At 42.5% G+C, this 71,474-nt stretch overlaps 2 protein-coding genes across 6 annotated transcripts; one reads left to right on the top strand and one right to left on the bottom strand.

Moving 5' to 3' along the window:
* Positions 1-11,723: 11,723 nt before the first annotated feature.
* AP1S2 (adaptor related protein complex 1 subunit sigma 2) lies at positions 11,724-40,186 on the top strand. Of its 4 annotated transcripts, none has more exons than XM_058659235.1 (6): positions 11,724-12,019; positions 13,982-14,160; positions 21,658-21,766; positions 23,104-23,241; positions 30,193-30,292; positions 34,591-34,678. In XM_058659235.1, the coding sequence occupies exons 2-5, from the start codon at positions 13,982-13,984 to the stop codon at positions 30,262-30,264; spliced, it is 498 nt and encodes a 165-aa protein (XP_058515218.1). In that variant the 5' UTR covers positions 11,724-12,019; the 3' UTR covers positions 30,265-30,292; positions 34,591-34,678. The 4 variants fall into 4 exon arrangements, with proteins under 4 accessions (XP_058515218.1, XP_058515220.1, XP_058515221.1 ...); XM_058659237.1 differs by lacking the exons at positions 30,193-30,292; positions 34,591-34,678 and adding exons at positions 27,452-27,545; positions 38,929-40,186 and having other exon boundaries at positions 11,725-12,019; XM_058659238.1 differs by lacking the exon at positions 30,193-30,292 and having other exon boundaries at positions 11,726-12,019; positions 34,591-35,981.
* A 4,050-nt stretch (positions 40,187-44,236) lies between these two features.
* On the bottom strand, positions 44,237-71,271 carry ZRSR2 (zinc finger CCCH-type, RNA binding motif and serine/arginine rich 2). Of its 2 annotated transcripts, none has more exons than XM_012930437.2 (11): positions 71,175-71,271; positions 70,712-70,791; positions 68,438-68,513; positions 60,639-60,747; positions 60,353-60,439; positions 55,836-55,874; positions 55,117-55,235; positions 52,995-53,208; positions 49,556-49,611; positions 47,146-47,255; positions 44,237-44,796 (listed from the first exon to the last, which is right to left on the bottom strand). In XM_012930437.2, exons 1-11 carry the CDS (start codon positions 71,213-71,215, stop codon positions 44,252-44,254), a joined length of 1,476 nt encoding a protein of 491 aa, XP_012785891.2. In that variant the 5' UTR covers positions 71,216-71,271; the 3' UTR covers positions 44,237-44,251. The 2 variants fall into 2 exon arrangements, with proteins under 2 accessions (XP_012785891.2, XP_058515214.1); XM_058659231.1 differs by having other exon boundaries at positions 71,069-71,264.
* Positions 71,272-71,474: the final 203 nt, after the last annotated feature.

The raw sequence follows: 71,474 nt of genomic DNA, 5'->3' as shown, positions 1-71,474 counted from the left end.
CTTTAAAAAAATCATACTATCACTCTCCCTCTTTCTTTAGAGTGTTTGGAAACTAAATCCTGGTCACCTCTTCTATCAGGGTTGGCTAACCATCCCAAATGACTTTGAGGTTCATATGGATGACCCATCGTTCAGTGCCCCAATGAATGTCTTCCATAGGCTCCTGTTCTCAAGTGACCTTCACTTCCTTTCCATTCAGTCACAGATTTCATCCAATCTGACTCCTCCACCTACACTAGTTCTGAAACTGTGCATTCACCTGTCTCAGAAAACAACTTCCCAATTTTCCAGAGTTTGTACTTAGTTGCTCTAATTATAACCTGAGTTAGAAAGTACATGCACTTTGTTTCCTGGACCCCAACACTTTCTTTCTGTTCCATGAGCAAATGCAGCTGTCTGGCTTGAATCTCATCACTTCAATATCTCATCTTTCCATCTCAATTGTCAGGCAAATCTCAACCCCTCTCCTCCCCAATCAATACAAACAGTTGTATAGTCACCCAGTCATAGATATCATCACATCTGTACTCTTGGTGCCTTTAATTAGCCTTCCATACTGCTCCAGAAGTTTCTCTCTATTTCCAAGGTCTCTAGTAGAAACCTTCTCAATATTTCCCAGCCCATCTCCACCTCTATCTCTCTCTTCACTCTCAGCAAATAATCATTTTTTAAAATGGGAAATCATTTGAAAAGCAGAGACCGAGACAGAGAGATCCCCATTGGCTGGTTTACTCTACACGGATACAGATTAGCAGGAACGAAATAGAGTAGCCTGAACTTGAACCCAGGCACTCCAATATGAGAATATTGGCACCCCCAGTGGTGCCTTAGCTGCTATATCAAACACTCATCCTCCCAACAGATTATCTTATATGCTCCTCTATAGCAAATGGCAAGCAGCTCTTTTTCTACTAAAAATATATAATCACCTACATCTATTCTTTCCTTCCTACAATTTATTATCCCAAACAAAATAGAAGAGGCCTCCTACTCATATTAAACATATCTTTCCCTGTGTTCTAGCTTGCATCAATTCCTCACCATTCAGTGTTGTCAGAGTGTTGAATAATTATTTTTTTCCCCACATCATCATCATCTCCCAAGACCTAATTCCTTCCCATTACAATGTCTCTCCTTCCATAGGCAACAAGAGTATCTCTAACTTCATGCCATGTGTGCCATCCACCAGCCACCTTTTTTTAAAAGATTTATTTATTTATTATGCAAAGTCAGATATACAGAGAGGAGGGGAGGCATAGAGGAAGATCTTCCGTCCAATGATTCACTCTCCAAGTGACCGCAATGGCTGGAGCTGAGCCAATTCAAAGCCAGGACCCAGGAGCTTCTTCCAGGTCTCCTATGTGGGTGCAGGGTCCCAAAGCCTCCACTGCGTTCCCAGGCCACAAGCAGGGAGCTGGATGGGAAGCGGGGCTGCCGGGATTAGAACTGGTGCCCATATGGGATCCTGGGCGTCCAAGGCAAGGACTTTAGCTACTAGGCCACAGCACCAGGCCTCAGCCACCTTTTTTAAACCTCTTCAAATCTAAACATCCAAAAATAGCTGTTTCAGCTTCCCCTTCCTCTTTTTCCTCCACATGCCACAGTGGATATCCCTATACATCATTCAAATTAAAAGAAAAAAGGTGAGTCCCTTTTGCTCATACTTTAAGTTTCAACAATAATTGGTACATTTGCAGGGCTGGCATTGTGATGAAGCAGGCTCAGTGTCCTCTGGTAGTGCTGGCATCCCGTATCATAGGACTGATGTCAGTCCTATCCCATTCTACTCCCTATCCAACTTCCTACTAATATGCCAAGGAGGCAGCAGACACTGGCCCAAGTACTTGGGTCCCTGACACCCACTTAGCAAATCCACAGAGAGCTACTGCCTCCTGGATCTGGCCTGGCCAGGACCTGGCTGTGGCAGCCATTTGGGGAGTGAACCAGCAAGTGAAAATTTCTCTTTCTCATTTGTGTATCTGTCTCCTCTATCTCTCTGTGTTTGCCTCTTCCTCTTTCACTTTGACTTTCAAATAAAAGAACTTTTAAAAATAGTTGGCACATTGACAACTTTCTCCTTCTTATCAGGATCTCTTCCCTTCCTGACCAGGACTCAACACAGTCTTATTTTAAGGCTGTTTTGCTGCATGTCCTTGTAAGGCGGCATCCCTGAGTGGTGTCCTTGGTATGTGACCTATTAACATGGAACAAATTCACACAAATTTAGCAGTTTGTAACAAAATCCATGGATCATCTTTCAATTTCTGTGGGACAGAAGTCCCAAGCCCATGGTATCCGGGTCCTTTGTCAGGTTTCACAAAGCTGAAATCAAGGCATCAGCTGGGTCAAGGAGGGAGCTGCTCCTCCATGGAGTTCAGGATCCTTTCCTAGCCAATTTCAGATGTTTTTGCGGTTGTAGATCCCTGAGCCCCGTGGTTTCATCCTCACATCTAGGGTCTGCTGTACATCCGTCCATCTCAGCCATGAAGAAACTTCCTCTGGTTGAAGTCCTCTTATGCTTGAAATCTCTTTGATGTCTTCCACTAACTGGAGAAATTATTTTAAAGAGCTCAATATGACTATGCTGAGCCCATTGGGATAATCCATCTGAAAGTCAAGTGATGAGTAACCTTAATTATATCTGTAAATTTCTTGTAGTCAAGTAACATAACATTAATCATAGAATGACACATAGAATGACACGATGTCAGGAATGTCATGAAAATCATCTTAAAACTCTAGTTTTCATACTAAAATCAGAAAAATATTATTTAGACATTCCTAAAAGTGATCTCATCCCAACTCCGCTTCACTAACCAGTTTCATGCTGACAATTCACAAATCACTAGCTCCAGCTCTGACCTCAGCCCTGAGCTTTTAGATCTGAATCAACAGCTCCCTCTGGCAACTCGGAAACCCCACAGATACGTGATTTTGGAAGTTGAAAAACAACTTCATCAATTCACCATCAGTCTGTCTTCTCTAGATTGCTCTGTCGGGGAATCACCCCATTGTCATCCATGACTTTATGCTCGTTCACCCTGCCAACACATTAAATCTATCCAACCACCTAAAATCTCTCCAATTGACTCCTTCTCTTTATTTCCTGTGACTTCTTTAACAGCCTCACAGTTGCTCTCTTAGCCAGCAGTCTTGACTTCTGTGGTAGACATAATGGATCTACTTGCTCAGTATCAGTAACAACCTTCTCATCTCGCTTTTTGCAGATAACTAAAAATTATATTCCTTAGCTAGGCTTCTGGTTGTGATATTTATTCCACTAATCAGATGTACCCATGCAAGATCTGGAAGGTGGAAAGGATATGTCATTAATAAGGGGCCTTGCTCCTACTATTTCTACTCATAAGCAGGGTTATGGAGGTATTTGGGTTCAGAAGTTGTACAGGAGCCCAGCCTTCAGTCCCAAGTCACATAAATGAGAAGGAAAAAGACGCAAGGTATCCACTTTGCTGGCAGAAACTTTCTGGTTTCCAGATCACCACAGAGAAGGGATAATCCCGGAGCTAGTAGGCCTACAGAAACAGCCAAGACAGCAACACTCCAGCAATCCAGTGCTAGTCTGCAAGGTCTTCCTGGAAGCTCAGCCTAGGTTTTGTGCACCCAACAAGCTCAAACATTTGAATCAGTTAGAGGAATTTAAACTCCACCTAGAGTATAGCCTACAATTAACCACTTTCTTTCCAGAATGATCTTTCTGAAACAACAAAATTCAAATTCAGTAACAGCATTACCAAAACCTTTCAATGCCCCCTCTCCCACCAGTATCCGTATGTAAAGTCTAAGCTTTTAATTTTGTTCCAAAGTTCTTACATGATCTATTCCTCCCTTTGTCTGCAAACATCTTTACCCAGTTAACTTTCGGCCACAGCAACATTCTATTTGGGTTGCTAAGGCACTAAGATGGCCATGCACCCATTGCATTTGCTAGTTTAATTGTGCAGAAATCTCATGACTAGTTCCCATTTCTTGTTTGAGCTTGGCCTATAGAGTGTGTCCTCCAGGAAACTTCCTATGATCCCTACATCCCTCATCACCACCGAAACTCTAGGTCAGGTGCTCTCCTGTGAGCTCCCACAGCACCCTGCACCTTCCCAGCTGAAACCTTTACTCCACTGTATTGGGGCTGCCAATTCTACCTTTACCCCCCTTTAAGCCTTAGGAACCGGATAGACGTTTCATGTTCAAACTCCTATTTTATGCCACCAGTACTCATTGCCTTTTTAGACTTAGCTGTACAGATGGAATGAAATAAATGAAGAAGTTGAAGCTTAAAGTATAGTCTCTATTAGGTTGATGTTTTAGAAAAATATCATGTGTGGGTGGGGCCAGCATTTTTGCATAGTAGGTTAAGCCACTGCTTGCAATGCCAGCATCCCATAGGACCACCAATTTGAGACCAGGCTATTCCACTTCCCATCGATCTCCCTGTTAATGTGCGTGGGGAAGCAGTGGAACATGGCCCAAATGCTTAGGCCCCTGCACATGGGAGACCCGGATTAATACTCCTGGCTCTTAGATTCAGCCTGCCACAAACCTAGCCATTGCAGCCATTTGGAGAGTGAATTTATGGATGGAAGATCTCTCTCTCTCTCTCTCTCTCTCTCTCTCTCTCTCTCTCTGTAATTCTGCTTTTCAAATAAATAAAAATAAACCATTTTTAAAAGGAAAGAAAAACATCATGTGATCATGAGCAGATAGAACTGTAATGGGATCAAGTGGAGGCAAGCGGCTGAAACACAAAGTCCAATTTGTTAATGAGGATGGAAAGGAGAGGAATATTCCAGAAAATCTGATAGCATTCAAGAATAAAATAGTCCCATTAAATCTTATTTTGACATTTCCATTCAATTTAATTAACTTTTTTGAGTGTTTATTTTATGTAAAGCATTTTATTAGGTTATGAAATATAGAAATGGATATTTTCCCAGTGCTAAAAAATGCAAGGGTTTTGGTTAGGTAGTAGACACAAATATTAGTTTATCACAGAATCGGTAGAAAATGGAATTGAATGGTAAGTATATTTTGGTGCAAACATTTTGAAATCCATGCACACTTTCATGAATTTTTGAAAGCCATGTTAATACCAGGCAGCAAAGAAAGAGGAGGCAGAAATGAAGAGTGTATGTTTTGAGGATGAATGAGTAGTTTCTCAGTTGATTTCTGTTTGCTCTTTCCTTAAAGATGATGGACTAGCAGTGGGGTGGCAATGGACCGTATGCTGAGGTGGAAAGGACGCTGACTGGAGACAGAACACAGAGGACCTAGCCCTTCACCTGTCACTAACTGCTAGCATGGTCTTGAACCATTGCTTAACTTCTATAGTAATTTCTTCAGTTGTAAAATAAAGTTTCTGAGTAAAATGACCTTTACAATTATATTACCTTCTGTATTTGTTGTATTCAAAATGTCTGCAGTGTTTCTAAAGAAAAAATTCAAGTCACCTAACAAAAATGCCCATGTAATTTAAGAAACTGATGCCAAGTAGAAAGCATTTCTACACACGTGTCTTTTACTCTTTCAGTCTTACGGTGTATGTGTGTGCCCACACATGCACACCTGCTGTTGTAAATGCAAGGCTTTGTCTGAGAATTTTCAAGAGCAGCCTCCAATCAGTCCTTTTCTTTCTTTCTTTTTTTTTTTTTTTTCATCTTTGATAGATGAGTGGTTTTAAATTCTGGGCTCGGGCTATGTGACAACGGTCTTCAAATTTCAATGGAAAAGAGACATATGAAGCACACACAAAGCAGGATTAGAATAAAGAAAAAGAACGGTCCACTTGAAAATTCACCTGCTCTCCCCATCTCCATGGTTCTCTTTGTAACCAAGCACTCAACAGCTTATAAAATGGAGCTGTATGCTAGGAGCTGTAACATATAAAACCTAAAAAATTAGTGCCTTAATACAACGTTATTCCTCATTCAAAGGACAGTGGGTGAGGAGTGATGATGGTTGTGGTGCTGTTGTGTGTGAGTTCTATCCTCACGCAGGAACCTGAGTTGCTACACTGTTCCCCACAAAACAGGACTTCTCAGGATACCTGCGTGTGAATATTCAGATCGCAAACCTAGGGTCTGGCAAGGGTGAGGGAGAAGGGGCCTTCCTGTAAGATTTTACCGCTCGTGCCTGATATCACTCCTGCCCACGCTTCACTGGCATAATCCCACTTGCACGGATTCTGAAAAATGGGGTCTAGCTGTGTGCCAAGGAAGACAAAGAGCAGATGTTGATTAATGCAAGGTAGTCCTCATCTCTTACTCAGGAATATTGATTCTGTCTAGCAGTTCCCTGTCAACTTCTTCCCTTCTATGGGAATATTCTGGAACCACTAACCTAGCAATTTAGAGCTGAGTTAGATTACTGCTGAAGCATTTCACTTGAAGGACCAGGTCAAACCATTATTTGCAGCCACTGCCTAAAACACAGAGAATCTATCTCATACAGGGCTGTGAAGCTGTGAATTAAAAGTGTTGTAGAAAATTCACAAAAGGAAAATAATTGCTAAGAGCCCTTGGGAAGCTATGAGGGCAAACAGTTTTGAAAGATGTCAGTCACCAAAAATCTAAAGAAGCTTATCTGGGGGTTTGCTGAGGGCAAATGTACCCACTGATCTGATTAGTGCGCGCTCCTTGGACCATGTAAGCTTCACTCGCAAAAGACTTGGAATCCAGGCCCAGGAGAAATTATTTTTTTTTTTTTTTAAGATTTTATTATTATTGGAAAGCCGGATACACAGAGAGGAGGAGAGACAGACAGGAAGATCCTCCATCCGATGTTTCACTCCCCAAGTGAGCCGCAACGGGCCGGTACTCGCCGATCCGATGCCGGGAACCAGGAACCTCTTCCAGGTCTCCCATGTGGGTGCAGGGTCCCAAAGCTTCGGGCCGTCCTCGACTGCTTTCCCAGGCCACAAGCAGGGAGCTGGATGGGAAGCGGAGCCGCCGGGATTAGAACCGGCGCCCATATGGGATCCCGGGGCTTTCAAGGCGAGGACTTTAGCCGCTAGGCCACGCCGCCGGGCCCCCAGGAGAAATTATTTAAGAGGTTTGGGACGGAGGCAACCTTATTCATCTTTTTACTCTCATTATCTTCCAGAGTGAGTGCCCAGCACAGACAAGATATATGATAAACATTTATGATAAATGAATCGTGGAATGAAACAGTTATCTTCTGGATTTGGGTCCTTAAGCAGTTTGCATTAATATTTTGAGTTCCCTTAAAAATAGCATTTGGATAGTTTATTTTAGCAATTATTCATAAATACTCACTGCTTTATGTATGCCCTGCCTTTTCAGCAACTAAGGAATTTTTTTCCGGCCAAGTATTAAGAACAATGTCTGCCACTAGTGAGAGACAGAGACGGAGAGATGGAGAAGCTAGAGAATCAACTTATATGTAGTTAGTGCTTGTTTTACTTCTTGAAATGTCTATAAAAGATCTGCTGCTATGTGTTACCCTTTTCAGTGTCAAACCCAGGGTTTTCCACCTTGACACCACTGGCATTTGCTGCTGGCCAGTTGTTGGCTAAGGGAGCTGCCATGCACGCCGCAAGCAGCAGTGCAGCAGCCCCAGCCTCCGCCACCTGACGCCCGCAGCATCACCTTCTCCCTACTGGGACTGTCACAGTGTCTCTTGGAGAGCAAATGACCCAGGCTGGGCGTCACTTTCCAACCTAATATTAATAGAAAAACATATTTCCCTGCATTTTATTCAAAGCTATGAAGACAGGCTTAAGGAAAAACGTATGTTCCACATTTCTCTTAGCTTATTGTTGAGGAGTTTGGCAGACAGCTTTATCTATTTTGAAATTATCTGGTTAAAAGATCATTATTTTAGGTTAATTTTCTCCTTGAACAACTTTAACTTCGGGGATGCAAATTCATGAACTCAACATCTTTTGTAGACATATTGTGATTGTCTACACCAATTCTGCTGAATTCCATTATTGGGCATCAGTCCATCATAGCTAGCAAGTAACTGAATAGTTTTTTTTTTATCTATTTCATTATTGTATTTTAAAATATTATACAAGTAAAATATAAATAAAAATAGTAGCCTTTTCATTACATCTCCCCACAAGATTCAGTCCCTGGAAAGAAACTGGTGATTCCAATTGCTTCTGGAATTGACTATTTGGTATCTAATGGGTTTGCCAATGGTCCCAAATACAAAGGACCTCTTTCCTTGGCGTGGCCCCAAGTAATCAGCCTCAAGCCAGAGCTGCTCAGAGGACAGCACAGGACAGTGGGAAGGCCTAGTTCCCTAAAGAAACGCCACCTAAACAAGCAGTTTGCTAGGGGTAGGGGCGTGTCCAGGATATAGAAAATGAGCAATTGGGGAACCCTTCCTGCTTGCAAAACGTTTTTCTGCTTCCTATGTTGACAAGTCTAAATTAGCCCAATTTCTCGGGTTTAACCCATTTTTTCTTTTTTTTTTTAAGATTTTATTTGTTTTTATTGGAAAGTCAGATATTCAGAGAGGACGAGAGACAGAAAGAAAGATCTTCCGTCCGATGATTCACTCCCCAAGTGAGCACAATGGCCGGTGCTATGCCAGTCCGAAGCTGGGAACCAGGACCCTCGTCCGGGTCTCCCACACGGGTGCAGGGTCCCAAGGCTTTGGGCCGTCCTCGACTGCTTTCCCAGGCCACAAGCAGGGAGCTGGATGGGAAGTGGAGCAGCCAGGATTAGAACCAGCGCCCATATGGGATCCAGGGCGTTCAAGGCGAGGACTTTAGCTGCTAAGCCATGACGCCGGGCCCATAACCCATTTTTTCTTTGTGGTCATCCCGTCCCCTCTGAGAATGTTGTAGGATGAAGTTTCCTAAACGTCCTCTAACAAAGCAGCTTCTGCTCCTCCCTGACTCTGCGGGCGTCCCAGTGCCCATTTACCTAAACCCGCAAGCTTCCTTAAGCCAATGATTCCAGCTTTTGATTCTTTTAGATGCTATCTAAGTTCCCCCTGTTAGACAAATGCAAGGATTAACATTGGTCTGCTTCCCCTTCACTTTTGCTTCTCCTTACTCTTTTAATCACATTTTTTCTAAATGTTGAGTTGACAGTGTATCCTGACATCTTTAGTGACATCCCCATAACAACGTCTCCTCCTTACTGTCCTTGTGGGCACGTTTTAAACTTTACTTTCTCCCCTTTTTCATTGAATGTTGATTTGAGAGAGAGAATAACATGTGGCCATCATACCTTCAGCAGGAAACGAAGATGACTTTTAGCCACTTTGGAATGACTGTTAGAAGGTAGAAGGCCAATTTCACCTTCACCTCTGTGTTTAGCATAAATGACACTACCAGACTTTTTCAACATTTAAAAACAAGAATAAAATGTTATTTCTGATTTTTAACTAAAATCTGTATTATTTTTTTTTCTATCATAATTTTTGTATTATTTTTAGCATCAAGAAGTTAGGATCATCCAGAAAAGAACAACCAAGGAGTAGAAAAATACCCTATTGACATGACAGATGAAAAGATACTAGGTGAGAAAAACATGTCTATAATAAAGCCTATAATTTGGAAATTGCAGGAACCAAAGTCAAGCAGTTAATTACTAACAAAGATGGCAACCGTGTTTCCTTTGTCTTCCACAGCGAATACACAATTAGCACTTAATACTAAGACTGGGGAATAAACCATCTATAATCTACTGAAAAAGACCATCTGCTTCTGTAAATTTTGTTCTCATACACTTGCCAAAAGAAGAGACCGTATTAACAAAACAATGGGCCCTGCACTGTTAATTGCTAGGTTGTTTGCAGTTGTGCTGTTGCTATTAGAATTTAATAAGCCATTCCTTCTGCTAAATTAATAGGCAACCAAGATTATGTAATAGCTGCTTTCAGCTGCTAATTATTTTTTCCATAATTCCTTCTCCTCTCTGCCCCCACTTCCACTTTTTTTTTTAAACCAGGAACACGGAGAGGAAACTGCCAATATATCATCAGCAAGTCCTTGGCCCTCATTTTCAGAGCTATTTACACCAACATCAGTTGCACAAGCAGTGAGTTTAAACCTGGAGACCAGTAGCTCAGGAAGGTAGAGTATGCAGAGGCTTTATACAGAAAGAGAAAGGCAGCAATTGGCCTCAGGGCGCCACTTTTCATTGCGTGGGATTAGAGCTAGCTTTGAACTGGTCTAATAGCATCCGTTTCAAGCAGCAAGGGAGAAATGGGATATTAGCAAGCACAATGGGGCATGTTTGGGCAGAGAGCAGGAGAGATTTGGGGAGGGGCCTAAAGAACCATAGGAAGGCAGCTCTGTGCTTTCTGTCAAGCCCTGTTTTAATATGCCAGTGTCCATTCAGCATACGTAGCAACAGGAAATTTTCCAAGTGGCACAGTAATACTGAAATGGAAAGGTAGTATGCATTTTTAATTTTGCCAAACAAGGGCATTTTACAATGGCGCAAAATCTATTTTGCACTTTAGTTTTATGTTGATCTTAACTCACACCCCCATACAATCTACACGCGTGCGCTTACATACACACACACACTTACATAACATCATCTGCAATAAAGGGTTCCTTTAAATTGATTTGAATTCAGCATCCTGAAAGTTGAGCATTTCTTACTTTGGGTCATTTTAAAAGAAAAAAAAAAAAGGAAGGCAAGTACGTTCAGCAACCTGTGCAGAAAGGGCATGGCCGAACAGAAGCAATTTCCTAACTTGCTTTGTAGAAATCTAGCTGACTGGGGTAACGCAAAGCATTCCACAGGGAAACCCGTGGCTGTTCAAGCAAGGTCATGTACTCCCGTGGGGCTCCCCTTTCCTTATCCATAAAAGATGAGTCGGACTAGCTGATTCATTCATTGCATCACGCCAGCACAAAGCACGCACACTCGTTCCATGGCCGGCACTATGCTGAGCACCACATCTCGTTTCATTTCAGACTTTACAGTTGTGTTCTACACCAGCAGTGAACTAAACTGCAATGCAAAATGAACAAATTCAAGATGTGCTACACAGAGGCGAATGGACATGTGGGTGAAAGAAGGTATTCGTTCTTACAAGATTCTAGGGTGAGGCTTCAAAGATGTGACATTTGAGAGGAAGGGCATGTCAAGCAGAGCAAGTCGTAGGCAAGAGTAAAGCCAGGCGGCTGCCGGGCCGATCCCGCGGGAAGACAGCGGGATGTCCAAGGCGAGGTGCTGTCTCGGCTTTTCACCGAGGACGGGCAGCAAGTCATCCAGTCCGCAGCCCTGAGGGTGGCAAACGCGAGACCAGGGTGCGACGCTCGTGACAAAAGCGCCTTGGCCTAGGGCTGTCACAGTGCGACGGCAAGGAAGGGCGGTCTACCTGGCACACGGCCCTGCGGCCGCCCGCAAGGGCTCCAAAGAGCGGACTTGTTTCCCCCACAGTTGCAGCACTGCCTTTCTCCTCCCACCAGCATCACAGGCCGTCACACCTCCCCAGCCCATCCTCCTGGGGCACGCAGAGTCATGGGAGCCCGAAGTTGGCTCTTGGCGTTCCGGAACCGCTCTGCCCCACACCACGGGGTCGCCTAAGGTCGCCGCGGCATCACGTCCTCCGGTCCCTTCAAACCGCTGGGCTGGCAACCCGTTCGCGTCCCGCAGGCGCCTGCCTGAGTACGCAGGCGCGTTGGCTGCGGCCGAAGCCGCTTCCGGGTGCCGTGGCCCAACTTCCGCTTCACACCACTCCTCTCGTGCGCAAACGGCCAATCGCGTCGGAGGGAGCTCGCGGTTCCTGCGCGGCCTCCGGTTGCCGTTGCTGCCGCGGGGCCGTTTCCCGCGCGCCGCCAGCCCGCCTCTCCGGCAGCCGCAGCCCCGGCTCCTCCCTCGGCCGGCCCCCGGGGCGGAGTCTGCGGGCTCGCCCTCCCCTGGCCGCCTCAGCCGGCGAGCCGACAACCGGGTCCCCTCCCCGCAGCAACACGGCGTCTCCCGCTCGCCGCGAAGACAGGGGCTTCCCCGCCGCCGCCGCCGCCGCCGCCTCCGGCCGAGCCCCGCCGCGCCCGCGGCCCGCGGCCGCCGTAAGTCCCGAGGGCGAGCGGGCTCGCTGGGGATGCTGAGGGGGCGGGATGGCCGGTCGCCCCCCGCCGCCCCGCGCGCGCTCCCACGACCCCACCCGAGCCCGGCCGACCCGCCACCTGCGCGCCGCGTCCGGAACTCACTTCTTTCCACGCCGTCCCCTTCCCCGCCGCGGCGCGGCGCCTGGCAATGCGGGTCCAGTCCGGGGCTCCGCCGGGGCGCCGCGGCACCTGTGGTTCGGGAATCGTCTAAGTTTTGCGGGGCGTTTTAGGGAGGGGCCGGCGGTCGTGGCAGACGGCAGGCGAGAACTCTTGGCGCCCCCCTGCGCGGCGGCGGATGCCATTGTCTGCTCCGCGCCTTGGCTCCTAGCCTGTCACCTCGCTCGGGCTGGGTCAGTGATGGAGGGTAGCCCACAGACGGCGGTACTCAAGGAAAGCTGCCCCTGAACCGCCTCGGAGGCTGAAGCCATTGTTTTTTAACACCCGTTTCTCAAATTGTGGGACCCCGAGATTTGCCGCAAAAATCAAAGCGTTCGTGTTTACTAAGACACTTGTACCTTGCAACCGAATTTCGTCCCGTATTACTACATAATTTATTTAAAGAGAATGCATTGTGGTGTTCTTTTACAAAGTGGTAGGGCGGCCACAGGACCCTCCTACAGACAACCTTAAACCCATCCTCTCTTAAGCAAGCAAGCCCCCCCCCTTCTGGCCGCCACCAAGATCCAGGAAAGCAAGCCTCATTCTTTTCCAACTTCTGCTAACGGATTTGCTTTAAATGCCCGCTGGCAGCTTCACACCTGCTGCCCCTTGTGCGAATGCCGCCGGTTTTGCAACTCACAGAGAGGCAGTTGGATATCCCTGAATGATGTCTGTGGGTTTTGTGCCACTGAAGCATGTTAAAAAACAGTAATCAGCTGTAAGTTTAATAAAGTTGAAATTGTCGTGTCACAAATTCCCAGTTATCTTGTTGATGTCATCTTACACTACTAGGATGTCGTATCGCATGATTTCATATAGAAATTTCGGGTTCAGTCTATTCTATCTTGGTTGTGTAAATCCCCCCCCCTCGTGTTGGAGATGGTGCGGTGAACAGGAAGTCAGAGTGCAATCTTCCTTGCCATGGTTAAGAGAAAGCGCAAGACCTGGCTCAATCCTGCTTGCAGCCGAGCAGGCCACTTACAGTGAGCTTGGCTCAAAACAAATCCCAAATCAGGATAAACAAATTAACTTACGTCTAAAAGGCACTGGAATTCGGTGTCCATTCCATCAGCAAATGCAGTCTTACAATGTCCCTGAATGTATAAAGCTGCTGTTTTAATCCTTTAAAGCCTTGTTTTTCACAACATTACATCAGATCAGTTCCTAATTATGCCAGTATTTATGTTGGTGCTTTAAAATGAGATAAGAGATAATTAAGACTTTATATATTTTATTAAGAAAAACTTTTTTGTGGAATCCTCTTTTTTGGGCAAATATTTTAGCTTCCAGTTTTTTCACAGTATGCTAGCATAAATGGAAGACTGGGACAGCCTGGGGCTGCAAAATACTGAGCTCCTGTTCATTGCAAACATACCTAAACTAATTGATGTCTACAGTTCTCTTTGGATGCATCTAGGCTGTGTGTGATCTACGGACACAGGTAGCAACTAGTCTCCAAGTCACAAGGGGCAGCTTTTGCTTTAGAAATTTCACTGCCAATATTCCTGCTTTTCGTCTTTCCCCCAGTCCTTCCTCTCCAAACTTATGTGGACCACAGTGAGGTGGCACGGGAGCTCACGAAGAGATTTTTAAAGGAAAGAGACCTTTCTAAAGGAATTTCCCGCTGGTTTATCAAAATATTGATGGCTGCTGACCATCAGCTAGATTCCCGTTCCCTAAGTTTTTCTGAAAAAGCTAAAATATGAATCTTCCTGTGTTGACTGCAGGTACCTCGTGTAATTTTGACTTTGCTTGTTTTAACAGATGCAGTTTATGTTGCTTTTTAGTCGTCAGGGGAAGCTTCGACTGCAGAAATGGTATGTGCCACTGTCAGACAAAGAGAAGAAAAAGATCACAAGAGAACTTGTTCAGACTGTCTTAGCACGGAAACCGAAAATGTGCAGCTTTCTCGAGTGGCGAGATCTGAAGATTGTTTATAAAAGGTATAGCTCTCGTTTATCAGAAATAAGAAATAAGAGGATCAAATGTTAGGTCATTTATTATATGGAGATGGCAGATTTTTGATGATGACATTTAGAAACAATGGTTAATAAAGCATTTTTAAAATAACTGCTGTTTAGATTGATTGTCCAGGCTAACATGAAAGTGGGGAAATCCTGTTCAAACGAATTATGTGAAGAGGTAAATGATTGTTCATGATTTATCATCTTTTTTGGAGAAACTCAGTTCGCTTCATTGCAGGGGTGAATAGGGTCAGGATTGTAGCTATCTCTGACTTTAGAAAAGCGGGGCTATCTAACAGCTCACTAAGCCCTTTCCCTGAAAATCCATAGAGGAATAACTGATGTTTGACGTGGCTTTTGTCTGACTTTGAGAACCTTCCGAGCACCTCTTCAGTCATACAAACGTGTACAGACTTTGCAGAGAAGCCATCTGCTTGTTAGTAGCGGCTGTTCCAAGTGCACTTGTTGCTGTCGTGGTGATGTGAGTAGGTATGACAGATCGTTTTGCAAAGAGATTTTTTTAACTTGTGTGTTGCAGAATGACTCATAGATTGCCTTTTGTGTATCTTTATGAAACTCTTTGACACCTTAAAAGAAATGTCAAGGTTATTCAAAGCGGACTAAATGAAATATAACTTCTCTTTCTACCGAACATTCTTGAAGGAACACTTTTGTTTCCTCCCTATTTATGTACCCTTTCGAATAATTTACTGAATTAAAGGTAAGAGCATTTCTGCATATAAACAGTTCCCTTGTATTTGAGCGTGCAGATAGCTAACCGTTGGAGATGCAAAATGGCCAAGAAGGAGGTCTGCTGCTCTTCTCAGCTTTCCTGTATTGCACTCCAAAGGATGGGGTTGTTTGTTCAGGAGGTGTGGCCGCGCAGAGGCGGAGAAAAGGGAATTTTGGAGGCAGAAAGCATTTCTTAACTACTGGAGACTCCCCTTTTATTCTAGAAGGGATTTAGCCACCTCTGGGTGATTTTGTATCCAGGACCTTGTTTAGTACTTATTGGAAAGATCATGGAAACGTCATAGCATTTGAGAGCTGGAGGATGTCTTAGAATAATTCATCAAATGCTTTAAAAAAAAAAGTGCCAGTGCAGGTACTCAAGTGGCATCAGGAGTGAGAGTCCTTCTATGCTTTGAACAGGAGACAGTTTCTGAATTTGAAAACCATTTTTGTTGATGAACTCTCAGTTTTATGAACAATGAGAATTTGAGAGAAATGACTTGTCAAGATAATATGCTAATTAGAGGTGGACCACAACCCCAAGCTGAATTATCAAGCAGGGGTCAAAAAAGATTTGCTTTTTCTTAAAGCTAGAAATAGGATGGTTAATGGGGGCCAGGTGGGGTGAGACTGGCACCTGGGGGTCCAGTAGGAAATTACACATTCCAGAGGACCTGCACAGCGGACCCGAGAGCTGTTGGCCAGGTGCGTTTTGGAAGATGTGCTCACTCCGAGAAGCAGAGAGAGAAGGGAAGGGAAGAATGCGGTGATTTCCATATTCCTGGTTTGGCTAACAGGCTGATAGAAAATGCAAGCTTTGGGGAACACTGACTTTGGGGTGTCTATGTGGCTTTTGTTGAGAGTTACCCTGTTTTCTGCTGGGATTTGGTGGGCATGGAGAGCACCAGCATTCTACGAGAGCTTAAGGAGGGACCCCCACAGTGGAATGAGACCCAGAGAGCGTAAGTTCTAGTCAGTAAGGTCAGGGGAAGCAGAGACTTTCAAGGGTTAGCTCACTCAGTGTAAGCCAAGAAAGAACTCAGTAGGTTTTACAATGACTGTTTCATACCTTTGCCACATTTTCACTCGGATGATAAAACTCTGTGTAACCCATCACAAAGTGTGGAGTCAGAAATTTGAATAGTGTCTGTGCTGGGCAGAGACAGGGAGAAGGTTTGAAAAATAAAAAGGTTGGAGAAGTGTAAACTTATTTCTAGATAGGGAAAGGAGTCCCCCGTGTGGAGAAGGAAAGTACCAGCAAGTGATTCAGTCCTAAGAATGAGCTGTTCATGGGAAGGAAGGAGAGCACACACCGCCCAGCCTGGCCCGCATCATACGACTGTTTCCTGCCTCCCTCCTTCCCTCCCTCCCTGCCTTCCATCCCTGCCTTCCTCCCTCCCTCCCTCTCTCCCTCCCTCCCTTTCTTTCTCTCTTTTTTTTCTTCTCTTCTTTTTATTTGAAGGAGAAAAAGAGACCTTGTATCCACTGGTTCACCCAGCCAGAGCTGAACTGCTCCAAAGCCACGATTTTCCTGCGGGTCTCCCACGCGGGTGCAGGGTCCAGAGGCTTTGAGCTGTGCTCTAGTGCTTTCCCAGGCCACAAGCAGGGAGCTGGACAGGAAGTGGAACAGCTGGGACAAGAACTGGCACCCATATGGGATGCCAGCACTGCAGGCAGAAGCTTAGTCTACTATGCTGTGGTGCCTCCCCCTCCCCTCCCCCCACAGTTTCTTTTAAAATCTATAAAAGAGTAGCTTAATACATACATCAAAGTGCCTTCCAGTGAAGGTAGAATAAACATGTAACAGCTTTAGTGAAATACATTGATATACAAAGGTGGAATTTGTTTTGTTTTGTTTTTCTATACTTCTCGTCTTACACTGAAAATATTCATGTATTGTAGCATTTAAAGGCATTTTTTTTAACATTTTGTTTATTTAAATTACTTAAAAGACAAGGCAAGAGAGAGAGATCTCCTGTTTATTGGTTCATTACCCAAATGAACCACAACACAACAGCCAGGACTGGGCAGATCCGAGCCAGGAACCAGGAGCTTCAGCCGACTCTGCTCTGGGCTCTGCCCTGGGCTGGCGAGGCACAGCCACCTGACACCTCCCTTGCTGCCTCCAGGCTCTGCATTAGCAGACATATGGAAGCAGAGCTGGGGCCGGGACTGCAGCTGCACAGCTCCAGACTGCATCCCTACCTCTCAAGTAGTGGCTCCAGGGCAGCTCCCCGATTTTGGGGTTTTGTGATGATTTATTTTTCCTTGACTAGCTGGAGGAGAACTTTGAGGAGTGAGTGTTCGTGGTTAGCTCTTGAGAAATTCGGAGAGAGCACTTTGTTCACGTCAGCAAATGTTTTCGTCATCTCTTTCATCATCTTCATCCCGAGTATTCAGCACACAGATGCCCCCTCTTGGGGGGGAGAGGTGGGGACATGCCTGATACAGCTGGGAAGACTGATGCTCGGTTCCCTTGCGACATTAGCTAATGTTATGACTTTGAACAAGTTGCTTTCCCTTTGGTTCCTGCTGTCTGAAATAAGATGTGCTTGAAGATTGGTTCATGATAGAACCTTGTATGAGTTTTTGTTCCTATTTGGACTGTATCTTATGTAACAGACACTGGATTAAAGTCTTAAAATTAAAGCATGAATACATGTATTTGAACATTACTAGCTTAGGATTTGTCAAAGAGAACAGTTTAGCAACATTTACCCACCGTCATCTGATGTTCAGCTGACTGCAGAGAAGTCATGTGTTTGCAATATAAGAATAGACACTTTCAGCTTCTCTCTGCCTGCCAGTAATTAGAGTAAGGCTTAATCCACTGCACTAAAAATAACCAAACATACCTTCTTCTTACTAGTCTATTATTAATTTTATTTCAGTTTAGACTTACAAATATGTACTATAAGAACAAAATGAGCCCATTCTTCAATTTTTAAAAACCATTTAGTCTTAAAAATAGGGTGTATAACCCCAGGTTCTCTTGGTAACCTTTTTTAAAAAATTATTTATTTGTTTTTATTGCAAAGTCAGATATACAGAAAGGAGGAAAGACAGAGAGGAAGATCTTCCATCCGATCATTCACTCCCCAAGTGACCACAATGGCCAGTGCTGTGCCGATCAGGAGCCAGAAACTTCCTCCGGGTCTCCCACACGGGTGCAGGGTCCCAAAGCTTTGGGCCGTTCTTGACTGCTTTCCCAAGGCACAAGTAGGGAGCTGGATGGGAAGTGGAGCTGCCGGGATTAGAACTGGTGCCCATGTGGGATCCGGGCGCTTTCAAGGCAAGGACTTTAGCTGCTAGACCATGCCGCCGGGCCCCTCAAAACTCTTAAAATACTGCTTTCATCACAATTTAGTTTTTTAATACAGTTGCTGGCTATGGTTTTTAATTTAACATTTAGGCTGTGGAGCTAATTGCTATTGCTGGGCAAGTTACTCAAGCCTGGCTCTCCCATAAACGGAAAAAATGCTATTTGTCTGCTAGAGTTGTTTGGAGGAGTAAAATAAAAAAGCACGGAGAAGCCTTAGCTAATATTTAGCGTGTCACTTGGAGCGCTTCCTTCGTCATCAGGACAGCTCTCTGTTCACCTACAAGAAAATAGTCTAATCTGATACTCTTGCATTTTGAGCTAATGTTGCTCTTGCTACTTAGACACATGGTTCCTCATGGTTTTTAAATTAATGTTCCCAGGGCCGACACCATGGCATAGTACGCTAAGCCTCTTTCTACGGCACCAGCATACCAAATGGGCACTGGTTCGTGGCCCAGCTACTCCACTCAGATCCAACTCCCTGCTAATGACCTGAGAAAGTAATAGAGGATGATCCAAGCCTTGGGAGCCGGAACTCACATACGAGACTCGGAGGAAGCTTCTGGCTTCTGTTTCAGATCTGTCCAGCTCCAGCTATTGTGGCCATTTAGGCAATGAACCAGCAGATGGAAGATCTTTCTGTCTTTTCTTTCTGTAAATCTGCCATTTCACTAAAAACTGAAAAATGTAAAACTAATTAAAGTTTTCAAATGATTCGTACAAGTTAGAACCTTTGACTAATGTTTAAGTTTTATTTATTTGTTTGTTTGTTTTTCATTTTATTTGGAAGGAAAGAGACAGAGATTATCTATCCACTGGTCCACTCCCCTGATGCCTGTGATGGTTAAGACTGGGCTAGAGCAAGGCCAGGTCTTCATCCAGGTCCCCCACGTGGGTAGCAGGAACACAGGTATGCTGGCACCCAGGCTGCATCCGCCAGCAGCTGGGTCATTTGCAGAGTAGATAGGCACTCTCACGTTGGGTGACAATATAACTGCTATACTAAAAGCCTACCCTAAGTACTGTTTTGTTTTGTTTTAAGATTTATTTTTATGTGAAAGGCAGATTTACAGAGTGGGGAGACAAAGATTCCATCTGCTGGATACCGTGCAGATGAGCATAATGGCTGGAGCTGAGCTGAGCTGAGCTGAAGCCAAGAGCCTGGAGCCAAGAGCTTCTTCCTAGTCTCTTACATGGGTGCAGGGGCCCAAGGACTTGAGCCAACTTTTGCTGCTTTCTTGGGCCATAAGTAGATCAGAGTTGGAGTGTCTTGAGACAGACTGGACCCCATGTGGGATCTGGCCCTTCAGGAGGAGGGTTAGTATGCTATTCCACCTTGCCAGTTCCAATTGTGTTATTTTTTTTAACTTTTATTATTATTATTTTATGATATATTTCTGTATTTATTTTTAAATGAACATGGAGTACTATGCATAATAAGTGAGACTGTATAAACATTAGATTGTTAAACTTTAGCATTGAAGTTTTGAAAATTTCATTTAAAGCACTTAGCAAACTTAGTATTTGGTTGGTACTGGCTAGTCCTCATATTTGGTTTTGAAAATATCACTTTTAATCTTTTAGTTTTCATAATCCAAGGCATTGTGTGTATAATTTGTTTTAATTTCGCCAAATTCAAAATTGGTAACTGAGTGGAAAGAGAGTTATAGCTGATTGCTTTCTAAACACATGGCAGCAGGACTGTGACGTGAGAGAGAAGACACGGTCGTTCAAGCTGGAGGCGATCAGGTGCCCTGGCACGCCTCCCAGGAACTTTTCTTTTCATGGTGATTAATGAGCACATTAAATACCCACTTTATAAAAGTGCAGAAGATTCTCCGTTTTAAATAATTAGTGAGTGACTATGGAAGTCAGGTGAAATGGATATGCAGTGAGAGTGACAGGGAGAAGTCTGACGCTCACGGCGAGCGTCCCAGTCCTGCGCCGTTCGCAGGCCCTCTGTTCTTGGGCCCGGTCGAGTTTTGGTTTTTGCTTTTTAATCTATCACTAAGGATGATAGTATTTGCTGTCGAAGGATCAAATAAAAATCTGTTTTTTTCTAAGATTGAAGTTAGTAGTGTTAATAGTTATTTTAATACCATTGAATAGGAATTTAATGCTAAAATTCAGGTTGTATATGTTTTCCTGGGTATTATTTTGGCATTAATGCTGTGATCAGTAATTACGTTATGTTTTTTAAAAAATCATTTACGTGCTCCTCAGCGAAAATTAACAATTTCGATTGAGACTAAGAATGTCTTGGGTTTTTATTTTTGTTCTTTTCAAAAGCCTTATCTGTTCTCAACCCATTGAAAAATATTCTTTCAGTCTTTCCCAAAGGACTTGCTATGTCACAAGTTTGCTCATTAACAAGTTTGGCTTCTCATGTACTAGAATCCTAATAAATAGGATGATAGGAGTCTCCTACTTTCTTCCCTCTGTTAGAAATAACGTCCTATTTAGGCAAATAACCCACTCTTCACTTTAATTCCATAGAACTTAAAACATTTGAGGCTAGATTGCAGTTTCCCACAAATGATAAGAACTTTCTGTTCTGTCTCTGACGTCTGTGATAACCTGGAGCTATTTTCCTTTGAGGGACGCAGGAGTTATTCCACAATCCTAAAAACCTTATTAGAAACAATTCTTGGGGCTGGCATGATAGCCTGTTCTCACTGTCCTGGGATCCCATATGGATGCCAGTTCATGTCCCAGCTGTTCCACTTCCCTTCCAGCTCCCTGCCTGAGGTCTGGGAAAGCAGTAGAGGACCACCCAAAGCCTTGGGACCCTGCGCCTGTGTGGGAGACCAGGAAGAGGCTCCTGGCTTCAAATCGGCTCAGCTCAGCTCTGACCGTTGGGACCACTTGGGGAGTGAACCAGTGGATGGAGGTTCTCTGTCTTTCCTCTGTAATTGATCCTTTCAAATGAAAATAAAATCACTGTTTTTGAAAAAGGAGATGAATTGACCTTTTATCTTAAGGTTTTCTCTCTGTATATGTTATACTTCAATAAAATGTTTCAAAACATGGACCTCTTGTTAATAGTGTCTTTAGTAAGTCATTAGTTGGAAGATTTACTTACACTTTGAATTAGTCACACAATACATTCTTTGATAAATTTAAGGAAGCTCCGAGTTTGCTGTGTTTTCCAATGTTCATTGGAGGGAGCTGTGTAAGAGGAAGAATGAAATCCTTTACCGTTTCTAAGTAGTGCAAAGGAGTGGTATCGTATTCTTTCGCTTGCAAATGCTTTTCAGCGTGTTTATGCATTTCCTGCACTTGCAGTCTAGGAGAAGTATTCTACACCGTTGTGAAAGAAAACGTAAGTGTGCTTATAGCATGGGATCTGGCATGATAGGCTTCAAAACTGTCTAGAAAACATGATCCCAGACTTTTGCACATTGTTTGTTTGTTTGCTTCAGGTACGCAAGTCTGTATTTCTGCTGTGCCATTGAGGACCAGGACAATGAACTCATTACCCTGGAAATAATTCATCGCTATGTGGAGTTACTTGACAAGTATTTTGGCAGCGTGAGTACATTTTACTTCAGAAAATGGAATGTCATAGTTTTTTTAAAAAGCTGTATTTAGTTTTGTTTGAAAAGTAAAGTTACAGAGAGAAGGAAAGACACACAGAGAAAGATCTTCCATCCGCTGGCTCACTCCTAAATGGCTGCAACAGTCAGAGCTGAGCTGATCTCAGGCTGGGAGCCAGGAGCTTCTTTCAGGTCTCCCACTTCGGCACAGGGACCTAAGCACTTGGGCCATCTTTTGCTGCTTTCCCAGGACAGAAGTAGGGAGCTGGATCTGAAGTAGAGCAGCTGGGACATGAACCAGTGCTCCTTTGGAATGCCAGCACCACAGGTAGAGGATTAGCATGCGAAATCAGTACACTGGCCCCAAATGCCATAGTCTTGTGTTTTTGTTTTATTCCTTTTAAACCCCTTTTAAAAACAGGTTTATTTGGTTGCCTTGGGCATTCTAAATGTGGAAGAAATCTAGAATGATGCTATTTCTTGTCAGTGGAGCTAGTTATAAACTTCTAGAATCGCTTGTCCTACAGACCTTGTTTTATTAAAATGAGAAGAATGAAGTTCAAAATAGTGAAATAGAAAGGAATTCAAGTATAAACATTACAATTCAGAAAGTACTCAATGTAGAAGTTAGATTTGGTTAACAGCTCAGCTCACATTACACAGGAAATATATTTAAAATCAGATTGATGAGTAGAAAGTTATTAGGAACCCGAAACCCACATCTTGTGTACCCCGTAGGCATTATATTTTCAAGTTCTTGAAATCTGAAAATGTAGCTTAATCTAACTCCATGACATTCAGTTAGCATGATGGCCATTTTTTTTTTAGAAAGAATTAAGATGGATTCAGTCTGGTCAGGTTTTGTTCACTTCCTTGTGATACTGATTGAGAATTGTTAGCTTCAGGGCTGATGTTTTTTGGTAATGAGCTCAAGCATCACTGCCTGAAATGCTGGACCCCACTGGGGGCCTGTTCCCATCCCGACAGCTTCTCTTCTGCTCAGCTCCCGGCCAGTGTGCGTGGGAAAGTAGCAGAAGCTGGCCCAAGGAATCAGGCTGCTGTGTACGTTCTGTACCCACAGGAGAGTCCTGCAGGAAGCTCCTGACTTTAGCCCAGCCCAGGCGCAACTGTTGCAGCCATTTGGGGAGGGAGCCAACAGATGAAAAATAACATGCTCTCTTCTCTATCTCTTTAACAGTGCCTTTCAAGTAAGTAAATCTTAAAACAAAACAAAGCAAAACAAAAAAACAAAAACAAACAGAAAAAAAAACCGCTTTCCTAAGTTTTAACAGTGGGTCTTTGTGGGTTTTTGTTTGTTTGCTTGCTTTTCAGGTGTGTGAACTTGATATTATCTTCAATTTTGAGAAGGCTTACTTTATTTTGGATGAGTTTCTTTTGGGAGGAGAAGTTCAAGAAACATCCAAGAAAAATGTCCTTAAAGCCATTGAGCAGGCTGATCTACTGCAGGAGGTAAGCTGCTCCTCTTGGCCAGTTGCTTGCATGTTGTGCTTCCGGGTGACAGTTGCAGCTTTGCATGTAGTGTCTTTCCTTCCATGGTTTATTGGATGGAATATGTGGCGGTCGCATCACAGTTCAGTCATCTGTGGATGAATGGTTCACTTTGGAGATGGTCTGTCAGTCAAACCTCTTTTTGTCGGCTTGTTTTGGAACCCCACATCACTAGAGTCTACAGTGTTAGAAGGCAGAAAGGAAAAGATTGGCCAAAAGTAACAGCTAAGAATGCTCCATCCATTGGTTTGTTTTGAATTACGTAACACAACCCCTTTTTCATTAGTGTGGAGTAATCAAAAGTTGACTATGAGATTAGGGTGTTTTTATTCCAAATTAGTTCATGTTTTCATCTCATGTCCATTAAGTACAAATGGAGCCAAACAAATCGATCCTATTTTCCAGTTACATGTTTTTTTAGAATCCTCTAGTTTTGTATTAGCCAAATTAGCCAAGTGCTCGTTTCTCTTGTTCTTAGATAACAAACCATGTTCAGTCAAAACTTCCCCATTCTTGACTTCCTTCTGTATCCCCGAAACTGTGATAACCCTTCTCCCTTTCCATTTAATAGTCATTCTGTGCTGCTTTTCTGTGTGATGTGTGTGTGTTATCTATTAGTGAAGTTTAAAATTTCAAAATTTCATAGATTTAAAAAAAGAAAAAGCCAGACTACTAAATTGAATTGTATTTTAGAGCTAATTATGGCTTTAGTCACATAGAAAATTTGTAGCATGAGGAGTTTCATTAAGATAGTGAAGTGTGTATATATATGAAAGATCTTGAGTGGGTTTTATTTGGGCTCATTTTCTAGAAACATTGAAAGCATGGTTTTGTGTTTTTAGTTTATTTTAGCCCCTTATTTACTACTTATTTATTAGTTTGTTCTTGTTTAATTATTAAAGGAAACTTTAAATTAATTTTATTTTAAAGCATTTTTGTTTAACAGAAATGTCAGGTGTTAGGGGAATGCAATATGTGAGAAGAGTATTTGCCTTTCTCCATTCTACTCTGATAATTTTCTACCTCTGTGGGAACCCCCTCGTGAATCATCACCAGGATCAATTTTGTGGGAGTTGCTCAGGTTGAGATGATATCATTTGGAATGTACAGGTATTAGATATGGAAGAATGCATTGGACATTTATTGGTCTTGTTACCAGAAAGAATAGTTAAGCTGCCTGCAAAAGTGAGGTATTTAGTTGGCATCTCTGGCACCAAGTGCTATTCAGTAGTGACATGAGCAAGGCTCTTTTCCTTGTGTGTGTAGTTTGCAGTGATGGTTAATCAGTCACAAACCATGTCATTTTGTACATTTTTTTTTTACATCAGCTGTGTTGACTACAAGCTCACATTCTGTTGTAAAATTGGCCTTCCAGTTAGCGTATCTTTATTTTGCTATTCACTAAGCAAACTTTTATTTTAACAATTAGGTCAACACCATGGTTAAGAATTGGGAAGTGTCCTTATTTGGGCCTTCCTTCGATCACTTTGATGTTTCACTATTGTGGAACTGTATTCTGTTCTATCAGAACCTGCTATTTCCTCCAAGGTTTTCATTTGCTGCTTAATTATATTAGCCTTTTAACATTTTCAAGGTTATTGAAGTTCAGCCTTGAAGTATTTAATGTCTACCCAGAAAAATAATACTTAGGGCATGATATCTATCTACTTGTGTCTGGATTATTTTTTCTAAATGTTAATGGGAGATTGTTATAACTTTGATATGACAATTATGCTATACTCCCTTATAGCATATATTGAATATTCAGCATATCAGGGGTTAAAAATGTCATTACAGGTCCACAGTTCCATTTGAAATTTTCCTTATCCGTTTTCATCCTTTTTGAAAAACAAATGGACTACTCGTGATGGATAGTTTCTTGTTTTTAGAAGAGAACTTTGGTCCTATATTTGACGTTCACATTGTTTTGTACAGAAGTCAAGCTTGAGTAGTAATATTAAGATGCTTTCTATGTAGCTGTATGGGTGACCTGTTTTCTTAGTCATTCAAGATTTGAGGAAACCAGATGGTGACCTGAGAGTGCATGAAAGTACACTGCAAGGCCAGGCACTGGTGCAGCTCCGCGCCAGGCTGGGCTCGCCACTGCTCTGCCCCCTCCGGCAGCAGACATTCAAAGGCAATGCAGTGCAGCCGAGTGTCCTTTCCTAAAACAAATGTGTGTATGTTTACACGTGATATAGGCTTACATCTCTGGGAGAGTAGTTGAATATCATGTTCATAAAATGCAAGGTGGAATGAGAAGCAGCACTGCACAGATGGTATCATGACAATAACATACGCATGTTAGCTAGTGCTGAGTGATTATGTGTGAGACTCACTGAGCTCCTTTGGACTGGTCTAAGGGCAGCTGGTTAACACCCAGCAAAGCCAGATCTGCCTCATTGTGGAGTTCTATGGAACCTTAACCACTGTGCCCTGTGTATTTATGGATTGTTTTGATATGTGCATTTTCATTGTTGTTTTAGATACGAACTTCTTTTGCCCCAGTCCTATAGCAGAGAGACTCCTAGCTCTCCAGCAGGTGTTGCTGTATGGAGCTGGTCTCTCAGATTAGCGATTTGCACTGCCCAGATTAACAGTACTAGAAATCTTTACGGGTTATGTAGATTAGTGTGTTCAAGTCATTTCTTATAGACTTTTCAAAATGTCTGGATCTATATTAGTTCTTTTGGCCTTATAGTTTGGGATATTAGAAATGATATTGCTTCCAAAATTGTAGATGCAGCTTTAAATTTATATAAGAAATTCGAATTAATTAGTTTCAATCTGAATCTTTTGAGTCATGATTCTTCTGTTTAGTGTAAGGCCTTCTACTTGAATTGACTGTTTCTAAACACCAAAGATAACTCACAGTGAACTTGTGTCTGTTGGTTTCAGGATATATGGAAATCACAAAGTAATTTTACTTCGTTTTAAGCTAGTGAAATAGACATTTTTACTCTTAAGAATGTTTATCTCCCTCAGAAAATTTTCCCAATTTTTTCCTTTTACCCAGTTTGCATAAATGTTACATCATTTAGGTAGTCCTTCATTTTATAGGCAAACAAGGGGCACAGTCACATAAAGTCAATTTTCTGTTGGCTTATTACTGCTAGTAATAAGAATATAGCATAAATATATATTTGAATAATAATTGCTAAAAATCAGACATTCTCATTAAATATAGATATTTTGTTTCATTACATGATAAACAGAGGATTACTTTCAACAAATGCAGCCCAAATTCTGTGTTCCTTATGGTATTTGACTGCATAAATACATAATTAGATTTGGGGGTAAAGCCCAGGAATTGGCCCATTATGCAGGTTTTAATATTTGACTGTTGAAATTTTTTTTTTTAAGATTTATTTTTTTAATTTTTATTACAAAGTCAGATATACTGAGAGAAGGAGAGACAGAGAGGAAGTGGAGCTGCCAGGACTAGAACCAGCGGCCACATGGGATCAAGGCGAGGACCTCAGCCGCTAGGCCACGCTGCCGAGCCCAACTGTTGAAATTTTTTTAAAAATTTATTTATTTTCATTACAAAGTAGACATACAGAGGAGAGACAGAGAGGAAGATCTTCCATCCAATGGTTCACTCCCCAAGTAACTGCAATGGCTGGTGCTGAGCCAATCCTAAGCCAGGAGCCAGGAGCTCTTCTGGGTCTCCCATTCAGGTGCGGGGTCCCAATGCTCTGGGCCATCCTCGACTGCTTTCCCAGGCCACAAGCAGGAAGCTGGATGGGAAGTGGGGCTGCCAGGATTAGAACAGGCGCCCATATGGGATCCGGGTGTGTTTAAGGTGAGGACTTCAGCCACTAGGCCACCGCGCCAGGCCCTGTTGTAATTTAAAGCATGTCTTCTTATGTGCCATTGGTGTTGAAGTTACTTCATAAATTATTAAAGCCCAACATGCTGAGATTATTAAATTAGTATTCTTTGTAATACGTGGAATGAATCCTCCCGCCCCCAATCTGTTTTGAGCTAGATTTGAGGCAGGGTGGGAGGTAGAGTGGGGAGTGGTGATTCAATTAGATTTATTTTATAAACACACACATGTGTAATGAGACAGGAAACGCTCAAGTGCATTTTTGTTTGTTTTTGTTTTGTTTTGTTTTTTCGTAAAGTCAGGCACTTACCGGCTTTTCTCTGCTCCTCAATTTTATAGAGCCAGAATGAAGAGTGGGGAGGTTTGTCTGAGGATGTCTTATGATAAAGAGCAGTCTAAAGCTTTAGGCCCTTTGAGCCCAACTTATATATTGGTAACTACTAAATTTACCATTTTTGTGGCATGGAAAAAAGAGGTGCTATGCGAAACCTGTTGCACGTGAGATGACTCCTAGTCCTTGCTTGAACTATAAAGATCCAATACTTGACTGTCGGGCATTGGGCTTTAACCTCAGCAGTCAGTGCATGAGAGTATGGGCCAGTGCTTGGAGATGGGTCAGCCTTTCTTTTGGATACTAACAGCATCATTTTGAAATTTGTGGGGTTTTTTTTTTTTTTTTTGAGCTTTGTTTGCTGTTGGTATTTGTTTCTCACTAACGTAATCTGTGCGGCAGCAAAAGCAAGCTTAGCCTCGGGAATTTGCCTCTACTTCAGGATGGCCCCTCTGTGAATACATTGACTGCATTTGACTCAACTATACAGTGGTGTTCTCCGGAGAATCAGTGCTGTTACACTTGATTTGTCTTAGTGCTGGGAACTGCATGATACATGCTAACACTATGCCACATCTTTGTGGGCAAAGTGATAATTAATAAATCTGTGAGACTGCATAAAAAATGGACAGGTAAGACTCTTGGGAGAAAGTTACCTCTTTTGAAAGTGAAGCTTTTGTAATTTCAAATTATTGTAAGTAAGTACTTTTTGAAGCGTTTCATAATAATCTGTTTAAAAGTTTGGATGTTCTTTTAAACTTAAATCTTGCTAATGGAAATTTGGGACATGCTAGTCAAATTTAAAAATATATTGTTTTAAAAGGATCAGATGTTTTTAAATCTGTATAATGTCATTTGATAGCAAGAACAAATCATTTTGCTATTAATCCCTTCAGGGTGTGCTTTACTGAGAAGGATTCCTCTAATTCTTTGTTGTACTCTTTCATGCTCGCACATTTTCATTTTCCTGGGTAAGCCTAATTGGGGTCTGCAGTGACAGATTTTGGGTAAATGGGATCTAGTTGCACTAATGTTTGAAATAGAAAACATGTAAGGGCCAATACAAAAAATACAGAAAATTTAACAAATCTTGCCTTATGAGGAACAATTTGGCCAATATCCTTGGTTGCTGGTTTTTCACTTGTAATTATTTTTCTGTATATTGTGGTTTTTAAGCTCTTTTTCATTGGCTGCTTTTTCAGAATTTTGAGGATTTTTCTCCTTGCTGTTTCATTTCTCATTCGAAGCCAATTCTTGGTGCTCTGGACTATTTGTAATGATGAAAAGTTGTAATAATTGCAAATAGCCCTGGGATTGGGACCTGCACAAGGATAGTCCAAGACACTGGTGGTAATTTTTTCATTAAAAAGCACTTTCTGAAAATGTTCAGGTTTCACTTTTTCCCTCTGCCAGAACAATTTTTTTAATTTCCTTTATAGCCTTTTTTACCAATATAATTTTCCATTATAGGAAGATAAGCAAGTTCAGGCAAGTACACTAGAATATACTCTTGCATACGAACCAGAGCCAATTCGATTAAACTCAGTGGCACTAACTGGGTGGGTGTAGGGCATCTGTACCCTCTTAGGACATTCATTAGTTGGGAAGGGAGTACAGTGGTACTGACACCTAGCAGGTACAAACCAGTGGATACTGCTAAATGTCCAGGTACACAGCACAGCACCCCTCCCCAAACGATTGTGCCCACGTGGAGAAATCCTAGTTTAATTTAACTCCTTCAAATAGATATTTCTCAGTGGTATAGACTGGAACATCTTTTCAGTATTATGTGTAGTCCCTAGTATAAATAACTGGTTGAAAATTAATGAAAATTACAAGATGGAGAAAAACCCTTAAAGCTATGAAAGAAGAAGAGATCTATTAGACCCAAAATGGCACAGACATCACCCCTGTGACTTACTAGAGTTACCTTCACTGAAACCCACAGCCAAGCCTGTCCTCAACAACAACAGCCTGATATATTAACTTATATCATGACAATCCACTTCTTGTGTGGAAACCAAATTGGGTCTACCCTTGAGCAGGCACAACCCTTTGGGATTTCCTGTCTACCTCTCCATCCCCTCAAGAATTTGAATCGTTTCTTAATGGAGGAATAGTTTACATAACCAGAATTTACACATCCACTTTTGTTGTATATTTAGACTTTTTGTTACTCTCTTTTGCACCCTACAAAAAATTTATTTCATAAAGGTATTTAGAGTTGGTGTTTGAAATTCATTGATTCAGTCGAATCTTTTATATTTGGAAAATGCTGATTTAGAGTATTTTAAGGAAAACATAATAGAGTTCCAGTAGAGTATGCTTAACATATTTCCCCACGGCTTAATGTTGTATTTACTAAGTTACTCTGATATTGCATTTAAAGGACAGTCAACTGCCGGATAAAGTAATTTGTCTTTAGTGTTTTATAACTAACCAGTTTTAGAACAGTGCTTATAAAATACAGTAAAATTACTCTGTCCGTAAGACAAATTTATGAGAAATAGTATATCAGCAATACAGTATAACAGAAGATATGAGTGATTCACAAGTGGAAAAAATGGCCCTTTATTAAGGGATCAATTAAAATGTCAACCAAACTTCCTTACTTGTTTTTGTCTTTGATGGGAAAAGATGAGAGATACTCTCATTGCTGCTTATAAGCATTTGAAGTTGTAGTTCATCTTGCTTAATGAGGCAGTGTCCATTCACAATTAAATGTATACTATACCTTTTAACCCATCAGTTACGCTTCCAGGCTCCAGGAGTTATACCCAACAGATCTGTACAAATGCATCAAGAAACATACTCAGTATAAAGTAAGCCATTAATTTCATCAACAGGAGGTAGGTAAAGAAAATTGTGATACAACCATATATGAAACTTGTATAGCTGTAAGACAAATGAAATGGATTTCTATGCAGTGATCAACTATATCAAGTGAGGAAGGATCTAGGGGCAGGATATTAACAGGTATTACCTCTTAAAATGTTTGAAGTGAAACAAGCATGTCTATTACAAATATTTAAAACTGGAAAATGGTACTATGTGAATGAAAGTGTACTTTCTGCAACCCAACGGTAGAATTAGAGTAGCATTTACAAAGCAAAAGTGTCAGCACACGTAATAAAGTGCTTCTCTGCTCTTGGCCATTTAGACACCGATTATCTGGAATAATCACATAGCTGTTGCAATTCATCACTAACTTAATGTTTAAAATCATTTGCTACTTCACAAATGCTTGTAAAAAAGACGGACAGCACGTGCCTTATCCCCTAAAAGGCACTTTCATTTCTTCTCTCTTTTTGAAACTCATTGGTCAAAATTAATCTTGGGGGATTAGATACTCCCCAGCCCTTTGGCTTTGGCACTGGACTGGTGCTCCATAGTTGAGCATGGAGACTTTGCTATCTTTGCCACAGAATTCAGCTGGGGGCCATGAGAAGGACCGTCCTATATTCAAACAGGAAGGGTAAAGTCTGCCATTTCTAAAGTGCAAAGAATAGCTAAAGAAGCCCCTTTGCAAGGAAAACTACAGTAGGACATTAACTCAAATGTATCCTTATTTATATATGCCTCATTAAATGTAAACTACTTTATCTTCCACATTATGTCCTAGAAAGAGAAATCAGGAGGCTGGACAGTCGGCTTGGCCTGTGCAGCCATTAGTGTCCTTAAGCACTTCTCAGGCCTCCAGGAGATACTGCTGCCTTCCCAGTGCTCCTTCAAGGTTCCCTGCTTAGTTTCCCTTTTCAGTCATAAGCCTGGTGTAGTATAGAGGAATAGCTAGGAAATGACAATATCGTGGCCTGTTCTTTTTTTAGGAAGGCAGGTGGCTCCCAGAACAGCTGTAACTTGCTTCGCTCTGCTGTTTGTTGTCATCCTACACTTCCTACTACAGCTTGTCTTTTTGCAGGGCTTTGAGAACAAAATAATTCTTAGTGCACAGGAATGTTGAAGATGCATCCTAGGGAGAAAGAGCTAATGGAGGAAGTGATGACAAACAGGAATAAAAGAAAAAATACCCTCTCTTGGGAGGAAGAAGGGGGGGTGGGATAAAAAGCATCTCCTTGCGCAATAAGATTCTTGTTAAGAAGCTGGAACATATTTTTTTTCCTTCATGGATTAAATGAATGCAATTGAGCAAGCTCTTTTTCTTGGCCTTAAAAAACATACCGTCTAGCGGACAACCATCGGTGGCTGGGGAGAAGACGTTGGCTGGCAAGGATGTATGTGTAGGCAGTGAACTTAGAGGGGTGCAAATTATTGCTGGACAAATGGGGGGCCAAAGGGTAAAAGACCATTTCAGGTCAAAAATAATATGCCTGTTAATAGTTTTATTCAAAAATCATGTTTGAGAAATACAACTGCATTAAAAATATTTTTTCTCACTACCATTCTGGATTTTATGCCCACATAATGTAAATCACTGGCATTTTATTGTGTTAAACCTCTAGTCTGTTGAGTAGTATATGTGACTAATTCCAACAGATGGAAGCTCCCAGGCCTAGTGCTCCACAGAATCCCTTGTGTGCTGTGGCAGAGTTTCCTCTCACACTTCATTATTCTTAGATAATATAATTTTTTTTTGTGATACACACGATGTACTTACAATGTGAGACCCAGAATACTGGCACTTATATTGATATATCCACTATAATATTTTCTTTGTATATGAGAGGAAAAAAGGTCTGTTAATTATTGCCCTATCTATATCGTTGGGCTAAAAATCAAATGTTTAGGGATGACTGGGTATTTATTGCTGTAGAACCATTTTAGACTATAGCAGACTTAACTGAGAAATTAGTTAAATACATTATAGCAGTTTAAAAATGGAAAAAGGAAACACTGAGGAGCAGGAGTTGTGGCAGTGCAGGGTGAGCCATCACTTGGCACACCCACATCCTGTATCAGAGTGTCTGGGAGTCAGTCCTGCCTCTGCTTTCAATCCAGTTTCTTGCTGATGTGCCTGGGAAGCAGTAGAGAATGTCGCAGGTCCTTGAGTTCCTGATACCCGTTTGGGAAACCTGGATGGTGTTCCTGGCTGACTTGGCCTGACCCGGTCCTTGCTGTTATGGCTATTTGGGGAGTAAAGCAGTAATCTGAGGCTGGATCTCTCTCTTCCTCTCGCCTTCTTCTCTTCCGTTTCCTTCTCCCTCGTCCTCCCTCTCCCCTCCCTTGCCGACCTCACCTCCTGCTCCTTTCCCTGGCTTACTTCCCCTCTGTCCACCTCTCAGTTACTCTACCCTTCAAATGAACAAAGAAGAAACACTTCAATTTTCATGTATTTTAGGGTTTCCTTTCCTTCTTGAATGATGTTGTCAATGAAGGGGACTTTTCTGCTTATGCAGAGTACTCCACACATTTCCTGGATGCTGATTTCTTGTCTGAGCATGGTAATACAGCTCATCGGGCATGAGGAGCAGTTGGGCTTAGACTCCTGAAGCCTGTCCTTGCGTAAAAGTTAGTAAGAGCTGTTGGATAGTGAGCTGCGAATGCAGTGTTCACACGGACTTGAATGTTGTGCTTCACAGCCAGCGGTCTTCTCTGGGGAGCAGTGGCTACACGTGAACCCTGTTTAGGAAACTTCCTTCCCCTGAGGCCCTTGACTTTTTTTGTGGTTGGTTTCTATATGATGTGATATAAACCGAAGAAAGAAAACAAGAGTAAAAACGGAAACATAAGAGAACTGGTATTAGTTAGGTGAAAGATGGTATGACAGGCCAACTTTTCTTGTGTTCTCTCCAGAAACAGATTGTCTATCATAGCAGGAGTTTCGCTGGGTGTGAGGGAGTTTACTAGAGGCCACGTGCTGAGTGCGGACATGCGTCACAGTGTAGTGGGATGGATATATGAATTCAGTCTGTACTTAGAATTTTGTTAAGCTTGTTATTTATATTTTTAGTATTACTTGGCAAGTCCATTTACATTTAATTCTCAGCGATAGTCCCAATTATTTCATTTGACATTTTTCTGACAGAATTTTTCCCTGATAACGATACATCATTGGGATTCACAGTTTATTCTTTACACAGAATATTGAAATAGGTTCAGAGATTCATTGACAGAAAAAGTATTTGGTTAACTAGCAGGAGTCACTTACACCAGCGGTGCCCTGTGAGAACAGAAGCGGCTGTAAGAAAATGAAACGCTGGGGGTTTAATTCATTATCGTTTAACTTGCTGCTTCATTCTGATGTCATGTAGTGTGAATTTGGGCAGGGGAAGGCCAACTGTCCAATATTTTAAAGACATGTTAGGAATTATCTGAGGGTTAATGTTTAATTGGCTTTTCTCCTCAGATACTTCTGTAATTAATAGTTATATGAAATATGTTACATATTTGGAGGCATTTTACATGATTTTGTAGCTTAGTATTTTAAAGTTCCAACTTGAACAAATATTACTACTAGGATACTTTAAGAAACAGTCAAATAAGTAGGCAATTTTAAACATTTTGGAGTCGGCAGCCTTTTGGTGCGAGTATAATCCCTTTAGAAGTGGAAGGTGCCGAGGCCTCTCCCCAGCACATAATTTAGTGTGTAGTTTTGGAAGTCTCAGAGCGCTCAGCAGTCCATCTGCCGAACCTCATCTCGGGGCTTTAGTCCTGGTTGGGAGACACATCTTACGAAGACCTGGATGACACTGAACAAATCTGGCGAGTGCCAAAGCCCATCTTGAAGTCAAAACCAATAGTCTCCAGGTTTTTGGATTTTTGTTTGTTTTTGTAGTGAACAATCAAAACCTTCATCGTTACTTAAAATACGAAATGACTACGTTTGCCACTTTTTCTTGGGATTTTACTCTAGGATCTCAACTTTGTGGAATAAAATAACTCACAGTACTGGTAGGAATATTTCAATTAAATTTTGATTTAACCTCACTATTGACCAGGATCCTTACATTAACAATCTTTTCAGAGTATTATTAGTAAATACACAGAGGGCTAAAGAATTTTTTTAGGGCCCAGTACAGCATTTTATTTATCATTATATGCAGTAAAGTTGTAAAAGGCAAATCCGAATTTCTGGGTGTTATGTAAAAGCCATAGACCAAAGAACAAAGCCAGCTTTTCTTTACTGTGAACTGAATGTTCTGGAAATCTGTGTCTGTTAGTTTTAAGAATATGTGCATTTCTTTTGTAGCCACGGCATGAATATTTTAATGTCCCTGTGTACTAACTGACTACTCGTCGTGTGTGCAGAATTTCACAGAGGAAATAGAGCTGATGTAATGAAAGAAAATCCCTCAGCTTGCTGACTGGTTACCCTGTATGAGAACTCCAGTACCTTTACCGTTGTTGTTTTCTCCTGTTCCTATTCCTGACTCATGTGTTTTATTTTCATTATATTCGTCAATTTGATATTGCTCATTCCTCTACAGTTCACTAATTTCTTCTCAACAAAAATATGGCCTATGAATGTTCTGAGTTAATTTCTATCTTAAACACATACATATTGTCATTAATAAACCACCTATGATTAATCTAGAGAGGAATCTGGCAATCGTTTACCAAAGAAAATACAGCTCAAGTGCCAGGTCATGATAAGCAATGCCATGATCCATGGTGTGCACTGGCTTTCAAATGTCAGGACCAAGATAAACACTCTTTAACGTGATTGTGCTTAGTCTATGTGAGCTAATGTCTCCTAATATACCACACCAAAGTATACGTGGAAATAATACAAGAAAGTGAGATTAATTTGATTATATAATATATACAGTTAGAACACTGCATTTTTAAGAAAGTTTGCAGTGCCACATACATGTCATCACTTTCATGCTGTGTTGTATCACACTGCCCCTCCAGGGACTTTGAGAGAGCTGTTTCAAGTCCTTTAGGCAGTATCTGCTGCTCAGTGGTAGTCCTTTCCAAACGTTGCAGACTTCATTCATATAGCTCAAAAATTCTAATAGCCTTAAAGCCTAAACATATTTTGCTAGTTGTTGCTCTCTAACATTTTGAGTATTCATTTCACTATTGCTTTGTTAATTATATTTCTGAATGTTAAAACTTTTAATAGCACTATTGCATATGCTTTTAAATAAAACGTAGCATATTATAAAAGGCAAAGTACTAAACAGCTCATTGTTTATATGAGTTAAATAAGTTGTCATTAAGCAGTAACTTCAAGATAGTTGAACTAGTTAACCAGTGCAAGAAAACCTATGAAAATGTGTTTTGACCAAACTTAGTATAAGCAGGAAATGTGAATCTACAGCTCACTTCCATTCTCAACCATTTGGTAATGGGTGGAGCTCTCCAGTGAGCATTTGAACCGAATTCATTTGAAACATTGGTCTTTCATTTCCATGTTTTTCCTCCACCAACTCTCCCCAGCCCTGCAATGTGTTATTCATCCTGTTTTAATGCTGCATAGATACGCATCGTCTCATACCTGTTTGCTTTGGATGCTGTGTGCTGAGCTGTAACAAAATGTTGCTTCTTTTGTTACCCGTAAACAGCTGCTTGCTTTAAATTAGTAGATTCTGAAATAACTTTTCTTGCATGTCTTAAATAAAAGTATTGCATGTACTTTGTCTCATGTGAATGACTTTTTTTCTTTTCCATTCCTTTTGATAAAATAACACATTTTGTATTTTCATTTTTCCAGGTAATGTTAAAATTGATTAAAAAAAACATGTACCATAGAATTCACCATCTTAGCCATTTCTCAGTTGCACAGCTCATTAGTGTTGAGTAGATTCACACTGTTCTACATCAGATCGCCACAACGTTTTTGTCTTCCACAGTGGAAATGTCATGCCCATTCATCAGTCTCCATTCCCCCTCCCACTAGACCCTGCTAACCACCATTCTACTCCATGTTTCTCTTCATTTGACCATTTTCCATACTAGTTTACCCAGGTAATTTTGAGCTAAATTTGAGGGTGAACGTATGAAAATCACATTTGTAAAGCTTATAAAAATTATCCATGTATATATCTCAAAATCTATAAACAAAATCACGACTTTTAGAAAGGACGAAATTTAAATAACATGTTTTCAGAAAGCAGTATGAGTCTCCTTGGGAAATGCTGTATAAGATTGAGGGCAGTGAACAAATTAGGGAAATATGACCAGTTTCAGGATGTTGCTGTGGGATATGTGTAAATTGCAAAATCCAGTGTAGGCAGCCTTTTATTAACACGTTAAAGGCTGCATGGAATTTTGAAGAATTACTTTAAATGAAAAAAAAATCTTTAATATGTAATTCAGGTGTTCAGTGTAAATAATTAAAGCTAAATATAAATTTTTGTAAGTGAAACAGATTAGCTTACATTACTTTTGGGAGTATGGCCTAATTTCCAAAAATTTATTTTCACTTTATTTGAAAGTTGGAGAGCTTGATCCATCTCCTGCTTCACTCCCCTAAGATTCAAAACCTTAAGGGGTGGGCCAGGCTGCAGCAGGAGCCCAGCAGTCCAGTGCAGGTGTCCCACACCGACAGCAGGGACTCGAGTGCTGGAGCCGTCATCTGCAGTCACCAAGATGTACTCTAGTCACAGGCAAGATCTGAAGCATCTCACACAGCAACGTAATGGGTAGACCCAATGCCTGCCCCCAAAACATGTAGCATGGAAAATTCGAGACACATGATTAGAAAACAGTGCTATAAAGAACTCTCATGTACACAACATTCAGCTTCAACAACCATCAAGTGAATATTTGTGGCTCCCCTCCCACCTCCCCCTTTTGCCTCCGTGTCTTAGAGCAAGCCCTAAACATCGTGTCCTTGCTTTAGTACTTGGGTAACACATCCTTAACAGGTGCCATGCCCAAGAAGAACAGTATCTTGTACCTGGTTCAGTTTTTTTTCAAATTATCGGAAAAATGTCTTTTTATGATTGGCTTGTTAGGACTGGATTCCAAGTGAGTATCTGGTTAAAATGTGTTTTAAACTTTAACGAGTCTGCTTTTCCCCCTCTGCCACTTTTTTTTTTTTTCAGCTAGGTGATCATTTCTTCTCTAAATTTTCCTGCATTGTCTGTTTGGCACAATACATTGTTGTGGCAATGTTTAGCTTGTTCTTTGATCCCCCAACTATATTTCAGATCTGTAGCCTGATTAAATTAAAATGTGGTGTTCAGGCAGCGGCAATACTTTTTAGATAAGACGGCTTTTAGACATGTATCAGACACTTTTTTGTAAATATGTTTATCCATTTTTCATTAGTTGCAGATCCCATCAGGTCATTTTATGAGCTAAATAGCTGGTTTATATATGATACTGAGTTTTAGCTCAGTCTTGGCATATAAAGGTAAGTGCTCTTGTTTTTGTTTTGCAAATATGGAAACAGACCAGAGTTTAAGTAATTTAAAAGATGAGCATCATGAAATGCTTTACATACAATTAAATCTAACGTTCTAAGGATTTATGGTTTAATACAATTTTCCTTCTTTTTGTGCTGTACCACAATTAGGATGCAAAAGTAAGTTAAATTATTATTGAATGATAATTTACATTTTTGTTCCCCATTAAAAACAACGCTGCTTTCAGTACAGTACTGCTGCTAGTAACACCTGAACCATCACCGAAACTGGTCCCTTTCTGTTTTGTGATGTGCAAGATCAATGACTTTTGAAAAATTTTTCCAGATATACCTGTTTTGTTGTTCTTTGATATTGAGAAAAGATTTTATTTGTAAAACAGATCTCCCATCTGCTGGTTCCTAGTAGTGAGGCAGGGATCAGGGAACTAAGAACTTAAGCTAGGTCTGCCCCTGGGGTGCAGAGACCTCATGACAGGCACCCTTTCCGCTGCCTGCCAGAATGTGCCATTAGCAAGAAGCTGTGGGCTGGAGCCAGAGTCAGGCAGCAAACACGGGCACTATGACAGGGCATAGGACAGCATCTTAATTGCACAGTTCCAACTCACACCTTTGCATTGACAAGAACAGAACAAAAATGTGGCCTCCACCAATGCCCTTTGTTGCCCTTGCGAAGTCTGTGGAGGTGGGTATCTGAAGCTTCCATGCTGTGGACATATCAAGTAAAAACCCCAGAAGGGAAAACATTTCTATAAATCCACGTGGCCAAAAAGAGCGGAGCCTGGAGCACAGTGTCTGGTCAAGAACTGTGGGAACTCCGGTTGGGAGGGAGTGGAGTGGTGTTTCATTTATATTTGGAGGAACTTTTGAATATCGCTACTAAAATAACTAACTGCTGCACATCATTGAGTAGCAATGATTTCAGCAGTTGCCAGTGAGTTTGCATTGGGCATGACTGCTGTTTGTGCTACAGCAAAAGTGCCTGGCATTTGGGTAGGTAATCGGTAGGTATTTAATGAGTGATCAAAACAACCTGTAGTCTGCAGTGTTTGGGACACAAAACACTAACCACCAGCTATCACTAAGGGAGTGCTCCTATGACATGTAACTGCTTGGTTGCTTCTCAGAACTAAGAATGCCCTTCTGTGTCGACTTTCCTGCCTTCGGACTCTCTGTATCTGCTTACTAGGATCTCACATTTTCCCTCCACAGGAAGCTGAGACCCCACGTAGTGTTCTTGAAGAAATTGGACTGACATAACTCTCCTCCCTTGTTGATGACTTCTTGTGGCATTTTACACACTGTAGATGGTCACTGCCTTCATGTCCATGTTAGCTAATGGTGTAAGATGATGTCTTGTCAGTATTACTGTTTTGCTAATCTGCTTTATTTATTTATTTATTTAGGGCCACACACTTTTTTTTTAAGGGAACTTTGGTTAACCAAATGATAAAATTAAGGGACCTAAATATGATCAAAATGATGCAGAAAGATACTTTTTCTTGATAAAGTTTATGGATCAGTTTCTCATCATCTGGGTTATGTACATGTATGGAAATGACATCTATGTACATGTAAAATCAGGCAATGCATATTTGTCAATTACTGTATATGACAAAGCAAACTCAAATTATATGAAACCTGGTTTTGTGAAACCAAAGATTAGTGCTGCATGTCAGCATAAATCAGAATAAAGGGAACTGACGTCACATAACAAATGGATGGAAATTTAACTGTTAAGACTACAAATTCATACCAAAGATCCCTACTGGAAAGTACATACATTAAAGGCAATATAGAATGTTTTGAATCACTAAATTAGCTAGGTAGTCAACATTTTGCACCTGGTGCAAGGAACCAATTGCTTCACAGTAGTGAGCACAGGATTGTCAAGGCTGAGGCACAGCTGACCCCAGAGAGAGATGAAGTTTTTGTGATTCTGATCATTTAGTCACTTACACTGCTGTTTGATGCCCGAAAATAATGTAGAAATAATAATTTTTCTGAACTCTTCCCAACAGTATCTTATAGGCTTTCTTCACAACGTATTACATTAAGTCATTGTTTCAAGTGCGAATGTTCCTTCTAAGAGCATTGATGAAAACCAACTTTAGTTTGCTTCCCTCTCCTTAGAAGTGCTGCAAGCTTTAGACCGCTTTCCTTTCCTTCTTTGGGACTGCCTACTTATCAGAAGTCTTAACGATAATTTTAGAGAGACACCTTTCTTAGAACAAAATGAGAGCTGAAAGAGGTCAAATGGCATTAGTAGGCCTATATTTTTAAAGCTATGTAAGTGTAGAGCATCACTTTATACATACTTACACATATCCAACCCTGTCTTCATGCTTTCCACCTTCACTTGTATCTGCTGGGCTGGATGAAGCTTTGCTGTGATTGTGACCAGTATTCAGGCCACGTGAGCACTGTCTTACCACATTTCCGACTAGTTGTAATAAATGTTCAACAAACACTGTAGTGTGTTTCTGTCTTTGCAAGCTTATCAATCTACAGAGAGCTGCTGATGGGAAAATTTCTATTTTTTTTCCTCAGCAAAATAGTGAAAACTCCCCTCCACTTGAAAACTGGTGGTGGGTTCTAAGCACACACTTAAAGACTCTTTATGTACTTCAACTTCACGAAAAAATATTGATTCAATGCTATGAGAGCTTATCAGCACATTTTCAATCAATAAATGCCACTTTAAAAACCGTGATGCAGTTTTCTACTCTTTCTAAATGAACAACTGAGATTATTCTAGAAAACCAAAAAGCACTCCAAATCACCTGGGTTCCTCTTCTGCCCATATGAACTGGAAGATGCAAGGATGCAGAAGAAATAGACTGATATTTTCAGACTCAACTAATATAAATAAGCCAAAAGTGGTTATTGTAATAACTAAGGGACCTCGTATTATAACAAAAAAAAAAGCTACAACATAAAACTGGGATAGTTAAGAGTACGGGAAGGACTACGATCCAAAATAAGTTGTTAGTCTACAAAAAATATGTTAAGTGAGAGCCCTAGACATGCAGCTATTCAGTGAAAATAGGCCTGTGGGCTTTCCTTTCTCTGGTTAATTGAAAGGATGGGAGGCAACAGTGATCTCCCGTTCAGTTGTTCACTCTCCCAGAAGCCCACAACCACCAGGGCTGGGGCAGCCTGAGCTCGGAACTCCACCCAGGTCTCCCACATGAGTGGCAGGAATCAAAGCGCTTGAGCAGGCACCAGCAGCCCCACCTCCCACCCCCCTGCACATTAGCAGAACTGGAGCTGGGACTCAAAACCAAGCACTCCGATCTGGGAGGAGTCCTAACAGTTGTACCATAGGCCTGTGGGTTTTAGCCAGCAATGTAGTTTTGCAATTTTGTGAGTAAATAATAAAAAAAAATATTACCCCCAAAAAAGTATGAGCAAGTTTCAGAGGAACATTTGTCAGGATAAAGTAACCAATGAGTGAATAGTTTAAAATTTCCCACCCACAGCAGGGAACTCATCCATATCTGAACTATGCAGATCCACAGGGCAGTTTCCTTTTCCCTCCGAGATCTGTTAAGACTGGTCAGCGTGTATATAGCAACTGTATAACTGAATGATCTTACCTACAGTTAGAAAAGTATTGAGAATCCTGAAGTTAGTGATATTTAGCATTAGTGAGCTCACTTACGTACTTGAAGAATTTTTCACTCATTTATAGAGTGAATAAGTTGAATTTTTAAAGTGAAATTATTCTGGGCCATATACTTCATTTCTTAACTACAAATCAGAGAACTCATCCTTGGTGGATGTTATGCTATAATCTCAATTTTAAGAAATTTTTTCCTGGGGCCAACACAGTGACTCAACAGACTAATCCGCCGGCTGCAGTGCCAGCATCCCATGTGGGTGCCAGTTTTAGTCTTGGCTGCTCCACTTCCAAGACAGCTTTGCCTTGGGCCCTTCCACCCACGTGAGAGACCCCCAAAGAGGCTCTTGGCTTTGGATCTGCTCAGCTCTGGGCATTGCAGCCATCTGGGGAGTGAACCAACAGATGGAAAAATTTTTCTCTCTTCTCTATAAATCTGCTTTTAAAGTTTAAAAAATGAATAAATCTTGAAAAAATTCCTATTTCATTAATTTTCAATGTTTTGTGCATCTTAAAACCCTTAGTCCTAAAAATCCCAAATCTAAGAATACCAAATACCACATATTCTGAAATCCAACATATCCAGTTTACCCATGGAATTAAATTTATATTAAAAAGTCTAAGCATGACAGCGTTTTTATTTGATTCATTTTTGACTTGTGATCTGAAATCTAGCAATATTATGTCAGAGGCTTTTTTGACATTGGTCTTTTTTTCTGACCACCCTTCTATGATTTTTTTAAATACCAGATTTGCTTTAACACTATATTCAGTAACAGTGGTACTAATTTTCCTAGAAATTACAAAAACAGACTGTTCTTAAAAAGTTTTTCAACACAGTATAAAAGAATGTAACACTCTGCAACAAAGCCCCACCTGACAAGAGCGTGCAGCTATACAGGACAGGAAAACAAGTGGTTCTACCCTCAAGTACTTCAAAAACAAAATACCTACATTTTGCCCGTGGAATAATCCAATAAGGCCAACAAGAATCAGTGGCAGTTAAATACAGAAAAACGTGCTGGGTAGACAACAAAACAAAATTTCCCAAGTTGTTAAAGATGAAGGTGTTGTCGTGGGAATAGTAAATCTTAGTCCGGACAGAGTCAGTTTTGTTTCGTTAAGATTTATTTCACTTGAAAGGCAGAGTTGAATGGAGGGAATAATCTTCCATCTACTGGTTCACTTCCCAAATGGCCATGAGAGCTGGGGCTCAGCCAGTCAGTGCCGGTAACCGAGACCACCCTCCTGCTCTCCCGGATGGTTAGAAGGGGCTCAAGGACTCGGACTATCTTCTCCTGCCTTTCCAAGTACATTGCAGGGAGTCGGACCAGCACCCAAATGGGAAGTTGTCATTACAGGCAGCAGCCTAACCAGAGGAAATATTTTCTAGTCTTCCAGAGGGCAATTTTGAAGCATTTTAGTATTTATCTCTTAATATAATTAATTCTAGGGCCCGGCAGCGTGGCCTAGCGGCTAAAGTCCTTGCCTTGAAAATGCCAAGATCCCATATGGGCACCAGTTCTAATCCCGGCAGCTCCACTTCCCATCCAGCTCCCTGCTTGTGGCCTGGGAAAGCAGTCGAGGACGGCCCAAAGCCTTGGGACTCTGCACCCGTGTGGGAGACCCGGAAGAGGCTCTGGGCTCCTGGCTTCGGATTGACACAGCTCTGGCCATTGCAGCCGCTTGGGGAGTGAATCATCGGACGGAAGATCTTCCTCTCTGTCTCTCCTCCTCTCTGTATATCTGACTGTGCAATAAAAAATAAATCTAAAAAAAATTAAAAACATAATTAACCCCTTGCCTACTGTCCTGTCCTCCTTTCCTGCTGTCTTGGACCCGGTCTCCACCGTGTGACCCAGCCCTGGTTCTGGCTGTGGTCAACAGGTCCAAGGGAAGGGCTTTGTGTGTTTAGGTCTCATTCCTTTGTTTCTTTCCTACTCTGTTCCCGGCATTTGCTGATTTCTGGTGTGTACTCGGTAGTCTCGGTCCATGTTTGATTCCATCCCATGGGAAGAAGAAGTGTGTTGTACATACTGCCCAAGAGTTGTCTTGCAAGTTAAGGCTTCCCTCTTTACTACAAGACTATAAATAAAAACTTATTTTATCTTTAAAAAAATGCTAAGGAAATTAACAGAAATGTGAGACATATTTAGGAAATTCACAGGATTGTTTTCACCAAAGGATTCTTCAATAGTGCAAAATTTTAAATCCAACAAAAAGGACGTGGTTAAACAAATGGGTAGATCAGGGCTTCTACAATGGCTCTACTGACTAATCCTCCAAGCCCAAGCGCCAGGATCTCATACGATCGCCAGTCCACATCCTGGCTGCTCCGCTTCCCATCCAGCTCCCTGTTATATCCTGGGAAATCAATGAAGGATGGCCCAAAGCCTTTTGGGAACTTGCACCTGTGAGGGAGACCCGGGAAAAGTTCCTGGCTTTGGATCGACTCAGCTTTGGCCACTGCAGGTACTTGGGGAGTGAACCAATGGACAGAAGATGTTTCTTTCCTTCTCTCTGCAAACCTGCCTTTACAAGAAAAAAAAACAAATAAATCTTTAAAATAACTAGATCCACACCACTAAGTAAAAACAAAAATGCTTCCTATGAAAAAATGAAATTCATCAGCAATCATATTATGTTATTCTTACGTAAAAAGCAAGTATGTATAGATACCCATAAGAAAAAAACAGTGCACCAGTGTGAACTGGTTACCAATTATAAGTAGGGATTAAAAGTAGCATCCATGTTAGTCGTATATTTTACACCATCTAGTTTCTCTACAGTAAATACATTTTTTAGCAGAAAATAAAGGTACTTTAACATAGGGTGCCAGATACTTAGGAGCCCATTTGAGGTCACAGCCCTGAATGTTAATACACAGCAGCCATAAGGAGTAAAAACACAAGTTTATTTGGATTTGGGACTCTGAACAGCTATGTCTCTACTCCGGGATGTCCGCCCACCGTGACTCCTGGAGACAGACAGGCTGCGGCTCCTGCTTGGGCTGCGGCTCCTGCTTTGGCTGCGGCTGCGGCTGCGGCTGCGGCTGCGGTGGCTCCTGCGGCTCTGGCTCTGGCTCCGGCTGCCCCGGCCCCTACTTCGGGCCCGTTTTCTTCCTCTACTTTTTGAACTGTGCCTCTCCCGACTCTTTGTCGTGTGTTTATGGGATTTCTTCCCCCTGTGACTATTCCTCCTTTTCCTCTCAGATTCCCCATTTCTTTTGTAGGAGTGGTCTGCACTAGGGCTTCTCCTCCTCCTAGGCCTGCTGTAGTATTCGTCATGATGACCCACCCTGTCCCTTCTCTCAAAATTCTTCCCGAACGAGGAGCCAGTCCGATCTGGAGACAGGTAGAGGTCTCTATTAGCCTCCCAAAATTCATTGTTGGGATTTCGGAACACGTGGAGGAAGTTGCAGTGTCTCCCTCTTGGACATTGCTGTATTTCAAACAAGCCTGCAATGGCAAAGTGACAGCGCAGCATGAGTACTATATATTCTAAAAATGGCACTCTGTCCTTTTTCCAAGGGACATTTCTGGGGGCCAGATACATTTGAGCTATTGCCTCATATATGTCATTTAAAGGGGTCTCTGTGTAAATTGATGTCATACCTTGGTTCCCAGAATTTCAAAAATGTTCAAATGCTCTAACAAATAGCACCGTAAACGGTAACAATCCGAGGTTTTCATTAGCCAAAGTACTTTATAACTCCTCTGGATTAGGGTTTGGAATATAACTGAACAAATGATGACCACAAGATCTTTTCTACAGCTTCATCATCCACTGATTGACCAGCTACATCTCTAATTAACGATGAAGAACCATCCCTGGGAGGCTCTGATAACAGGCTTAGAAGCCATATGGTAGGGGTTGGCACTGTGGCACAGCTAGTTAAGCTGCTGCCTGCAGTGCTAACATCTCACATGGGCACAGGTTCCCTGGGAAACCAGCAGAAGACGGCCCAAGTGCTTGAGCCCCTGGCACCCACAGAGGAAACAACTCCTGGATCCTGCCCCCATCCACTGTAGCCATATGGGAAGTGAACCAATGGACAGAGAAGATCTCTCTCTCTGACTTTTACATTTGGTATGACTCTGCCATTCATAAATAAGTCTCTCAAATGAGAAACGCTAGCCTAATGTCTTAAATTTACCATGTACTTTCAACATAGAAGATTCTAGTCAAAAGTAAAATCAATTTAAACCACTCTAAGATCCATTGCCGTTCTAGGACTTTTTTTCGGTAAAACAGTAAATCCGCCACATACATAAACAGGTAATATATATTAAAATATAAGTGGAATACCCCCATGTTATGCACTATATACAAAATTTAACTCAAATTCAGTTAGAACCTAAATATAAGACATTAAACTGTAATTCTGAAGAAAACATGTAAATCTACCTGACACTAGGCAAAGTCAGTGAACCAGATTTTACCAAATTTTTAGAAAATAACAATAAGGTAAAAACAAAACATAACACAAACAATGGGGTGTCTCTCCTCTCAAGAGGCACCCCATCTTTCGTATCCCTCTCTGCTTCCTTCCTCATTTGCCTGTTCACTGCACAAATCAAACTACTCTGTCTGCATGGAAAACAATGGAAAACCTGAAGATCCTACTTGTGATCATGGTCTTATATGCAGAATATATCAAGAACTTGGATCCAATAATAAAAAGACAAGTAACCAAATAAAAATGGGCAAAAGATCTGAGCAGACGTTTATCCAAATGGCAAATAATAGGACATGAAAGGATGGTCAACGTCTTTGGCTCTGAGGAAAATAACAAGGCCATCACTTAAACACACACACCCCCTCATGGCAAAGGCTGTGCGCCCTGGGGACGTCAGAGTCACACTGAGAAGCCTGAGAGCATCAAGCATTCCCGGCAACAGACAAACATTTGCCTTGATGGAGAAGACAATTCCAACCTTTCATCTCCCAAGCCTTTGACCTCACAGTATAATTGATCTTTCAGCTATCCTAAGCAAGAGACTAAAACCTTTTTCCCTTTCCTAAGTGATCTTCAAAGGACAACATCCATTAAGACAAGGATGCTAAGGACCCAGACTATAAATTATAGACTTTTTCATAAGAGGTTGCAGCAGGCAAGAGGGCCGAGCAAAGAAGCGGACAGGGTAAGCAAAGTGCTCCTGTGGCATTTCAACCTTGCAGCTCTTCATCTGGGCACTGGCCACAACCCTCAGGCTAAGCCTGTTGATGGAAGTCAAAAAACAATTAGGTCTTCAAAGCTACTGGCCACCCTCCACACTGCAGCCAGGCACCTGCAGCCCGGAACTGTCGGACAGCTCAGTCTGTGCAGCTGCCACTCCATTACCACGTGCCTACTGCCAGAGCCCAGCACACAGGGTCTGGGACCTCAAGTAAGGAGCCAACTGCCATGTTAGCAACAACAACCCAAGATCCATTATGGGAAAAAAAAAAAAAAAGAACTCAAGTGAGGAGGCAGAAAGAATAGAAAACACCTTCAAAACCATGACAAAGCAGAAGAGGCTACTGCCCCACGTCTCGAGCATCCCGAGTTGTCAAACACAAAGCCCTCGATGAGGGTCACAAACTAGAAAGTCCACCCCCCCGTCCTGATACACTGTGACCTTAGCCCGTCCATATAAGGCCTCACAAGGTCTGTTAGAGATGCAAACTGGTGTCCTTCATTCACATAAACGCCTCCGCTCATCAGCTTTGTAAGAAAAAAAGGTTTTGTGTTTTTTTCCCCTGAGAATACTCCTTCATGTAACAGTGGGATGTGTAGGGGGAAAAATTAGCTCATTGTGCTTTACCACAAATCGCCATCTTCCACCGTGTCACAGGGCAAAATTCACACTGAAGCTGTCGGCCTGCATACCATCGTCCATTGAACAAAGAAAGGGCTGTTTGACATTCCTCTTCCCTTTAAACAAGAAATCAAAACATGTGCTTTAGTGCAACACAATACTATACATAATAAGCCTATTAATCCCTCTCTTGTGGGAGCACCAAGTTTCTCACTGTACTACCTAGGGAGTCCTCACTACAGCATTTAAGATCGCAAAGCCCAACATTTCTTCAGGAACCCATTCTAGCCCTCGCAGAGCGCTGAAGCGTGGCAACTGGCTACAGCCAGAGCTTCTGCATCTCAAAGTCTGGGATGTGCGGCTGGTGCCTTTGTGCAGCCACTAAAGCTGCCGTCTGCAGCAGCGGCATTTCATGTGGACGCCACTTCCGACTCAGCACCCTGCTGACATGCCTGCAAAAGCAGCAGAGGCTGGCCCAAGTATTCAGACTGAAGCACCCACATGGGAGACCCGGAAGAAACTCCTGGTTTCACACCGGCCTAGCTCCTGCCATTGCAGCATTTAGGGAGTGAGCCAGTGGATGGAGGAACTCTGACTCTCTGTCACCTTCTCTCTCTCTCTCTCTCTCTCTCTCAATTCTAACTTCCAAATACATCAGAAAAGGTTTGGCCATTAAAAATATACAAGTGAATTGGCATCGTTAGCGCCTGCTCCTTCTGCCCTGGGCAGACAGCAAGACCAGCAGAGGTAACACAGCAACTGCTCTCCCTGGCAGCCAAATGCACATTGAGGTCATCTCACACTTCAACCTCAGACTCTCCCAATAGATGCCTTCAGATTTTCTGTTGTAATTATAGGATGCCAGTCTGTACTTTAATTTTTTAAAGATTTATTTATTTTTACTTGAGAGTTAGAGTTACAAAGATAGAAGAAGAGACAGAGAGGTTTTCCATCCTTAAGTTCACTTGACAAATGGCCACAACAACCAGCTCTGAGCTGATTTGAAGCCAGGAGCCAGGAGCCTCGTCCATGTCTCCACATGGGTACAGGGGCCCAATGCCCTGAGTCATCTTCTGCTGCTTTTTCAGGCCATAAAGCAGGGTGCTGGATCAAAGCGGAGCAACCAAGACTCAAACTGGTACCAGCACTACAGACAGAGGGTTAGCCTGTATGCCAATATGCCAGCCCCTGCATTTTAATTATTAAAATTATATGGGTAATGGAACTAGTGTTAGGGCACAGCAGGTGAAGCTACTGTCTACAATCCTGCTCTCCCAGCTGGATACCAGTTTACGTCCCAGCTGCTCCACTTTCGATCCAGCTCCCTGCTGATGGCTTGGGCAAAGTAACAAAAGGTGGCTCAAGTCCCACTCAAATGGGAGAACTGGATGAAGTTCATAGTCCCTGACTTCAGACTGGCCCAGCCCTAGCTGTTGCCACCATCTGAGGAATAAACCAATGGAGGAAAGATCTCTCTTGCTCACTCGCTCGCTCGCTTTCACACGCATACATTCTCTCACCATCTGATCTTCCAACAAATAATGAAATCTTTAAAAAGCTATGTAACAATAAAACCATATTATAAAAGACTCAGAAAACTATGACAGGGGACTTAGTGCTGCAGCAAGTAAAGCTGCTGCCTGTGGAACTGGCAATCCATGTGAGCACCAGTTCTAGTCCTGACTGCTCCACTTCTGATCCAGCTTCCTGTTGGTGGACCTGGCAAAGCAGCAAAGGATGCTCCGAGTGGGAGACTGACGGCAAGCTCCGGGCTTCAGAGTGCTGCGCTTCCAGCTGTTGCAGCCATTTCAAAGTGAACCAGCAGATAAAAGATGTCTCTTTTTCTTTCTTTCTTCTCCCCCTCCTTTCTATAACTCTACGTTTCAAATAAATAAACCCTTAAAAAAAACTATGTAAGATAGAAAAAGGATATTTCCCTTTTATATCAGTTCTTTATAGTTTCATTTAAAAAATACCACACAAGGCCCAGCACAGTAGCCTAGCAGCTAAAGTCCTGACCTTAAACGCACAGGGATCCATGTGGGCACCAGTTCTAATCCCGGCAGCTCCACTTACCATCCAGCTCTCTGATTATGGCCTGGGAAAGCAGTGGAGGACGGCCCAAAGCCTTGGGACCCTGCACCCACGTGGCAGACCCGGAAGAGGTTCCAGGTTCCCGGCTTTGGATTGGCACAGCACCGGCCGTTGCGCTCACTTGGGGAGTAAATCATCGGATGAAAGCTCTTCCTCTCTGTCTCTCCTCCTCTCTGTATATCTGACTTTACAATAAAAATACATAAATCTTTAAAAAAAAATGCCACACACATGAAAGTTAGTCATAGTGAAGAAACCTCAAATATTACAAGAAATAAAACTATAACAAAACAGAATGATATTTTATGATCAGCATACTCACGACTGGTATTGAACATATACATTGCCCCTCAGATGAGGTTCCAAGTTGCAGCTGACCTGAGGAGCAATAAGGAACATGATTGTACAAGCTAAGGAAAAGAAACATCCTGTGATCAAATGCACTTTGTTTGGTCCCCACAGTGGTTAGCAATGAAAGATGCCGGGAGAGAAACAGTGGTGCGCCTGGTGCGCTAGCTCAGCCTGGAGGAGTTCACAGCTATACACAGCTCTGAAGAACACCAAACAGCCACATGACCACTGACAGCTCCGTTTTTAACTGAAAATATTGAAGTAAAACATCAAAGATCCAGTTCAAACCATTCCGTCCTGTTCTCCCGCCCCAACACACAGGTGAGTTTCATCACATTCCAGACAGACCTCCGCACACATGCCACAGCAGTCTGATGTAGGTGACGCATAACTGTACGTCTGTTGGCCACAGTGCCTGTGTGGGGACAGCTCCGAAAGGTCATAGGAAAACGGAATTCAAAGATGTTTATTGTGAGGTTAAGAAAACCAGAAATCTATTCACACTGATGCTCCACAAAAAAGCCATATATGATTTTTAAAATTATTTGTACCAAAACAAATGTACCTTAAATTTATTTTCTAAAAAATTTCTGAAGTCCCCTTGTATACAAAGAAACATGTAATGATTTGTCTATATATGTAGAATATTGCTTTGTACCTCCAAAAATTTTATTTAAACAGTATTTATCTCACATTCATCTTTCAAGATGCAATCACATAAACTTATTGCCTCCTCTTAACTACTGTATCCTGGATATGTCAAGTTATCAGAGCTGTCTGTGCCCCATAAGCAGTGTAGGGTGAGCATGCTTGACCACATCTCTCTGAAAGGCACAATCAGGAGAAGCATGCCTATCTGCACACTACACACACTTTTCACCTCCCCAGATAGTAGCGAACTACTTTGAGTGGTTTCACTCACATCCTTGCCTACCATTAATATTACCAGCAGTTAATTTTTTTGTCACCTGATATCTGTGAATACTGCTTTTCATATGCACTATTCCTGTTATACTTAGGATAAATACTTGATCATTCCGCTTCAATTTGTTTTATACAATGATATATAAAAAAGTCTTCAAACAGTGCTCAGTTTTTCTCTCCAAAATCTACAACTTGTGCTCCCGAGTACTTTTATTCGAGCACCCAGAAGAGAGCAGGACCCACAAGCAGTGGGAGTGCGCAACACCCTCATCATTAGAAACAGAATGGGGCCAGTGTTGTGGTATAGTGGTTTAAGGTGCTGTGTGCAACACTGGCATCCTCCATTGCAGTACCAACTCAAGTCCTGGTCACTATACTTCTAATCCAGCTTCCTGCTACTGTGCTGGAAGTGGCAGCACAACATGGTTCAAATACTTGGCCTTTTGCCATTCACAGGGGAACCTAGGGGAGTCCCCAGCTCACGGCTTCACCCTGATTCAGCCCTCACTTTTTGTAAGCATTGGGAAAGCACAACAGCAAATGGGAGTGCGCTCTCTCTCCCTCCTTCCCTCCCTGCCTCCGTCTCCCTCTCTCTGCCTCTCTCCCTCCCTCCCTTTCAAACAATCCTTTTTAAAAATGTGGTGGGGAGGAAAGCCCTTGGGAGTCTGTGTCCACCAAGCCAGGGACCTTAGAGAACATGGAATTAGTTGTTTGCAAGAACCTGTTATTCGTTTCCTATAATACATTCAGTGTCCTGAACAATTCTCCTATTAAACAAGTATTAACCAACTTGTCATGAGTAACTGCCAATATGATTAGCATGAGCTTGGTCATTCTAGCTGAGTAACAGAATGCTAAACAAAAGAAAATACATCATGGTTAGTGGATGCAGCCTGTTACAGGTAACAGTGCAATTCCTGGTACCCAGACACAAGTTTTTAAGACAGCTTCAGCACTACCACTTCACAGAACCAGTACAATCCAGGGTGACCAGGAGGGCAAGTACTAATACAGTCCCATTACTTCACTTTCAGGCTAAGGAAAAGGCAGACAGAGCTAAAATCATGTGTCTGAGAGCACAGGGTTAGTGAAACCACACTGTGCAGGCAGCCAGCACTGCTAACAGTATTTTGTGGCCGGAACAGGCATTTCCACATTATTGCTGATTGTCAAGTAGTAGTGTGAAGACAGGAAGGGAACAGGCCACTGAAACCAAGGTTTAAGTGCAAGAAATTTTGGAGGAATTTTTAAACCTTGAAATAAGTAGTTGCAAGTGCAGCCTTAACTTTCATAAACATCTCACTGTCATTTCCAACTAGCAGGGAGGAAAAATACAGCTTTATCTCTATCTTTAGCCAAATAAGCAATATTTCCCTTGTCCCAACCTAGCAAAGTCATTCAGGTGGAGACATGATCAAATCACGGACAAGGTAAGAAACTTCTGTCAGGACTCAACGAGTGGATCCCAGCAGCAGCAGTGGCCACATCTCCTCCTACCCTCACTTTGAGGAAATATACGTGTGTGTGTGTAGCCTGATACACAGATAGATCTATTTATTCTTTATTTTAAAGGCAGATTTGCAGAGAAGAGATACAGAGAGCTTCCATTTGCTGGTTCATTTCCTAAATGCTTGCAATTACTGGAGCTGGGCCAGTGCAAGCTAGGAGCCTGGAATTCCTCCCAGGTTTCTCCCATGGAGGCAGGACCCAAAGACCATGGCCATCTTTCACTATTTTCCCAAGCTATTAGCAGGGAATTAGAGTGAAACTAGAGCAGTGGGGATACAAACCAGTACCCAGATGGGATTCTGGCATGGCAGGTTGAGGCCTAACCTAGTACACCGTGGTACCAGTCACAGAGAAATATTTATTAAGAGTATGTGTCACCTGAACTCCTCTTTTTCACGCAATAGGCTGCACCACAAACCATGGTTTTGGGGACTCTATTCAGTAATATGAATAACAAAAAATACATTAAAAAAAAAAAGAATCAACGTTTATGTTCTTGTGTAGCACAGAAGAGAGAACAACATCTGGGGTGCAACTATCAACACAATGTACCAGCCAGTGAGTGCAGTCGGATCACATGCAACCCCTTGGTAAGATACCTATAGAAGACAGAAGGGAGCCCAATGCCTAGGGTACACAGCCCCACAGGGAAGGCCTGGGCCCAGGCACTGAGGGCTTCATACAGAGAAGCAAAACGTTCAAAGAGAGCTGTAGCACAAGGGTAGTGATCACATGACAGCTCCTTTGTAATCTCAACCCTTGCAGCCAAGAAATACCCGCGAGAACACATTTATGCTTTCATAGGCTGCCTAGAAAGCATTAGCCACAGGAGCTGGGGAAGGGAGGGCAAAATAAGTGACACTTATCGGGGGCATGCCCAACCCAAGGGCAGGCACATAGTGGCACATCAGCCCTCTTGGGCCACTGAGTACTTTGACCTCAAGTACACCAGTCCCCTTCTCTACAAGCATGCTCACCTTGAACTGAACCACTCTGCCCACATTCTTGAATTCAGGGAGCACATCATCATAGAAGTCGAGGAACTGCTGGTAGGTTTCTTCCTCGCTGTACTCGAGGCTTGCATCGGGGTCATAGTCATCCCGTCTGCACTGCTCCATTCCAAATGTTGTAAACATGCTTTTGATCAGAAGGGTGGGGCTAGATGTTGGGAAATTATGCTTACGTGAACACCTACATACAAAAGAAAAACAAATTAGCTACTCATTAGTTTAAACTCACACATAAAAATTTGCTTTACACTGTGTGATAAGGATTCAAGTAACTCAGCTCTTTGGACTCAGTCATACGACAATAAGCTCCGCTCAGATGCCAAGTTTCAGTACTTGGGACAACTGCTCTAAGACTGATCAATACACTGGCTTTCATTAAAACATCAAGTTGAGAATCATTTCCAAGTTTACACGCATTCAGCAAGCTTTGAATGAAATTCAGGAAGCCATGTATTTATGTTGAACCATACAGACCAACAGGCTTGGCAGGTTGTGGTCACAGGCTTGAAGATGCTATGTGTGGGGCTTAGGAGTGAGAAGAAACATTAGCATCAGATGCCTGCTCATCTTCAGTCACTAATGCACTTGGGGAACTGGCAGAGCTAAGAACCTCCAGCTAATGGAGCATTTCCATCTCATCCGTACGGAGTATACTGCAGTTCTCTCAGCTTGTTCACATTTTTCCATCAGACTTGCAAACCTTTATACATTTGGGGCTACTATCTCCCATACTTGGTAAAAAAGAAGTACACTTGACCCATTCCATGAACAAGAAGATTCAAGTTAACCTAGAATCCCATGCCCTATAGGGCCAGATAAATAGAATTTAATTTTTATTTTCTGAAGATGGTTATCCATTATGAACAATTCTCTTTTCATAGTTTAAATCAGACCAACATTGAGTTAACTATGCTATGCCTGAGTAATTTTTTTAATCTGTCCCATAAATTTACCTTTCTCAGTACTTCCTTTGCCTAAAAATGAGGGGTGGGAGGACAAGTGTTTGCTTTGGTGGTTGAGACACCACTTGGAGTGCCTGCCATGGAGTCCCAGCTCCACTTCTGATTCCAGCTTCCCGCTGATGTACATCTTGGGAGGGAGCGGGGATGGTTCAGGTTGCTAGATGCCCTGCATCCCCATGTGCTGAGTTCCCAGCCTGCAGCTTTGGCTCCCAGTTCTGGGCTCTTGTACATATCTAGGGAGTAAACTCTGTGTCTCAAGTAAGATTTTAAGTAACTTGATTAAAGAAAAAATAAAGCAAACTTGATCCAAAAGAGGCAAGGATCAGGAAACAATGGTGACAATAACAATGAAAATACAGTTGGTCCTCAGTATCTGCAACTTTCACACACATGGACCCCAACAACTGCAGATGCAAATATTGAGGGGAAAAGCCACTTCTATACTGAACAGGTAAATACTTTTTCCTCATCATTATTCCCTCAATAATATAGCACAACAACTATTCATATTATATTCACATCATATTGGGGTTAGAAGTGTTCTGGAGATAAAGTATCCAGGAGGATGTTATATAGATGATATGCAATACTTGGCCATTTTATATAAAAATCAAATTGAACAGCCTCAAATTTTGGTATCTATGGCGAGGCATGGTAGTCCTGAAACCAGTTACTCATGGATGCCAAAGGATGATGGCAGCACTCAGCTGGTGCCCAGCCTGCCTTCCTCTACACATTCTCCTACACAGCCTTTCACAAGGGTGGCACTTCGTCTACTCCTCCTTTCACAGATGAGGGTGGTAAAGCTCACAGATCTCAAGGAGCTTTCCCCAAAGTGGCAGTCATTGAAGCCAGGGACCTCTTTCTGACTCTGAGCATGCTAGTCGTTAAGACATCACTTGGGGCCTGCATCCTGTATCAAAGTCCTTCCTGTTTCAGCTTCCTGCTAAGGCACTCCCTGGAGGAGAGCAGGTGACGACTCCTCAGAGGACAGGGATGGAGAGAAACAGCAAGAAAGAGGCAGACATTGGATCAACGTTTCAAACTGAAGCCAGTGCCTCTCCCAAGCTCAGAAACTTGACATTTTGAATCACTTCATTCTGACAGGATAATGCAAACTTAGTTACCTATCTCCAAATCTGCAAGCTCCTGTTTTATTGTAGAATGGACAGTTAGCTCGATCTTTCTCCATGACTCTCAGATCTGCCGGCGGTTCCGGGTTTTGCCATGTAGTGCCATTTTCCAGCTGTTGAAAATAACAAAATTTTATTTTTGTGTAAAATTCCATGCCAACTAAAGGTTTCAAAGTTCATTCAAACACTTCCATCAAAAAGCAAGAGCAAGTGGCCTAAGGAAAAGCACTTAGGCTGAAACAGGCATTCCAGGCTTTCAAAACAATCGTGTTCCCAAGTGAGCTGTTTCTGTCTTGGCTCTCGGTCACCGTCCCGCCTCGGGCATCACTACTACTGCCAGGGTCAGCCACTGGGGCTCCCCTTCCAGCCAGCCAGCCAGAAAATGTCCTAGGGACTTCTGAGAGAAACCCCCACTGAGAAAAGGGAAAGTAATTCTGCATCAAGGTAAACTGTCCATTTGCGACCAACAGTCTGCCATGTTGCTCTGCAACCTTCAGAACTCCAGGGAAGTGCAATTCCGAGGGCAATTAAAAACCAATTATTTTTGTTGATCAATAAACTTTCATTGTTGTTACATAAACCGGAGACTCAAATTGTTTCTATACACCAAGATATAATCAAAATAGTCTACCACCAAACTAATCTTACTGGAACTATTATTTCTAAAGAAATATTACTTGCTCCCACATTCTACTGAAACATTTTGAAAATACCTCATTTTCAGCCTGATCCAGCATCTTCTTCACAGCTTCCTACAAATGGTGCAAACACAGGACTAATGAAAACCTAGAAATCAGGTAAGTCACATCTGGTTTCTCTGGTTAAGAATCTCATGATTAACGATTAAAACACACATACACAAACACACACACACACACACAAGCTTCCAGGTTCTAATTCTGTTTTCTAAGCATAGATCTTCTGAAAGGCTTACAAAGGATGAATGAGGGGACTCAAAAAGTTCGTCAAAGAGAGAATTAACTTTTATAACTATCTCCTTTATTGAAAGGCAGAATGACAGAAAGCTCTTTCACTTCCCATTCACTGTCCCCAACACCCCAACAGCCAGGGCTGGGTGGCTCCCGCCCACGGGCCATCACCCACTCCTTGCCAGGCACATTAGCAAGAAACTGGATCAAGCTCCAGCTCAGGAGGTAGGCTGAACCACGGTACCTACTACAAAAGATGCGTATTTGACACACAAAAAATCCATGCTTCAAGGTGGAGGGTTAGAATCCATGTTTTTTTCAATATGAACTTTCTGAATACCGCTCTATGCATGAGTTTCCATTTTCTAGCAGCAAAATAAACTTATCTTTTAACCCTATTCCATGAATTTCTTAAAGTACCCTTACCATTTAGAGCTAAACATTTTTATTTAAACAGAAAATTTAATAAAGCACATTAAAAATAATCATAAAATCTTCTAATGGTTTCAGTAACACTTTAATATACTTCAACATAATAGCACATTCCAGCTTTTAAAATAACATACTAGTGAAGATTATAAAACACGGGTCCGGCGGCGTGGCCTAGTGGCTAGACTTCTCGCCTTGAACACCCCGGGATCCCATGTGGGCGCCGGTTCTAGTCCCGGCAGCTCCACTTCCCATCCAGCTCCCTGCTTGTGGCCTGGGAGGGGCAGTTGAGGACGGCCCAATGCTTTGGGACCCTGCACCCGCGTGGGAGACCCGGAAGAGGTTCCTGGTTCCCGGCTTCGGATTGGCGTGCACCGGCCGTTGCGGCTCACTTGGGGAGTGAATCATCAGATGGAAGATCTTCCTCTCTGTCTCTCATCCTCTGTATATCTGATTGTAATAAAATAAATAAATCTTTAAAAAAAAAGATTATAAAACACAATGTTAGGGGCTGGTATGATGGCTCAAATATCTAACCCTCCACCTTGAAGCACCGGCAACCCACATGGGAGTCGATTGGTGGCCCAGCTGCTCTACTTTCTTCTTCTTCTTTTTTTAAAAGATTTATTTATTTTTATTGCAAAGTCAGATTTACAGAAAGGAAGAGAAACAGAGGAAGATCTTCCGTCCACTGATTGACTCCCCAAGTGACCGCAACAGCCAGAGCTGAGCTGATCCAAAGCCAGGAGCTTCCACCAGGTCTCCCACACAGGTGCAGGGTCCCAATGCATTGGGCCATTCTTGACTGCTTTCCCAGGCCACAAGCAGGGAGCTGGATGAGAAGTGGAGCCGCCAGGTTTAAAACTGGCACCCATATGGGATCCTGGAGCATGCAAGGCGAGGACTTTAGCTGCTGGCTACCACACCGAGCCCCCACCTGCCCCATTTTCAATCCATCTTCCTGCTGGTAACCTGGGAAAGCAGTGGAGGACGGCCCAAGTCCTCAGAAGAAGCTTCTGGCTCCTGGCTTCATCTCAGCTCAGGTCCAGCCATTGCGGCCACTGGCAGTGTGAACCGGTGGATGGAAGATCTGTCTGCTTCTCCCTGTAAAATCTGCCCTTTGAATAAAAATCAACCAATCTTTAAAAAAAAGAAACAAAATACAATGCCACCCGAAATATAGCTAAAACTAGAATATAACAAGCCAGGCAGTACTGTTATTCAAAGTTTTCAATGAGGCAAAGGCAGCCCTTCAATACGCCAGTAAACAGACATTGGACAAACTGTGAATTCTGACTAACAGACTAGTCTTCCTAGCCCCTTAAAACATTACCTAGGGCTCTCATCTACCCAGTCACTTGCTAACTCCACTTAGTCACACAACCTTCCTTGGGAACTTGACACACTTGTTCAAAGCAGAACTCCTGTGCTCCCCTACTCCCCTCCCGCACTCCACGGAAAGCACTTCTCAACAAACTGTGCTGATATTTCCCCACTTGTTTAAAGGAAAACCTGAAGAATACTCCCTTCCGCTCAATCTAACGATGTGTCCTACACTCACTAACACACTCCCAGTCTGCACACTTTTTTTCATCAAGCACTACCTTCAGGCAAACCACTATCCTCTCCCGCCAGCCCTCCAGATCACTTGTTTCCACTCTTTCCAAGGTCAGTGCTCCACGGCCCCTGTTCTTCATACAGAAATCAGAATGATGTAGTAAAGATCGAGTCTGGAACAAGATCACTCCCTGCTTTTAAAAAACAAACCCTCACTGGCTTCCCATCACACAAACCCTCACTGGCTTCCCACTACACTTACACACAATCCAAACTGCACTTCCAGATCCAGCAGGCCTTGCATGGTGTGGTCCAGCCACCCTCCAAGCTTCCTTGTGCCTCCTACCTCTTTGGTCTCCAGGTTTCAGGCCCCTTGGCATTCTGTCAGCCTCTGGGTTTCAGGTCCCTTCCCCTGGATTCTTCACATTACATCCTCAGGGGATTCTTCAACCAAGCAACCTAAAGAAGTACCTCTCCAGTCCTCATCACTTTCTCATTAACACAGAAAATTGGTTGATGACATGCAAAGTATCTGCTTTGCTTACTTATCTCACATGCCTACCTAAAAACTCAGCTAAGGGGACCATCATGGTACAGCAAGCTAAGTCTCCACCTGCAGCAGCATTTCACATGACCACAAGGTCAAGTCCTGATCGCTCCACTTCCCATCCAGCACCATGTTAATGCTCCTGGGAAGGCAGAGGAAGATGGCTCAAGTGCTTGGACTTCTGCTGTCCATGTAGGAGACCAGGATACAATTTGAGGCTCCTGGCTTCAACCTGGCCGAGCTCCAGCCATTGGGGCTATTTAGGGAGTAAACCAGCAGGTGGTAGTTGTCTCTGTAACTCTGCCTTTCCAGTGAATAAACATCACAGGTATTCCCTGATTATAAAACAATGTTATATACATGAGCAAAATTGACATTTTCAGATTTTATTATTGTTTACATCCTATGCCCATACTCCGGAGAAACAGTGGTTTTTCTACTTACTATTTGCGAGTTCACTTAGCTGAGGGCTAAGTTTCTGATTATAAAGAAATCTGAAAGTATGTCATTGTAAAACTTAGAAGAAAAGTAAGAAAAGGAGGGAGGATAGGGTAGGAAGTATCCTTATGTTCCTAAAGTTATAAATACGAAACATATTTTTTTCCCCTTTTTGTAGATAAAAAACTTAAATAAAAACCTAGCTCACCGAGAGCAGGGCCAGCCTCTCACTGCTCTCTGTCTACCAGACAAGACACAAGCACACATATCAAGTCTTTCTTTATGTACACTTGGAATCTCTTATTTTAGCCGCTTCTAAGTGTCTCAGTAGACATCCTTTGAAGCAGAAGCATGTAAAATAGGCTTAGCTTGCCACCTGAGCCTTCACAGACCTCAACGGAAGAACATCCAACAGGGAAGCACATCAAACGGGACTGATTCATTTCTATTAAAAAATCACAAGCTCCAACATTATTTTTTCTGTTCCCTAAAAACCTAGCATAATATTGCCTCATGTGAATGTCTAAAATTGAACATTACAGGGTGATTATTAATGCTACCCAACTGGAAAAGATACATCCTGATGGATCAGTCAAGGAAAGATGAGCTGGGATAGCTTTGAAGTAGGTCAACTGTTAAGGAATAGCAGCAAAATAGGCCAAAGCAATCTTTTAAAAAATGAATCCTGGAATATACAGAACATAGGTACATTTTTCTTACAGATTCCCTTCTAATAAGCAATGGTGTATTAGCTACAATTTCCTTTATACCCCAGGACAGAAAGGAAGATTTAAGAACAACAACAAAATTCCCATTTTTTTTTGTATTTATGACCTGTCATAAGCACTTAAATATCTTATAATCTAAGTACAAGTGGAGCCTATACAAAATATTATTTTCTAAAGAGACCTATGCATATAGAGCAAAATCTCAGAAAAAATACTGCTCACTATAGAGCAATACAGAATAGAAAGCAGTCCCAGACAACTTTGTAAACACGGAAACACAGCCGCCCCAAGTCATTCACATATTGCTATGGCTGCTTTCGGGGTACACCAGCGGAGCCATACAGATCACCAAACCTATAATATTTGCTATCCAGCCCTTCATGGAATATTTGCCAGCCCCTGCTATCAAAAAAAAAAACTGAGTACAGTTGAAGGAAACCTCAATTTTAGGAATCTAATACATGACTCTTTCCAAACAAACGAACAAAACAATAAAACAAGAGAAACACAAACGCAAACCCTGAGCCACTTCCAGCTTCCTGTGCCAGTACACTGCAGGGCACAGCTGGACACTGGCAGGATACTCCCGGCACAGGAATCACCTCTCTCTCCTTCTTCTCCTGGCGTTTCTGTTCCTCCTCCTCCCTCTCTTTTCTCTGCTGTTCTTCCCATTCTTCCTTTAGCTTTCTCTGCAAAAAGAAAAACAAATCAGGGAGAAGGCAGTTTTTGCTTTTCAAAGTGCACTTTTTTCAAAAACAGCTAATCTACAGGGCAGATAAATTAAATCATGCGAAGTGGGTAATATCAGCTAGTTTAAAGTTGAACATGTGCAGCTCCCAAAGTACTTCGTTCAGCCAACTACCGTGTTAGTGACTTGATTAAGTGTACCTCTTGTTCTTCCTGTCGTTTTCTAGTTGCCTCTTCCCTTTCCTTCTTTATTCTGAATTCTTCTTGTGCCTTCTGCTCCCTCAGCAACCACTCCTCATGTAATTTTTGCCTATCATTATGATGACAACAAAAGAGAAATGGGCATTTATTTGCATCTCTATACATATACATACAGTTGCAAAATGATGTATTTGGAAAATGATTAATATCACCACGGCCCGGCGTGATGACTCAGTAGCTAAATTCTCACCTTGCATGCGCAGAGGGATCCCTTAAGGGCACCAGTTCGTGTCCCAGCTACTCAGCTTTCATCCAGCTCCCTGCTTGTGGCCTGGGAAAGCAGTGGAGGACAGCCCAAAGCCTTGGGACCCTGCACCCGTGTGGGAGACCCAGAGGAGGCTCCGGGATCCTGTCTTTGGATCCTTACAGCTCCAGCTGTAGTGGCCACTTGGGCAGTGAACCCGTGGATGGAAGATCTTTCTTTCTGTCTCTCACTCCTTCTCTCTGTAAATTACTTTCCAATAAAAATAAGTAAATCTTTTAAAATAAATAAACAAAGATATAAAATATCACAAAAGACATTTCCTAAAAGCAGTGAACTTGGAGCAGAGAACCAAAAGATATGAAGAAAGCTTTTGGAAAAGGACAAAGTGTTGGCACACACTATTCCTGCAGGTGCTCACTGCAGCCATCACCCCAAGGGCACAGGCATCCGAGCTGTGACTGTCCTTACATGGCACCGCAACTTCCCTTTCAGGCTGATCACTGTGATGTTTAGGCACCAGAAACATAGCTGCAAATCCCAAAACAACACATAGTTTTTCTCATTCAGAAAACATTATTCCTCTTTTTTTAACATTTGTTTATTTTTATTGCAAAGTCAGATATACAGAGAGGAGGAGAGACAGAGAGGAAGATCTTCCATCCGATGATTCACTCCCCAAGTGAGCACAATGGCCAGAGCTGAGCTGATCTGAAGCCAGGAGCCAGTAGCTTCTTCCAGGTCTCCCACGAGGGTGCAGGGTCCCGAGGCTTTGGTCCGTCCTCGACTGCTTTCCCAGGCCACAAGCAGGGAGCTGGATGTGATGTGGAGCAGCTGTGATATCAACCTGTGCCCACATGGGATCCCGGTGCGTTCAAGGCGAGGACTTCAGCCACTAGGATGCTGCACTGGGAGCAGCATTGTTCCTCTTACTCTGTACACTTTGAAAGCACCAATTCCTTGGTTGCAACAAAATGAAAACCCGTCATTTTTTGTCATAAACTTTGTTCTACTACTCCATACAGTTGAGAATCCTGCCATTTACCTAAAAACCTAAACTGCTGAAAGAAGAAAAATAAAGCTACATTATTATATCTTTAAAATAATGCTACGGATTTTCAATAGATGAAAGTCATAACAATAAATTAGCAAGTGCTAGTTCATTTTTCTAAATGACCAATTATGAAAAATTGTTTTCTGAAAGTGCCAAATCTCTCAGATGTTCAACATCACATATTTCTACTTTAAGCGGGCAGGGCTCATCAGGAGAGTGGCACAGTGCATTAAGCTGCCACTCGGAATGCAGCAGCCCATATCGGTGGACCTGGATTTGAGTCCCAGCTTCAATTTCAATTCCAGCTTCTGGCTAATGCATATCCTGGGAGGCAGTAATGATGAGGCTCAAGTTCTTGAGTCCTTGCTATGTAGGTGTGAAACCCAGGTTGAATCCCGGCACCAAGTGTTGCACATTTGGGGAGTGAACAGTGCACAGACGATGATCTCTGTTTTTCAAATAAAACGAAAATAGGCAAAAATTTCTTTGCCACTAAACAGAGGGTCATTTTCCAAAATGTGTTTGGCAATCAGGTGTTTAGAACCTAGATTTCACTGTTTCCATGAATTTATAACAGGGAAATTAAATATAAGAAATTCCATATTATTTCAGCAACATCAGAAATTATGTAAGGTTTTATGTCTGATCTAGGGACACAATTATAATTTTAATCATGCTATGGGAAATTATATTCCATTCTTAACTACAGATTGCAGGAACACACTGCTTAGCCACAGTAGCAGGTGGTGCACTACACACTTCAGAGTTCCTATGCAGTTTAGAATACCATGTAGATGTTTTTATACAGAATTCTGATTTCCTCATCTTTTGCTGAACATATCAACTGCATGTAACTGAATAAAATGGCATATAAACTTTTTATTTAGTAAAAGACAGAGACAGATAGGCAGAGACACAGAGAGAAAGTCTGTGCAGTGGCTCACTGACCCCAGTGGAACAGCTGGGGTCAACAGCCAAGAACTCACTTGAGGCCTCCCACGGGAATGACAGAGACCCTACCCCTGCTGCCTCCCAAGGTACATATCAGCAGGGGTTCAAAACACTCAAAGGCTGGGGTTCAGGCACCCCACCAGTGTCTCAACAGCCATGCCAAAGGCCTGCAGCAATATAAATTTAAGACCACAAAAAACTTAACAGGTAATAATACATTATGCATCTATTTTCACCTACTCCATAAAGCTATATATAGTATTGTCACATAATCACTTTTCTTATTTTTTACTAATAATGTAGTATATGTTATGGCTTGGATAGGGTTTATTTCCTGTATGCAGTAGAGAGCCCCAATATGGCAATAAAAAAGCTGGTGGAACTTGTCAGACATAGATAGGACCTAGTGAACGGTTCTGAGGTCATAGGGCATGGGCTTCTGAGGAGCTGAACGGTGCTCTCACACAGGATGCTCGAGCTGGTAGGAGAATGAGTGGCTTCCCCCTGCTCTCTGGCTTCCTGTCTCGCCGGCGGACCTCTTCCACACCGGTATGCCACTGTGATGCCATCTACCATGAGACCAACCAACAGGGCCTCCTGATCCTGGACTTTCAACCTGCAAAGCCAGGTGCGAAACACACCTCTTGATAAAGCACCCAGGCTTGGTTATTTTATTATAGTAAAAGAAAACAAACACAGTATGCAACACAGTAAGAATAAGAATTAAAATTATAACGTTCTTATCAGTTAATATTAAGTACTATTCACCTATCACTTAATCTCCATAATTCTATGAAGTAATCACTATGATTTTTATCTCCATATATTTTTTAAAAGATTTATTTATTTTTATTGCAAAGTCAGATATACAGAGAGGAGGAGAGACAGAGAGGAAGATCTTCCATCGATTGATTCACTCCCCAAGTAACCGGAATGGCTGGTGCTGTGCCGATCCGAACCCAGGAGCCAGGAACTTCCGTGCTGGGCCCTTATCTCCATATTAAAGACAAATAGATTAAAGCATAGAGATTAAAAAACTCAACACAGGGCCCAGCAGATTAGCCTAGTGGCTAAATCCTCACCTTGCATATGCCCGGATTCCATATGGGCGCCCAAAGCCTTGGGACCCTGCACCCACATGAGAGACCCAAAACAAGCTCCTGGCTTTGGATCAGTTCAGCTCTGCTAGTTATGACCGCTTGGGGAGTGAACCAGTGGATGGAGGATCTTTCTCTCTGTCTCCCCTTTACTCTGTAAATCTGACTTTCCAATAAAAAGAAATAAATCTTAAAAAAAAAAAAAACAAATTGAACAGAATAAGTAGCAGGACCAAAACTAGAACTCTTCCCTAGCTGAATCTAATTCTATATTTTTTGGGCCCAGCGGCATGGCCTAGCAGCTAAAGTCCTCGCTTTGAACGTCCTGGATCCCATATGGGCGCCGGTTCTAATCCTGGCAGCTCCACTTCCCATCCAGCTCCCTGCTTGTGGCCTGGGAAAGCAGTCGAGGACAGCCCAAAGATTTGGGAACCTGCACCCGAGTGGGAGACCCGGAAGAGGTTCCAGGTTCCCGGTTTCGGATCGGTACAGCACCAGCCGTTGTGGTCACTTGGGGAGTGAATCATCGGACGGAAGATCTTCCTCTCTGTCTCTCCTCTCTGTATATCTGACTTTGTAATAAAAATAAATAAATCTTTAAAAAATAATAATAACAGGGCTCGGCAATGTGGCCTAGTGGCTAAGGTCCTCGCCTTGATCCCATATGGCCGCTGGTTCTACTCCCGGCAGCTCCACTTCCTCTCTGTCTCTCCTCCTCTCGGTATATCTGACTTTGTAATAAAAATAAAATAAATCTTAAAATAATAATAATAATAATAATTTTATATTTTTTAATTACTTGTACTTTAAAAAAAATGTTTTTCCTTTTTGGAAATTCTACATAATATGCTTAGGTAGACAACAGCAACCAAAAAGGAGAAGGAGCACCTTTCATAAGGAACACAACAAATAACTAATGAATATCTACAAAGTTTTTTCCTCCTTTTTAAATTGGGAAGCCAGATCAGATTCACAGAGAGACGGAAAGACAGAGAGAAGGATCATCCACCAGTTTACTCCACAAACGGCTACAACGGCTGGAGCTGAGCCAATCCGCAGCCAGGAGCCAGAAGCTTCTTCCGGGCCTCCCACATGGGTACAAGGTCCCAAGGCTTTGGGCCATCTTCGACTGCTTTCCCAGGCCACAAACAGGGAGCTGGATGGGAAGCAGAGCAGCCAGGACATGAACCAGCACCCAAATGGATCCCAACACCTCCAAGATAAGGATTTAGCCAGTGTGCCATTGCGCTGGGCTCAGTTTTTTCTCCTTAGAAAGATGTTTTGGAGACAAAGTACTGTGGCACAGCCCATTAAGCCACTTGCAATGCCAGCATCCTGTTCAATTCAATCCCAGTTCCAGTTCCAGTTCAATCCCAGCTACTCTGACTGTGATGCAGCGTCCTGCTCCTGCAGCTTGGCAGCAGTACGTGGCGCTTCACAGGCTTGGGCTCTCCCCTCGTGGCCGACTCACATGGCGTCTCCGGCTTCTGGATCTGACCTACTTCAGTCTTGCTATTGCAGGAATTCACAAAGTAAACCAGCGGATAGAATAATGTTCTCTCCTTTCCCCCCCCCCCCCCCCGCCCCGTTGCTCTGCTTTTTAAGTAAATGCAAATAAATTTTTGTTAAAAAAATTTTCACTGTGTTTAAATATACATACTATAAAATTTATCACTTCAATCATTTTAAAATGCAAAGTTGTGTAGTATTAAGTTCACTAGCATACATCAATTTTATCTTTTTAAAATTACCCGTCTTGAAAAACACTAAGAGAAAAAAAATAGCAGGATACTTTCATTATCTTGAGATGTTAGAAAATTTAAGCCAGATGCCAAAGTCAGATACCATGACAAGAGTCGATGACATGAAAAAGAAATCAGAGTAAAAAGCCAAGTAAGGACTGTTGAGAGAGCGAAGCCTCTCCATCACACTTACGATAAAAGAGCAAGAATATCCTTAATCAAGTCATAGTAGTGTCTACAAAAAAATTTAAACGTGTACTCTGAACCAGAAAGGTGTAAGATTTATAAGCAATCTACAAATAGGCAATAAAACACATACAAAGTATCCACCCTTACTAATTCAGAAATATACAAGATAAACAATGAAATGTTTCACTACAGGAGATTTAAAAATTGATAAAGTCGGACCAAACCCATGGCATGGTAGGCTAAGCCTTCCATGAAGCACAGTCCATGTCCCAACTGCTCTGCTTCCCATCTGACTCCGTGCTTGTGGCTTGGGGAGGCAATGAACGATGCCTCAAAGTCTGGGGCCCCTGCAACCACATGGAAGACGCAGAAGCAGCTCCTGGCTTTGGATCAGCCCAGTTCATCACTGAGGTCATTTGGGGTGAATCCGTGAGTGAAAGCTCCTTCTCTCTGTTTCTCCTTCCCTCTGTAAATCTGCCTTTCAAATAAAAATAAATAAATCTTTTTTAAAAAATTGAGAAACTGTGAGTAATGGTGTGTAGAGGTATTAAATACCTAGATTCCCCAAAGGAAGGACTACAAACTGCGATGCCCTTTCGACCTGGCTAGCCACATTTTATATTGACTTATCCTTTAATCCCAATCGTGTTAACTTTTCATACTATAATGGAAAGGCTGAGACAACAAACTCATGAAAAGGTCGACTTCGGTTCACAGTATTGGAGGTTCACTGGTTTAGCCTCTACGAGGGCAGTGATGTCACCAGTGAAGTGCATGCAAAAGAAAGGATTACACAATGGGCACAGAAGCAGAGACAGGCTGCATCTAACCCAGTCTTTGCTAATCACCTTCTCGCACCACAACTACCTTCCAAGGACCCAATCCCAAAAACCTCATGACCTGCCATTAGGCCCTACCTGTTCCCAATAGTGCCACCCTGTGGAGACACTCAACATGAAAATGAATATACAAACCACAGAACCAACAATAATATTTCTAAGCATTTTCCTGAGGAAGAGGACCATTATCATGGTTATATAAGCATGGATACTCATCACAACTCTATATAGCAGCAAAACATCACTGTAACTGGAAAGTCCACAAATTATTAGCAAAGAATAAATTACACTACATCCATACCAGGGCTACTGCACTGCCATTAAAATTCTTCAATCAGATCCCTGCATCAACACTGAAGTACTCAGAGTAGATAGACATTCGGCATAACCGTTAACACACTGCTTGGGGGGGGGGTGGACTCTACAGCATAGTGGCACAAAGTACCACACCAAGTTCTTGCAAAGCTGGCATCCCATTTGGATACCAGTTCATGTCCCAGCTGTTTCACTGCCAACCCAGCTCCCTGATAATGGCCTGGAAAAGGCAGCAGAAGGTGGCTCAAGTGTTGGGGACCCTGCCACCCACAGGGAAGCCCCAGAGGAAGCTCCCAGTCTCGCTTTCAGTCTGGCCCAGCCCTGACTCTTATGCCCATCTAGGGAGTGAGCCAGCAGGAAAAAAGAGCTCTCGTTCTCTCTCTTCTCTCTCTCTCTCTCTCTCTCTCTCTCTCTCTCTCTCTCTCTCTCTGTAAATCTTTAAAAAAAGACAATGCTCGTGACACTTGAATCCCACGTTTGAGTACCTGGATTCAAGTGCTCGTTTTGATGCCAACTCCATCTTCCTGCTAATGTGCTGGGAGGCAGCGGTAATGGCTCAGGTAGCTAGGTCCCTGCCCCCGCGGGATTCCTGCGCTGCCAGCTCAGGCTGCCTGCTGTGGCATTTGGGAAGTCAGCCAATTGAGGGAGATGTCTCTGTCTCTGCCTCTCAAATAAAATTTTTAAATGTTTAATATGTATACATATACCTAACATATATGTATACATATACACGTGTCTAACATTAAAAATTATAGAAAAAATATAAATATCTTATTATATAAATATATATATGTACAGAACATTTTTGCTTTTTCTCTATGCTTATTTGAGAGGTGGAGCCTACAATGGCTGAGAGTGTCAGGTAAAACCAACCAAGTGCCAGAAACTCTATTCAGGTCTTCCTCCCTGGTGGCAGGAGCCCAAGGACTTGAGGCCATCAGCGCTGCATCCCCAGGTCGACATTAGCAGGAAGCAGGAGTGAGTGAGGCCTGGAATGCAGGCACTCCGATGGGGGACAGGAGCATCTGGCCCTCTGGCTAACTGCTAAGTCAAATGCCTGCCCCTAAACTTTCTTTCTTAACAATGGCTACCTTTGGGTGCCTTGCATTTATTAAAGCACTTTCATTTCTTATACTTGTGAACTTGCTGGGTCTTTTTTCTCAAAAACACTTCCAAATTAGCAAAAACAGTGAAAAATGCTTCCATTTAAAAAAAAAATAACATACAGCTTTAGCTGATCAGCGAGAGATTTAAGGAGTTTACACAGGGGATTTTCTAAGATTTTATAGAGAAAACCTGTACTAGCTCGTAAAGGCTGCATCTGCTTTAAGTGCTTCAGTGACTGCTGACCTCTCTCTCTCCAGCAGCTTCTCTTCTTCTAGTTGTTGTTCTTCAGTCAGAGCATCCTCCTCATCCTGGGAGACTCCTGAAAAGATTCATGTGTCTTAGTAAACTATCTCAAGTATTACAGATCCCTGGTCAATAATTTAGGGGGAAATAATGCAGTCTTTACAACTATGGCAAAAACTTGCTGTTAAAATTGCCCACTAATAAGAGCTCTAGCTGCCCAAAAAGCACCAGTTCTTTTTTTTTAATATTTATTATTTTTATTGGAAAGGCAGATATACAGAGGGGAGGAGAAACAGAGGAAGATCTTCCGTCTGATGGTTCATTCCCTGAAACAGTTCTAACAGCACCAAAAAGAACGATAATGGTAGTAGATAACAAATAAGAAAAATCAATGTTTTCACATCGAGACTCAAAAAAAGAAAAAGTGGTTCAAATGAACGTGCATTTTTACATGAGAATGACAAGTAAAAGATGTAGAAAGACTTAAATAGAAAAGTCACTTTTGCAACTCCCCACAGGTTAAAAAAAAAAGAAAGAAAAAAAGCTTAGATACTGAAAATGTTCGATAAAACCTTATTGGGAAGGGGATATTTTACACCACCCCAAAATGCCATCCGACAAGTGAACTAAATGCAATGGGGGAGAATGTGCCCTGACAACTGTGACAACAATTTAACTACACTTCGCAGCAGTAGGCAGTGTAAGAGCCTACCAGTACAGGCTTCCCAACACACGCCAAAGAGGCCCTGCATCTGCTCTGCACTGCTCCATCAGGCAGAGTGTAACCTGAAGCTACCCGTCAGGACAGACTGATAAGAGCATGCACAGCATTCTACAAGAAAACTCGCTCGAGCTTTTCAAAAGCATCAATTCTGCTTAGGGATGACAATGAAAGCTACTACATGATACCACTGAATTGCTGTTCGTTAGTTTAACTGTAAGCTTGATATTGTGGGTCTATGAGACAACATTCACATTCTCACGAGATGCAAGCGGAAGGGTTCAGGTGAGAGATGCTCCAAGTTCTACACACCTGCCATGTCAACAAAGAGGGCGAAAATAAAGCCAGGTGTTACCAAGTGACAGGCTTCATGGATATTTAGGGGACAATTTTTTTTAAAACTTTGTGTACACTGGGACATTTTCAAAAATAAAAATACAGCTAAGTGATTTTCAATATACTAGAAATTAAAGTCCTCCCCTACTCAAAATTTAAATTTGAAGAAAAATGAACAGTGAAAGTGGAGGAGAAATGGAGAAAAGCTAAATATGACCTTCAGGGCACAGAACAGGCACAGAGGGAGTTATGTTGCTGCCTGCAACACTGGCATCCCATATCAGCAATGGTTCAAATCCCATAGGCTCCATTTACCATCTAGCTCCTGCCAATGGACGTAGGAAAGCAGTGGAAGATGGTCTAAGTGGGGCCCTGCCATTCACTTGGGAGACCCAGAGAGTCCAGGGCACCTGGCTTAGGCCTGGCTGTGCACCAGCATTGTCTGTTGCGGACACTGGGCAGCGAATAAGTGCATAGAAGATATGGTTCTCTCTGAGTCACTTTGCCTTTCAAATGACAACATAAAACTTTACAAGCTTGCCTAGGACAAGCAGATTTAATACAATTAAATAAATTTAATATATAAGTGTTAGGTTCTGCTATGCAAAGGTCACATGGCACAGTGGTCGCCTGTATCTCCTGTGTGAGTGGCACAAACTCAAGTTGATAAACGAACACTCGGAGCTCGTTTATCAGACACCTGCCCAGATAAGGGCAGGTGTCTCAACGAAGACTTTCATTCTAGGATGTGTGATTTCATTTGGTTTTAGAATTCAAGAGTAGAACATATTTCACTAGTTTATTTTTAGAAGCTTAAGTATATAACTTAAGTAACTTAAGTAATAGTTTGAGAGTAATACACAGATCTCTTATTTTACCCAACCTTCAGTAAAAATTTCAAAATGTTTATTTAATCGAAACTCTGGACTCCAGCTTATTTTACTAAAAAAAAAAAAAAAGAAAGACACACTTTTTTTCACCAACTGCCTACTATGCGCAAGGACTGTGCTGGCTGCCTGCTGCAATTAATGCTGCCCACACCTGTGGCCTCAGATAGTAGAGGAATAGTTGCACAACATTCGTCAGAGAGAATTCATTGTTAACTTTCTCCGCGTCCACAGTACATTGTATCTAAGGGCGCCCACACAGCTGCCCTGGGCAGGAGGGAGCCACCGCTGCACTTCCTATCAAGTCAAACAGCAGCCAAATGCCCCTACCTGAGTCTCTCAGTCGCGCCAGTTCCTGCCGACGTTTCTTTCGTTTCTCCTTCTTCAGACCTGCTCTGTACTTTTTGTGGCTGGAAGATGGAACAACACAAGATGGGCATCAGCGGCCAGCAGCGCGACGCTGCCCCAGTTCGCTCTCCTTTGGGCCCGGTAACAGAGAACCGCTTGGGAAAGAAGTCTTGGTCCCCGTGTGTGAAGCGCAGAACCCGCACCTTCTCCATCCTTCCACGCCAAGAAGTCAGATACTCGCCAACAGCCACCAGCTCCCCTCAACTCCCCGAGCCCACGGATGCCCGTGACAGTTCAGACCGAGCCCCTGGAAGGCTTCACACTGCCGCGGTGGCTCACTTGCGCGACCCAGCTCCTTCCATTTCCGTATGGATATCCTCCATCCCCAAGATCAGTGCGCCCCGTCCCCTTTTCTTGGGAACTTTCCTCCTTCAAAACAGCTTACCTGGGTTTCTCCGGAGACACCGTACTGTCCGGCGCCGCCATTTTACCGTTGCTGTCCCGCCCCCTAAAATCGGACCGGAAAGGCGTACCTAAGAGCCGAGCCGGCGCGTGCCGAGGCGCGCAGGCGCACAGGGCCGACAGGCTGGGTCCCGGCGCGGCCGTTAGCAAAGGCAGGAGGTAGCTTTCCGCAAAAGCCCCGTTCAGATCGAGGTCTCCTTGCCAAGAAGTGCTCGGCAGCTCTTACCCTGACCTGGAAGTAGTTCTCAAACAGCCTCACAGCTTTAGCGCTGTGCTATCCCCT

Source organism: Ochotona princeps, chromosome X (assembly GCF_030435755.1).
Source record: "Ochotona princeps isolate mOchPri1 chromosome X, mOchPri1.hap1, whole genome shotgun sequence".
NCBI classification, from domain to species: Eukaryota; Metazoa; Chordata; class Mammalia; order Lagomorpha; family Ochotonidae; genus Ochotona; species Ochotona princeps.
Note: the sequence above shows the minus strand (reverse complement) of the source record. Positions and strands in the feature narration are given on the sequence as shown.

Excerpts from the sequence above, each read along its gene's own strand:
- AP1S2 (XM_058659235.1), top strand. The coding sequence starts at position 13,982 with ATGCAGTTTATGTTGCTTTTTAGTCGTCAGGGGAAGCTTCGACTGCAG. Across the intron at positions 14,161-21,657 it reads CTGAAGATTGTTTATAAAAG|GTACGCAAGTCTGTATTTCT; the intron begins GTATAGCTCTCG and ends TGTTTGCTTCAG. Across the intron at positions 23,242-30,192 it reads AGGCTGATCTACTGCAGGAG|TTACGCTTCCAGGCTCCAGG; the intron begins GTAAGCTGCTCC and ends TTAACCCATCAG.
- ZRSR2 (XM_058659231.1), bottom strand. The coding sequence starts at position 71,112 with ATGGAGGATATCCATACGGAAATGGAAGGAGCTGGGTCGCGCAA. Across the intron at positions 60,748-68,437 it reads AAGCTGCTGGAGAGAGAGAG|GCAAAAATTACATGAGGAGT; the intron begins GTCAGCAGTCAC and ends TCATAATGATAG. Across the intron at positions 55,875-60,352 it reads AGGAGAAGAAGGAGAGAGAG|GAAGCTGTGAAGAAGATGCT; the intron begins GTGATTCCTGTG and ends CACCATTTGTAG.